The following is a 72,089-nucleotide window of genomic DNA, read 5'->3' as shown; positions in this document are numbered from 1 at the left end:
TACCGCCCAAAATGTAAAAAAGACCCCCAAGAAGCCGTCGCAAATATTTAAGCGGATGTAGCAGCGGTAGTACATAGCAAAAGTACCGCCCAAGCGGAACTACCGCGGTACCAAGTGGTACTACCACCTGTTTAGAAAAAAATAGATGTTGTAGTCAAACTCCCATAACTTTCGCATACGAGCTCTAAATCAGGCAAACTCAAGCTTGCTGGATTCAGGACGACAAGAGATATCCAAACAGCGTTTTGAAATCTTAAGAACATGAAGTTATGAAAATGCCAATGATACAGAGATGTGAAACCTCTATGAATGATGAACCGGCAAAAACTTCCAACAACGAAAACATCATAGAAGATGCATATGGACTCAGTTTTCGATGAACTCGAGCTTGTCATGAAGATGACCATACGCTTTACAACTCACAAAGAGAATCACCAAACAAGAACCAAGAAATATGACGCAAGGATGAAAATGTTTTGAGCTCTCAACGAACGATACGATCAAGCTACTCACTTGAGAGCCCCCTTGACAGTACGACAATCTATCCTAAAATAGAAAAACCTATCAAGGGCCTACCTATACCTTGCACATAGTCCACTTGAGCTAGCATATGACGATCTTGACTTCCTCAAGATGGACCACCTTTCTTGATCGTGTTGGCTTGATGAAGACTAGTTGATTGATCCCCCATACTCATTATGGGTGAGCCACTCTTCGACACATCTTTACAACTCCATTGCCACCACAATGGATGGCAAGCTTCAAGCATGATATCTTCGTGATGCTCCACTTGAACTTGCACACCGCAATATTGATGACGATCACCACTTGATGTCATCCTTCATGGGTTGAATGAGATCTTCCTCTTGACGCAAACCCAGGGAAACACACCTAACCCTGCATAGAACTCTCACAAAGTCCATGAGTTAGTACACAAAAGTGTCATGGACAATTCTTGCCATACCATGGGATTACAGGATCCCTCTCGGTACATCTTGTATGCTTTGAGTGTTGATCATATTGATTTACTCTTTGTCTCACGATTTTGAACAACCTTGTGTCTTTATGACCATTCTTTGGATAATACCTTGAATACCACCTTGTTCATCATATAAACTCCTTGAAACCAACAGATAGACTTCAAGAAGTGCCTATGGACAAATCCTTCGAATATAACTTAAGGCAACCATTGGTCCATAGGGATTGTCATCAATTACTAAAACCACATACGGAGAAGTATGCTCTAACAATCTCCCCCATTTTGGTAATTGATGACAATCACTACAAGAGAGTTTATATAAGGAAATAAGCATAAACAAACGCACACATACAAAGCAATAATGCATGCGTACAAGATGTAAATGCCTAAGCAATAAAATCAAAACCCTCTAAACATCACCAAACTAAACTCTCTAAACTTTTGCCCCATTGGCATCGATTGCCAGAATGGACAAAAAGTTTAGAAACCCAATATAATATGTGGTCTTCCAAAAAGTGTGTACTTCTCAACAAGTGAGTGTGCAGAAATACACATATACAATGATAAGTAGTTGGTGGACAACGAACTATATCGAGGACCCAAAGATTGCAAAAAAGGGATCATATGGCACAAAGACAGACAAAAGAGAGAAGCAAGCAATCAAAAGATACCAATTAGGAACAAACAATCACATGGTCCTTCGAACCACATGAGTAAAAGATATTATGATATGGGAAAAGGAGTGTTTTATCAAAACTAGAGAAGCTCCCCATGATTTGTGCACTAAGAAGAATTTTTGGAATTTGATACAAGTGCACAAAATAGGATCGTTGCTCCCCCAAAATGAATAAAACACACAATTAGTGCAAGCAAGTAGATAAGACAATAAGAATATCACTTGCACAAAACAAATGGTTGAGCAATCATTAAAAAAGAGGCAAATTGAGAATAGGCTCAACCAAAATGATGTGTGAGACATGGCAAAGCACTTGAGAAGACTAAGATAAGGATGAGCGTTACTCATCAACATAGTCTTGATGAAATGAGAAACAAAATGCAAGATATATCCTTTCCACACACACACACACTAGAAAATGGGTTCAGAAGCTTGCTAATAAACAAATTAAGAACCAACACTTGTGACAACCCATGGTGAAGATAGGAAATAATAACCTTGTCAAGAGGAGGGATACCAATTGAAATGGCAAAACCCTCGTCAAGGCAAGCTTGAGGAAAAATAATCATACATAATAGAATTCACATAAGACTCAAATACTTTCAATGAATAATATGATCATAAACCCATAATTCTTTGGATCCCAACAAACACAATGCTAAAGAGGATTACATCTAATAGATCATTGGGAGAATCGCCACAACTATTGTATTGAAGATCATAGAGAGAGAAGAAGCCCTCTAGGTACTAGTTATGGACTAGTCGCACATCATCATGGAGGCACCAAAGTTGATGTAGACAGCCTCCGTGATCGTTTCCTCTTCCAGCAGGGCACCATAAAAGGTCTCCACATGGGATCATGATGGAACGGAGACTTGCGGTGGCAAAAAAGTGTTTCGAGTGGCTCTCTTATGTTTTTGAAATATTTTATAATTTATAGAAGTGGGTTAGGAGGACCAACGAGGGGCTCACAAGCGTGTAGGGTGTGCCCTACCCCCATGTGGCCACGTCATGCAGCGTCTCGCCTCCTCCCAAAGCTTTGTGGTCCAAAATATTCCACAAGAAAACACCAAAAGGTTTCATCATGTTTGGAATGTGTTTGGTATTGATTTTCGGCAAAAGTCAAGAACATGAAAAATAGGAACTGGCACTTGGCACTCGGTTAATAGGTTAGTTCCCAAAAATGATATAAAATAGCAAATTATTGCATATAAAGTATCCAAGATTGATAATAAAATAACATGGAACAATAAAAATTATTGATACGTTGGAGAATTATTAAGTACCATGTCGGTTTGGCAAAGATGGTTGAAATCCATCTAGGCTCTCTACTGAGCAAGGGATAGCGAGATCTTGCTACGGTAACCTATGGTCAACCTGGTTGTTGTGATGTCATCCATTATGGTGCCCCTTGGATACCACTATAGCCAGATGGTCACTGCACATGCGAGCCCATGAAATCGCACTGGCGTGTGCCTTTACAACATGGATCATGATCATAGGCACACCTGCATAAGAATATATTTATTAACCATTATGGCTGGAATAATACATCATGGTCACAAAGATGGGCCTTAGAAAATCACTATCTAATTGAACACGGACTTGGAGTGGATCCAATCCACAAAGCTTTCATTGGGTTGCTCTTCTAGCTCGCGAACGCTCTGACACCTCACTAATGGAGACGAATCCTTAGCTGAACGTGGCCATGTAGAAATTCGTTGAGTACTTTTGAATGTGCTCACAAGCAAACCATATAGCATATACACCAAGCACGACAATCCATGGCATTCAAGCATGATGTTGTTGTTAGTAGAGTAACCCTATTTATCATGGCATAACATAAATATATAGCAATATTAATCATTTTGTTGTAGCGGGATTATCTAACAAGATAGCTACTGAAGTAAATACGGTGTGATGAAGGTAAAGCATACCAAGTAGCGAATCCATACTCCAAATATCCCCACGATCCAATCCAAATCATATTGAAATCCTTCAATCATACGACCATCTATCTCATAGCCATCCCATGGCTAACATCTCATAGCCATTCCATGGCTAACATCTCGTGTTCCTGACATCATCCGATGTACATGCACCTACACTTAAAGTCTGATAAATCTTGCCTTTCTTTCATTCATTATTAGCAATAACATTATCTAATTTATTCCTCCAAACTCGACACAGACCAAATAGTGTGACCTAGTACGAGCTGTCCGTACCAAGGATGTGTCTACTCGAATAGATTTGACACTCTATATAGGTTGCACACTTTTCCCACACTATGGAGCTCATTGTCTCGTACCTCGGTACACATCCCTTCCGGCTGGACCGGAGTTGCTCCATCAAAATCTGTCTATCTTATGACACTCTTACCATATCACTGACATACTCCCGTGTGATGTCTTGTGTGGCCCCTGTGTCACTGCTGACACCTGCCACATCTGTGACATCACCACATCTGTGGCAAACTATCCCAAATGGGCACATGTGCATATATAACTAAGGTGGACTCACAAGGTTATTTACGCCTACCTAATTACTGTAGCACGCTCATATAACCTTCCCTCTCTGGTGATACTACTAAAGGGCACGATGATAGACCAAGCTAGGGCCTTCCCACAAAGGCAAATGTGGCTGCACTAGGAAGTTCGGTTCAGTGGCACTATGACTCGATCCAGCCGATGGAGGAGGTTTTCATTGTTAAGTCACATTCTTTATCATCACAGTAACCATAATAGTGCATGATGAAAACAAAACAACCTATGTCCATAGTATATCAAAGTGAGCAACTAGTGTGATAATGTGATGAACATTAGCAAGTACTGTAAATAATACATCCAACTATCACGAGTTTAATTATTTCTATCACAAGCATATTCATTAATTTAAATACAAAAGAATAACATAGAGCAATTCTTTAGGCATATATCAGGTTGTCGGCTTGCCTAGGGGTGAAGGAATACTCCGTGAATAAATGCGATGAAACTCCAAATATGATTCATCGAAATCGGCACTCTCGAGAGAGGCCTAATAGCGAAAAGGGAAAAGTGGCATTTTTAATGTGTGACAACATTATAAAAATGGCACCATCAGAAGAGGCTCGACGAATAGAGAACGTGGGCTTTGGAATCGAATGAATCAGAGTTATTATTGCAGAGATAGGACCGTTCTTCGTTAAACACAAAAACAAATAGGAAGTGTCCATTTATGTCATTAACGGATGAACGTACGCAATTGAACTGTCTTGCATCATGCTGAAAACAGAAAGCGCATTCCATAGGATACACTTCCATTGCAAGGAAATCGTATTTTGGTCCGAAGCCTCGACTTGTTACACTTTCATAAATAGGAAACATATTTATTCAGAGATCGATAGAACATGTGTCTAGAGGGGGGGTGAATAGACTACTTGTCATGATACAAATTCTAGACTAACCTAATTTCTAGGAGGGTAGAAATCTAGCAGTTGTAACAAGTCTAGGTCACCCTACACATGCAGTTCTAAGATTATAGCAGCGGAAAATAAAACATGCAAGTGCAATGTAGAGGAGTAAGGTAGGGAGATCAAACGCATAAGGTTGACACGACGATTTTTGGCATGATTCTGATAGGTGGCGCTATCGTACGTCCATGTTAGTGGAGATTTCAACCCACGGAGGGTAACAACTGCGAGAGTCCATGGAGGACTCCACCCACGGAGGGTCCACAAAGAAGCGGCCTTGTCTATTCCACCACGGCTTCCGTCCATGGAGGACTGGCCTTACTCATGGTAAATCTTCACGAAGTAGGCGATCTCCTTGCCCTTACAAACATCTTGGTTCAACTCCACAACACAAAGTAGGAGGCTCCCAAGGTACACCTAACCAATCTAGGAGGCACAACCCTCCAAAAGGTAATATATATGGTAGATCAATGAACTCCTTGCTCTTGTGCTTCTAAAGATAGTATCCTCAACACAAATCACTCTCTCACAGAATATGCATGGGTAGGAGAGGTTGATTTGGTGGAAATAAGTTTGGGGAGGCTAGAGATCAAGTTTCAAATGATTGGATTGGAATATCTTGGTCTCAACACATGAGTAGGTGGTTCTCTCTCAGAAAATGGATCTGGAAATGAAGCGTGTGTTCAAAGTACTTCTCCCACCAATGAGAGGTGGGTGAAGGAGTATATATAGGCAGCAGCCAAAATCCAACCATTCCACACAAAAGAGCAAACTTGGTGACACCGAAGTTGAAAACTCGGTGATACCGACTAGCACCAAAGGTGTGAACTTTTGAATCTCGGTGAGACCGATATACACAACTCGGTGGCACCGAAAAGGTGACTAATGGTCAGATGGCCAAACTCGGTGGCACCGATACTCAAACTCAGAAATTCAGATTTTGTGTATCTTGGCAACAGAATGTTGATCACACTGAACTCGATAGCACCGATGCAGTTTCGGTTACACCGATTTGGTGGGAACGGCTAGGGTTCTGTCTGAGGTTCCAACTCGGTGGGTCCAATATGGAAATGTTTGTGACACCGAATTTGTGAATGGGGAACTTGACAGGGTGGATATGTGGGGGGAAATGACTGAGTGTTTTGGTGGCTAACTTTGAGCATTCGAGCAATCAGTTCATTTTACTACCTCACCCCCTTTTAATAGTATTGGCTTTCCTATTGACTCAAAAGTGATTTCTCACAAATATAAAATGAAGAGTATTCTAGCTTGAAGCTTGAGCCAATATTATTCCTTTCTTGCATCAAGGGGTATCTCCACATAAACCTTAAGCCATAGCTCTTCATGGACTAACCCTGAAATATATAGGTAAAAGTGTTAGTCCAAGAGGCAATGTATGTTTTCATGAATTATCAAAATAACCAAGGGAGGATATGTGCTTTCAATCTACCCCTTTTTGGTAATTGATGACAACATACAATCAAAGCTTCAAATAAAGATACTCATAAGGATATGACAACTTTGAAGGAAACATGACTAGTACAAGCTCCCCCTAAATGTGTGCAATCCCTTTAAAGGATAGTTGCTTTGGAATGCATGGGCACACACAAGGTAGAAGGACAAGACAAGTCATAGGAATCTTGGCTATATGCATCAAACATATGTGAATGAAAGACTTCCATGTTTAAAACTCCCTCTTGCAAACAATATGTGCAAGAACCAAGAGGTCATCATGAACAAGGATATGATGCATATACTTACCCTTGGGATCTTGAGCGTCTTGACATAGAGTACACTTGGGAAAACAAATGTTAGATAACACAAGAGTACCCTATTGTAAAGATGCAAAGAAATTCATAAGTACCAAGAAATTGAAGACATAGTTAAGATAGGATTTGATGAAAGAATATGTCCCCAAGGAACAAGAACTTTTTCTCCCCTAAAAATGAGTATGTAATATTTCCTCTCCCCCTGAATCATGGCATGTAGATATTGGGAGTAGGTAGGGAAAATAAGTTCAAACCAATAAAGCCAATTAAACGGTATTTATCTCTCTCCCCCTTAATGTGTAGGGTTTGATACAAGTATCTCCTCTTAGTGTTGTTGCTCCCTCTTTTGTATAAGCTTCTTGATAGTATTTCTCCCCTATAAATAGGTACACTGAATGGAAGCTTTGATGATATTTCTCCCCCTTTGGCACAATTACCAAAAATAAGGGTCACGGGGTAAGGGCTCATTGAGAGAATAAAGAGGATCGTGGATACTTCTCTCTTTTTGTAGGGTTCACTGAATGTTCTCCCCTTAGGTATGGATAAGAGTTACTTGAATGACCCCCCTAAGTTAGGGATCCTAGAGCATTCTCACTCTCATATTTCATGAGATCAGTGAGATTTTTCTCCCCCTAGAGAAGTTGTCTCCCCCTAAGACAATAGTCCGGAAGAAATTATCAGAGCAACAAAGTCAGAAAAATCGGAGTCACCGAGTCATATGATTCGGTAGAACCGAGATTAATATTTAGGCCTCTTGGAGAAATTGGTTGGACCGAGTTTCCCAATTCGGTGAAACCGAGTTGCCATGATAGTCAACTCTTTAACAGAAAATAGGCTGATTGGAAGAATTGCTTCAAAAGGTCAAGATTCCACAAGAATGATAATTCCAACTGAGATAGATAAACAAAAGTAAGAAGAATAAGAGAATTTTTTGATAATACACACATATAGATGAGAGTGGAATGGTTCTAAGAATATGAAAGATCAAATGTGAACCATACGAAATTATCCATCTAGATGTGGGGAGGTGACTAGGTCACCTATATTAGAGTATTTGACTTGAGGAGTCAAGCAAGGATGCTTGATCATAGGTCATACTCATCGTTAAGCATGAAATGGGGTTTTCATTTTTCGATTAAGCGTTTCAATGTCTTCATATTTCTTGAGTTGCTTTACCTCATGACTTGGTGCAAAGGTTTATCAAGGATATGAGTACATACCTTCGAATGATGTTGATGATGTGGCATGTAGGTGAACTTGTTGTGGATGCTCAAAGTTGATGACGACCATTTGAGTTGGGAGCTATCCATGATGTTTTGGTTCACTTTTCACCTATAATAGTTAGTCACGCAAGGAAGAACATAATATATCCAATTGACATGAGTGAAATTCAATATCATAGGATCGTCAAGGATATGATTTTGTTGTCTTCTTCCTTCATCTCCGAAGAAAAGGTTGTTGATACTTGGCCATGTCAAGATTGCTTTTGATGTGAGTTGATTGCAATCTTGTGGAGTTCATTTCTTCCAAGTACCTACAAAAGGTTAGATGCAATACAAGGGAGCATAGTTTCCAAGACATAAGATAGTCATATCAATGTCATCAAGGAATAGTCAGTCAAGCTCATGCCCTTGCATGCATCTGAGTAAGTCTAGCTCAAGTTTGAATCATGAATGATGTTCAACTCACTCCTCAAATGACAGAACACTTTTTCATCAAGTTGTTTGGTGAAAATATCAGCTAGTTGTTTGTTAGTACGAACATGCCTGAGATCGATATCTCCTTTGGCAACATGATCATAGATGAAATGATGCCGCACTTGGATGTGCTTGGTTCTAGAATATTGCACACGATTATATGCAATCTTAATAGCACTTTCATTGTCACACAACAATGGGACTTTTCTAACATGAATGTCATAATCCTTAAGTGTTTGACACATCCATAGTAATTGAGCACAACATGATCCAGCGGCAATGTATTCAGCTTCGACAGTTGATAAAGATGCCGAGTATTGTTTCTTGGATGTCCAAGAGACAAGAGATCTCCCAAGAAATTGACATGTACCCGAGGTGGATTTTCTATCAACCTTGTCTCCACCATAGTCCGAGTCGGAATAGCCAACAAGATCAAAATAAGATCCCTTGGGATACCATATGCCAAAGTTTGGTGTATGTATAAGGTATCTCACTATCCTTTTCACAGCGAATATACGACACTATTTAGGTGCTGCTTGATAGCAGGAATACATGCAAACACTTAGCATGATATCAGGACGAGAGGCGCATATATAACAATGATCCAATCATTGATCGATAAACCTTTTGACCAACGGGTGCATCATCCTTAGTGAGGTCAAGATGTCCACTAGTAGGCATGGGGGTTCTCATACCTTTGCATTCTTGCATGTTGAACTTCTTGATAAAGTCCTTGGTGTACTTAGTTTGGGAGATGGACGCACCTTCTCTCAATTGTTTGATTTGCAATCCAAGGAAGAACTTCAGTTCACTCATCATGGATATCTCGTACTTCTCTGACATCAGCTTTCCAAACGTTTCACTAAAATGTGGGTTAGTAGAGCCAAAGATAATATCATCCACATATATTTGACAAACAAATAGTTTTCCATTTACTCTTTTAGTGAATAAGGTTGCATCAATTTTGCCAATATCAAAACCCTTTTCAATGAGAAACTTCGCTAGGCATTTGTACCAAGCTCTAGGTGCTTGTTTAAGACCATATAAAGCTTTACGAAGTTTGTAAACATGATCAAGTTTCTTAGGGTTCACAGAACTAGGAGGTTGTTTAACATAAACTTCCTCTTCAATTTCTCCATTGAGAAAGGAACTTTTAATATCCATTTGGTAGAGAGTTATATCATGTTGATTGGCATAAGCTAGAAGAATACAAATGGCTTCAAGTCTAGCAACAGGAGCATAAGTCTCACCATAGTCCATACCTTCGACTTGCGTGTATCCTTGGGCTACGAGACGTGCTTTGTTGCGTACAACTTGTCCGTCTTCATCTTGCTTGTTCTGAAACACCCATCTTGTACCAATGATATTCTGCTTGCCTTCTGCTTTTTCAACAAGTGTCCATACTTGGTTCCTCTTGAAGTTGTGTAGCTCTTCATGCATGGCATTCACCCAATCGGGATCTTGGAGAGCTTCTTCTACCTTCAAGGCTTCAATGCTAGATATGAAAGAATAATGCTCACAAAAGTTAGCTAGTCGAGTTTTAGAGCGAGTGATTCTCCCGTTGTTTATATCGTTGTAGATTTGTTTCAGCGGATGATCTCTGTCCACTCTTGCTCTAACTCTTGACAGCTTCTTCTTGTTGGATGGAGGAGCTTCTTCATCATCATCATCATCTTGAGCATAGTCGTTGGCGTCATCATCTCCTTGAGGTGGTGGTGAGGAAGGTTGAGATGGATCATCAAGATGTTTCTCTTCCTCTTCTTCATCATGTCGTGTACCACTTGTGAATGCTTCCATGTCGTTTTGCGGTTCGCCTTGACGCGAAGTGGCAGCTTCCATTGGAGTTGATGAAGTGCCTTCCTTCACCTCCATGGGACGAATCTTGCCAATGGACAAATCTTTGATAGCTTTCGAAGGTTCCTTATCTCCTACATCAATTGGCAATTGTTCGACTTGCGAACCGTTAGTCTCATCAAACTTCACATCCACCGTCTCTTTAACTTTTCGACTGAAGTTGTTGTCGACACGGTAAGCGTGAGAGTTTGATCTATAACCAAGAAGGAAACCTTCATAAGATTTAGGTGCAAATTTAGATCGACGATGCTTATCAAAGATATAGCACTTAGAGCCGAATACTCGAAAGTATCCAACTCGGGGTTTGTTACTGGTGAGTAGCTCGTATGTTGTTTTACCAAGAAGCTTGTGCAGGTAGAGTCGGTTTATGGCATGGCAAGCTGTTTCCACGGCTTCTGCCCAGAAGTGTCTTGGAGTCTTGTATTCGTCATGCATTGTTCTTGCCATCTCTATGAGCGTCCGGTTCTTCCTCTCAACAACTCCATTTTGTAGAGGTGTGTATGTCACCGAGAACTCATGTAAGATACATTCTTCATCAAGAACAGTATCCACATTAGTGTTCTTGAACTTCGTTCCGTTGTCGCTCTGAACCTTTTTGATCTTCACTTCAAACGGGTTTTGAGATTTTCGAGCAAAGTTCTTGAAGATCATTTGTACCTGTGACTTATCATTGAGAAAGAACACCCACGTAAATTTGAAAAAAATATCAGGAATAACTAGACCATAAGAATTTCCACCGAGGCTCTTATAAGCGTTGGGACCAACGAGATCCATGTGAAGCAGCTCGAGGGGTCTTCTTGTGGTCATGATGTTCTTCACGGGATGAATTCCTCCAACTTGTTTTCCTGCTTGAAAAGCACTGCAAAGTCTATCTTTGTCAAAGATAACATCTTTAACACCAAGAATATGATCACCTTTGATGAGTTTGTCAAGATTACGCATACCAACATGTCCAAGCCTTCTATGCCATAACCAACCATTAGAAGATTTTGCAATAAGGCATGTACGGGGTTTGGATATCTTAGAGAAATCAACAATGTATAGATTACCTCTACGAAAACCAATAAAGATGATGTTATGATTGTCTCTGCGAAACACTCGGCATTCAACTTTCATAAATAGCACATCGAAACCAAAATCTTCTAGTCTAGACACGGAAAGTAGATTGTAGCCAAGAGATTCTACTAGCATGATATTCTGAATGGAACTGCCATGAGATACAACCACCTTACCAAGACCAAGTACCTTACCTTTGCAGTTGTCTCCAAAAGTCACATACCTCCGAGGTCCATGATTTGGTGTAATCTCATGGAACATGTCTTTAACTCCGGTCATGTGATTGATGCATCCACTATCGAGAACCCACTCCTTACCACCGGCCATGTAGTCTTTATGGTTAGCCATAAGACTAAGGTTCTTCATGGTCTTCTCATACTCGGTGTCAAATTTCTTATCATCATTGTAGTAGCCACGTTCCGCATAGTCATCACCGGATAAAGTTTCCTCGTAAGAGACAAAAGTTTCATCAGAAATTTGACTATTACAATGTCCAAGTTTATGCATTCGAATGGCTTCAACAATGATGTTGTTGATGGTAATGACATTTCCTTTAGCACATATGAGGTCACGAAGCTCAAATAGGCATTTATCGAAGTTAGGATCGGTTGGCTTCATCTTATGGAAAGCAATGTACTTGTGAACAATGATATCAAGATTTTTCAAGGAATAATTTAGGTATCTTTTCTCTAAGTCTTTCCACAAGGTATGAGCACACTCAAAGTTTTGCAACTGATTAAGCACATTTCTTGGCAAACCTCTAATGATAGGTTGACAGTATTAAGGCTACCAAGCATATTAACTTCATCATCATGAGAAGGATGTATGGGGTCAATGGGAGGTGCATAGGGATATTCAATATACTTGCACAAATGGAACTCATCGAATATATCAAGCATTTCTTCTTTCCATTGTCTAAAATACTCCCCATCAAGAATAGGCACTTTACAACTAAAAATCCGGGAACTAGTCACATTCATCTTCCTCCAATGGCGGTTAAACCAAGGTTTTGGAGACCTTGCTCTGATATCAATTGAGGGATCGATAGAAGATGTGTCTAGAGGGGGGGTTAATAGACTACTTGTCAAGATAAAAATTCTAGCCTGACCTAATTCCTAGGAGGGCAGAAATCTAGCAGTTGTAACAAGTCTAGGTCACCCTAGACATCTAGTTCTAAGAGTATAGCAGCGGCAAATAAAACATGCAAGTGTAATGTAGAGGAGTAAGGTAGGGAGATCAAACGCATGAGGTTGACATGGCGATTTTTGGCATGGTTCCGATAGGTGACGCTATCATACGTCCATGCTAGTGGAGACTTCAACCCATGGAGGGTAACGACTTCGAGAGTCCACGAAGGGTCCACAAAAAAGCGGCCTTGCCTATCCCACCACGACTTCGGTCCACGGAGTACTAGCCTTACTCACGGTAGATCTTCATGAAGTAGGCGATCTCCTTGCCCTTACGAACATCTTGGTTCAACTCCACAACACGAAGTAGGAGGCCCCCAAGAGACACCTAACAAATCTAGGAGGCACCACCCTCCAAAAGGTAATAAATGTGGTAGATCAATGAACTCCTTGCTCTTGTGCTTCTAAAGATAGACTCCTCAACACAAATCACTCTCTCACAGAAATATGCATGGGTAGGAGAGGTTGATTTGGTGGAAAGCAGTTTGGGGAGACTAGAGATCAAGTTTCAAATGATTGGATTGGAATATCTTGGTCTCAACACATGAGTAGGTGGTTCTCTCTCAGAAAATGGATCTAGAAATGAAGTGTGTGTTCTGAGTGCTTCTCCCATGAATGAGAGGTGGGTAAAGGGGTATATATAGGCAGCAGCCAAAAACCAACCATTACAGATAAAAGAGCAAACTTGGTCACACCGAAGTTGAAAACTCGGTGATACCGACTAGCACCAAAGGTGTGAACTTTTGAATCTCGGTGAGAGCGATATACACAACTCGATGGCACCGAAAAGGTGACTAACGGTTAGATGGCCAAACTCCGTGGCACCGATACTCAAACTTGGAAATTCCGATTTTGTGTATCTTGGCAACAAAATGTTGGTCACACTGAACTCGGTAGCACCGATGCAGTTTCGGTTGCACCAATTTGGTGGGAATGGCTAGGGTTGTGTCTGAGGTTCAAACTCTGTGGGTTCGATATGGAAATGTTTGTGACACCGAATTTGTGAATGTGGAACTTGACAGAGTGGATATATGGGAACAATGGCTGAGTGTTTTGGTGGCTAACTTTGAGCATTTGAGCAATTAGTTCATTTTACTACCTCACCCCCTTTTAATAATATTGGCTTTCCTATGGACTAAAAAGTGATTTCTCACAAATATAAAATGAAGAGTCTTCTAGCTTGAAGCTTGAGCCAATATTATTCCTTTCTTGCATCAAGGGGTATCTCCACATAAACCTTAAGCCATAGCTCTTCATGGACTAATCCTGAAATATCTAGGTAAAAGTGTTAGTCCAAGAGACAATGTATATTGTCATGAATTATCAAAATCACCAAGAGAGGATATATGCTTTAATTTATCAAAGTGTGTATTTACTTAAAATGCATGTGCCCACAATGACTTAGAACCGGGCCCTCCTCATCTCTCTCTCTCCCCTCGTCATGGTTGACTCCTTCCTTGCAACATAAGCAAGGGAGCGTCACACATGCCGATGCAACCGATGTTTACCGGCGTAGGAGGGCCGACCGTCAAGCGTAGGAGATCCGCGCGCTCCATACCGCGCCCGATGATGGTCGTAGGTGAAAAGGATCGAGATGGACCTAGAGGGGGGTGAATAGGTACAGTTCCAAATTTTAATAGTTACTTAGCAATTTTAGGCAATGGTGTGGAATATGAGAGTGAGCCTAATAATTGCAAACACAAGAGTAAGCTATTTAGAGTAAAGTAAGGCAACCGGTAAACTATAATCAAATGCAAGTACGTAATAAGGATTAACACAAGTAGAGAGTTAGGGTTAGGGATAACCAAAACTCTAAGAGAGACGAGGATGTATCCCGGTGTTCACTTCCTTGGAGGGAAGCTACGTCACCGTTAGAGGGGCGGATGTTACCACGAAGGCACACCAACGCCACGAAGGCTCACCCTATTCTCCCTTTGAGACAAGACCACAAAGGCGTTTCTCAACCACTAGTGGTAAGCCTTGAGGTGGCTTCCAAACCTTCACAAACTTTTTGGGGGGTAATCACAAAGCTTTGATTCCTCTCCGAAGACTCCTACCGCCTAGGAGTCTCCAACCTCCAAGAGTAACAAGATCACGGGGATTGCTCAAAACTTGCTCAAATCACAAATCGCTTTGGTGGAGAGGAGGAGAAGGAGACGATCTATCTTTCGATTGGAACAACACTCAAAGGGGCTCACAAATGCTCTTGGGATCTAAGTTTGGGTGTAGGCAAGAGTGAGTGAGGAAGAAGGTGTTCTTGTGAGTGTTCTTGCTGTGTTGGACCCCCTCTCACAAAGTGGGAGGGGGTATATATAGTGGGGAGACTAAAATAACCGTTGGGGTCGCTTAAGTCTGACAGTGGTCGGACGTCCGACCGTTTCCGGACGTCCAACAAGCGTCGGATGACCAAAGGAGAGTTCATATCAGTTCGCCACTGTGTAGTCGAACAGGGACCGGACGTCCGAAGAGAAGGTCGGATGTTCGAGAGTTCAGTTCTGTTCAAGGGCACCGGATTTCCGAAAGTGGTCGGACGTCCGGCCCTCGGACGACAGGGGGAGGCCAGAAGTCCGAGTTATTTGTCTCTGGTGCAAGGTTCCAATTTTCCAAAGTGGTCGGGCGTCTGGTCCTCGGACGTCTGGAGGGAGCCAGATGTCCGAGATTTTGGCTCTGGTATAGGGTTCCGGATTTCCGAAGTGGTCGGGCGTCCGGCCCTTGGACGTCCGGAGGAAGCCGGATGTCTGAGGCATTGGTTCTGTTTTCAGATCAAAGCAGAGCAGTGGAGATATGGTATGAGCAGAAAAGCAGAGATGTAGTTTGAGCAAGTTCATCGCAAAACCTGTGATCCCCTCTTAATAGTGCGAGATCCCTATACTCAAGAATAGTAAATTAAAGGATAGGCTACATCATATTTTCTCAATCCCGAGCCTTCTTGACATATAAGTCCCGATCTTCTCAAGCCACATTGGCACATAATTCTCGATCTACTAAGAGTACTTTAAAAGCCATCCTGAGATACACTCAACAAATAAGATTAGTTTCCTATGTATGTGTTGTCATTAACACCAAAACTCGATTAAGGGCATGACTGCACTTTCAATCTCCCCCTTTTTGGTAGTTGATGACAACATATACATAGCTCTCAAAAGATTTAACATACATTTAGCTTTGGAGAGGTTTGGTACGGAGCTCCCCCTTAGTATGTGCACAGTAAAAATAACGGAGCTCCCCCTTAATGTGTGTATCGAAGATATCATGTGACTTAGTAGAGATAATAGATCATCATATGGCAACCGATCATCATATGAAGTAATAGAACAAAACATAATAACATACGATGATATCATAGCAATCAGGACATTCATAGGTAGCCATACATAGTGCATCACAGTCGTTTATCCATTACATTATTCAAACATGCAAATTGAGTTCAAAAGCTAAAACCCCAAAGACTAAAACTAGGATACATTACTCCCCCTTTGGCATCAAGTACCGAAAAGGGAGGCACCAGAAACATCAACCATGCTCAGAGATCATCAGCACCATCATCCTCGTCATCCTCATCCTCAGGCAAGCCACTGCCACCAGCCTCGTCAAGAAAATCAGCCCACTCAGGACCAGATGGGAAGCCAAAATCAGAAGGAGGAATAGCAGGAATAGCCTCATCATCACTGACATCAAGAGTGCCCGAGTCTCTCAGACGAGCCTTGAGGGCATTCTTGGAGGAGATCAAACGCGAAACCACATCGTGGTTCTGAGCGCACTGGAAGGAGAACGCCTTCATCATGGCAGAATGGGCTTTGCCAATGAATTTGGCAAAGCGACTGAGAGGGGCAAAGCTGGATGAAGGAGTGTCTGACCGGGAAGCAGCACGACGAGTGGAGGTGGATGGGGTTTTCCTAGGAGCATAGTCATCCGCCATATGAGTGGGGATGACCCACTTGTGGTGCGTGTGAGTAGGAGCAAGCGGGAAAGCAGCAATAAAGTTGATGAAAGCTTGGATGAAGGGGGCATGAGGGAATGCTCGCTTGTATTGAAGACTAGCGAGCCGAATCTCATGCCACAAAAAATGAGGCACATTTAGCTTGCGCTTGGGAAAATCATGCAAGTGTGACATGATATCGATGCAGTAGCCGCTGCAGGTTCCCCTGTCACCCATCTTGGGGTAGATGGTGCGGATAAGGCATTGAAAAATGATAAAATATGGAGACCGCCAGATAGACACTTGGTTGAGATCTTTCTATTTTTCATCAGCATCAAGTCCATGACGTGGTTTGAGAAGAGAACCACATGTCGCAATGGATTTGGGAGCATGGTTAGGGTCACTTTTGTGAATTTTGAAACCGGTGTCGGGAAAACCCAAAGCGGCAACAAACTCCGCATAAGTGGCCCTAAACTCCGTATCTGGGGTCATCCAGCTAACGGAGTCATCAGAATGAAAGTAACAAGTGGCATAGAATTGGTGGATGGCGCCACTGTTAAAATCGCACTTAAAGGCAAGGGGAGCAGCTAGCCCCGAGGACTCAAGGAGCTCAATGGCACCCAGGTATTTCGCCGGGTGAGTGCGAATGTGATCAGGGTCAATGCAATGATGAACTGGTATACCTTTAGGAACTATGACTGTAGAGAAAATGTCCACTTGGACATTTGTGCGAAACCGTGAATCCAGAGAATCACGTTCAGCATCGAATTGGTTGACATCTCTACAGAAAGTAAAATAGGCGGATTTGGGTTTTTTGGTGAAGTCCGTGACTTCACGACCCAAGGAGGGAGGAGGCTCTAAGGAGATACGTCGAGCATCACCTGTTGTCTGTTCAGGAGGAGGCGGTGGCATATACGAGGGCCTGCGAGTACCCGGCTTCGGCATAGTCTTCCGAATGGCAACGTATTCAGCACGTTCCTCCGCGGCAAGCTCATCCTCAAAGTCAGAGCCATCAGACGAGGAGCTGGGCTGTGGAGGAGGACGCCGGGCGAGCCGTTTGAAGGGACGACATGGTACCACGGTGTCATCCGACCCCATGCCAGGAGCGGCACGAGCGGATGAGCCAGCAGAGTTCTTCCGAGCAGTGTGCTTAATCTTGGGCATAATTGGAAAGCCTACATGATGGGAAACCCAATGGGGAACGTCGGTCAAGAACATATGAACGAACACATGAACTAGTGAGAGGGGAACCAATCACGAGGGAAACCGAGAGGATACCTGCAGATTGAGAGAAGAGAGGGATGGAAGAAGGATCCCGCGGAGGAGGACAACCAGATCACAGGGCAGGGCCCCTGTGGCGGCGAGATCGCAGGGCAGAGCTCCTCAGACGGCTGGCGGCGGCTGTGGAGGGAGAGGGGAAAAGGGGGCGCGTGGGGGCTAGGGCAAGGCCCAGCCCGCGCCCCTCTATTTATAGAGGCTCCCGATGTGTCGGACGTCCGACGGGCGTCGGACGTCCGGAGGACCTCAGCCGTCGGACGACCGACGGGTGCCGAACGTCCGGGGTGTGTCAGCCGTCGGACGTCCGAGACGCGTCGGACGTCCGAGAGGGAAGTAGGCAGAGGCAATTTTCTGGGATCTTGATGATGAGGTGATTTGACATGGTTTATCACAAGGGACACCCAACAGTGTTTCCTATAAGAACTATATATACTACTTGTGGGAGGTAGTTCATTTATGCATATTATAGAGTTAAAACAAAAACTATGACGTGAGTGCTAGTGTCTCCCCCTAAATGCATGCCGACATCAAGACAAGAACATAATGTGAGTGTGTGCATGTGTACAGGATTTCAAGTTATGTTATCAAGCTCCAAGATACCAAGTTCACGCCTAAGTTGACAGAATCTTGCTACGCATAGTGGCTTGGTGAAGATGTCAGCGAGCTGCATGTCGGAACCCACATGAGCAATATCAATGTCACCCTTTTGCACATGGTCTCTCAAGAAATGATACCTAATATCAATGTGTTTTGTGCGAGGGTGATCAATGGGGTTCTCGGAGATCTTGATGGCACTTTCATTATCACAGAGAAGAAGCACGTGTCGATAAGTGATGCCATAATCCTTTAGGGTTTGCCTCATCCATAGCAGTTGGGTTGCACAGCTTGCGGCTGCAATATATTCGGCCTCGGCCGTGGAGAGAGAAACACAATTCTGCTTTATCGAGGACCAATTTACCAAGGAACGTCCAAGAAACTAACATGCACCGGAAGTGGATTTCCGTCCCACTTTGTCACCAGCCCAATCCGCATCGAAGTACCCAATGAGATCGAACTTTGCATCCTTAGGGTACCATAGGCCTAACTTTGGGGTGTGAACAAGGTATCTAAGAATATGCTTAACCGCCGTATGATGGCTTTCCCTAGGGGAAGCTTGAAATGTAGCACATATGCCTACACTTAACATGATGTCCGGTCTAGATGCACAAAGATAAAGCAACGAACCAATCATAGAGCAGTAAGTAGATGGGTCAAAAGGAATACCGTTGGTGTCTTCATTTAGAACAACATTTGTGGCCATGGGTATCTTCATTGGTTTAGCATTTGTCATATCAATTTTTTCTAGAATGTCCTTGAGGTATTTAGTTTGAGACAAGAAAATTCCTTCTTGAAATTGTTGTATTTGAAACCCAAGAAAGAACTTCAAGTCCGTGTTGAGTGACATCTCAAAGGTCTTGGTCATGGAGGTCGCAAACTTCTTGCATAAATGGATGTTAGGAGAACCAAAAATGATGTCATCTACATAGATTTGGCATAAGGTCAAATCATTGTTTTCCCTCTTAGTAAAAAGAGTGGGATCGATCACCCCTCTCACAAAGCCATCATCGAGTAAGAACTTCTTAAGATGATCGTACCAAGCACGGGGTGCTTGCTTGAGGCCATACAGAGCCTTGTGAAGTTTGTACACATGGTCTTTGTGATTGGGGTCAACAAACCCAGGTGGTTGTGATACATATACCTCTTCTTGTAGAGGACCGTTAAAGAAAGCACTTTTCACATCCATTTGATGCAAAGTAAAACCATTGAAAGCAGCATAGGCCAATAGAATGCGAATGGATTCAAGACGAGCAACAGGGGCGAAAGTCTCACCAAAGTCCAAACCTTCAACTTGGGAGTACCCCTGTGCTACTAACCTTGCCTTGTTGCGGAGGACAGTCCCATTCTCATCTTCCTTGTTCTTGAAGATCCATTTAGTTCCAATGACATTGTGTTCCTCAGTTGGTCGTTCTACCAATGACCATACTTCGTTGCGTGTAAAACTGTTTAACTCTTCTTGCATAGAAAGGAGCCAGTCATTGTCACACAATGCATCCTGAACCCTGTGTGGCACAGTACTAGAGACAAACAAAAAGTGAGCACAAAAGTTTGTTAATTGTTTATGAGTCACTCTACCTTCCGACACGCCGGTGAGGATTTGATCAACATCAACACGACCGGCCAACGTGGCATGATGGAGGTCAGGGTTTCACGAGGTTCGACTTTGTTTCCATCATCAACGTCCTCAACATATGGATCATTAACGTGCGGTGGAAGATATTATTCTTCACGTTGCACCTGTTGAGGTTCATCATCAACAATATCCATACTTTGGTCTTGCTCTTGAAGGTCAACTTGTTCTTGAGTGTGATCAGGGTGAGAGACATGTTCTCCCACTTGATCATGAACAACTGACATGATATGTGTGCTAGTATCTTGTGGAGGTACGCGCAGTGAACTGTCTTGAGGATGAGAAATACTCTCATCATCTTCATCATCATCATGGGGTTCTTGTTCCATGGGAAGAAGTGCACCTACACCCATGTTCAAGATATCTTGCGAGGAATCTTCTTCACCTGCATCACTTAGATCAACTTGCTCCGAATGGGAGCGGTTAAATTCATCAAACGTCACGTCACAGGTTTCTATAACACATCCATTGGATTTGTTGTAGACTCTGTAGGCCTAAGAGTTTGATCCATAGCCAACAAAAATCCCTTCAGTTGTTTTGGATTGAAATTTTCCTAACCGATCCCGTTTGTTGAGGATGAAACACTTGCATCCAAATACACGAAAGTACTTGACATTGGGCTTCTTCCCGGTTAGGAGCTCATATGGAGTCTTTTCCATATTGGTCGAAGGAAAAGCCGGTTTGATGCATGACATGCTGTGTTGACAGCCTCAGCCCAAAAACTATGTGGTGACTTGTATTCATCTAACATGGACCTTGCCATTTCCACAAGTGTCCGGTTCTTCCTCTCTGCTACACCATTTTGCTGAGGGGTGTAAGGTGCGGAGTACTGATGTTCAATTCCCTCATCACTAAGAAATTCTTCTAGGGTGTAATTCTTGAACTCGGAGCCATTATCACTTCTTATTGCCTTGATGGCCTTGTCAAACTTGCGTTGGACTTGTTTGGCAAAATCAATGAAGGTGATATTCGTCTCGTCCTTGGACTTGAGAAAGAATACCCATGTGTATCTTGAGTAATCATCAACAATGACTAGTCCATACTTTTTCCCACCAAGACTAGCCCATGAAGGAGGCCCAAATAGATCCACATGAAGGAGCTCTAAAGGCCTTGAGGTGGATACAATATTCTTGGGTGGGTGTTTTGATTGATGTTGCTTCCCAGCTATGCATGCACTGCACACACGATCTTTCTTAAAAGATACATTAGTTAGTCCAAGGATGTGATTGCCTTTTAAGAGATTTTGAAGATTTCTCATGCTGACATGGGCGAGCCGGTGATGCCACAGCCATCCCATGTCAGCCTTGGCCATCAGACAAGTTGTATGGAAAGTGCTCTCTTTTGAGAAATCAACCGTGTAAAGGTTGCCATCCAACTCTCCAACAAAGGCCACTTCGAGAGTGTCTCTCTTAAGGACTTTCACATTCGTTAGTCCAAATAGTGTGTCATAACCAACGGAAGCCAATTGGCAAACTGAAAGCAAATGATATTGAAGAGATTGGACAAGCATGACATTTGCAAGAGACATGTCATTAGTGATTGCCACCTTGCCCAACCCAATTACCTGCCCTTTCAACCCTCCTCCGAATACAATGCTCATGTATGGTCGAATGGCTTGCATGAAGTCATAGAGCAAGTTACTATCTCCGGTCATATGATTGGTGCATCCACTATCGATCACCCATTTGACTCCTCCAAAGAAAACAGCATGTACACGAATTAAGACTTGGTTTGAGGTGCCCATTTCATCATGAGGCCTCTCACATTAGTTATAAGAGTCTTAGGGACCCAAATAGCATAAAACCGGAATGCATTACGGGGACCAACGAATTTAGCATAAACGTCTTCTTCATTTGATTTGCGAAGTACATAGGATGGAGGCATGAACTCTGTTGTGTTGTTGAAAGTGGGCAAACCCCTAGTGGCCGACCCACTCACAACCTTACCTTTCTCCTTGTGTCCCTCTCGTACAAATGTTTCTTTAAGCAAGGGGGTGCACTTGAGAGGAGATACACTTTTCTTGGCGGTGCTTGGATTAAACCCAAGCCCTTCCCTGGCAAAGACCTCATTGTGTTGACTTAAGATCTCATTGAGAGTCTTTTGTCCTTGTGCGCATGTCATGAGACCTCTATCTAGCTGTGCCTTTAGCAAACAGTTTTCCTCAAGAATAGATGCCAGTTCACTACTAGAGTTAGCAGTGCAGGTATCAACATTAATAATAGGTGAGGAGTAAGCCTTAGCTAGAGTGTCAATGTAAGTAACCTTGCGTGCCTCAAAGCTCTTTGTAAGAACAGTGAGTTTCTCTTCCTTGTCCTTGAGAGACAAGGATAGGCGCTCACATTCCTTAGAAAGAGAAGCATGAGAATTCACAAGTCTGTTTTTATCATTTAATAACTCTTTGCACACAGATTCAGCCTTTTTCAAGGAGGCAAGATCGTTAGCATGTTTATCAAGGTTTTCACCAACTTTTGAGCACAATGCATCATTTTGTGCTTCCTCATACAGGACTTTCTGCTCAAGGATTTCATTCCTTTCCTTCTCCTTAATGACGAGAGTTTTGAGTTCCTTGATGGTATTGGTGTGCTTACTCACCATTTCCATAAGTATGCGAAACATAGTGAGCTTCTTTCCTTTGAGAGAGCACATAAATTTGTTTATTTTGGCAAACATAGGATGATCTAAGTCATTGTCCTCATAGTGATCCTCCGCATCAAGGTACTCATTAGATGAGGTAGAAACTAGACTGAAAGAGTTTAACCATGGAGTTACCTTGACCTTATCATGGGAGCTTTGGTCTTCCTCATCTTCTATGGCAGTCTTTGCCATCAAACACTTGTGGGCGTTGCCCTTGTAGTCTTTCATATAGTTGTAGTGAACAACATCGCCACTTTTGTTGACGAGCCTCAAGGTGTTTTGTGTATCCTGAGCTACTCTGGTAACCCCACCAACGTCTTCCGGATCTGATTCTTCTTGTGCAACCATTGCTCTTCCATCTCTCCTCTTGAGCTTGGAGTTCATAGGGTTTGGCAATTTCTTCTTTACAAAGGTCTTCAGAAACCTTGGTTTATCTTCTCTATTCTCATAAGGGAAGTCATTTGAGAAGTGGTTGGTTTCCTCACAGTTATAGCATTTTCTTACTTTCTTCTTTGGGAATCTTCCCTTGAATTTTCCTGCACTGAACTTCTTTACAAAGAGAGCAATGTCCTCATAAGATGGGCTTTCATCAGAGTCAGCATCATCACCATCTTCGCAGTCTGCATCACCCTCTTCTTCTTCGTCACATTCATGCTTGGCTTTCAAAGCAAGATTGATCTTTGATGTTGAAGTACCATGCATGACAAGGTGCTTTGTTGTATTTGCCTTTGACTCTTCAAATAATTGGAAAGTGGATATGATGTCATCTGGGGTCATTTCTTTGAACCCATGGTGCTGCCTTATGTCCCATACCATTTGATGGTGGTAGGGAGCAAGGGCATGAAGTAACTTGTCCACGAGAAATCTCTTGGTCAGGTTGAAACCATCTTGCGTCTTGTCACAGTCACATGACTCAATGTCTGCGGCGAGAGTCATGAGCCGTTCTAGCAGTTGCTTGGGAGATTCACCCTTTTCCATACAGAAGTTCTGCAATTGCCCCTTGGCAATTTCATATTGAGCAAGCCGAAGAGTGGAGGTATTGGTCTTGGTCCTTATAATGCTATCTCACAGTTCCTTGGCGCTTGTGATGTGTATGTAAGGTCTCCGTTGCTTGTCATTCATCCCTTTTCTTATGCACATGATCGCAGTGTCATTGAGATGCTTGTCATAAGTTTCTCTGGGAGTGAGGCACCTTGGATCTACAGGGTGGTAGCCATGCTCGAGGATGTCCAACATCTCATCATTGGCGTACCTAAGATGATCCTGCATACCAACTCTCCATAAAGCAAAATCGGAATTGTCATCAAGCAAAGGAGGTTTTCCTCCAGGATTGTACTTAGGTTTCTCAACTTGAGATCTAGCATAAAGCCATGGAACACTGGTTTGGTTATTGCCTGGAGGTTGTTGGCCAAATGAAGAACCGGACACATTTTGCCCTGAGGCCCTCGGAGACGTGGTTGTCCCCGTGGTTAATGAGGCCAGTCTCATTTGGACCAAGGCCTCAAGAGAAGCATCGTGCTCCTCTTTTTGCTTGGCAAGGGCCCGTTCCAGGTCCTCAGAGGTGAAGGACCTGACTTCTGTGGAAGTCCCGTCCTTCTCCACTGGAGCTACAGTAATGGGAGTCCCGTCCATCTCGCTCTAGGGCGGTTAAGCCACAAGAATAGAGCATGAGGCTCTTATACCAAGTGAAAAGGATCAAGATGGACCTAGAGGGGGGGTGAATAGGTACAGCTCCAAATTTTAATAGTTACTTAGCAATTTTAGGCAATGGTGCGGAATATAAGAGTGAGCCTAATAATTGCAAAGACAAGAGTAAGCTATTTAGAGTAAAGTAAGGCAACCGGTAAACTATAATCAAATGCAAGTACGTAATAAGGATTAACACAAGTAGAGAGTTAGGCTTAGGGATAACCAAAACTCCAAGAGAGACGAGGATGTATCCCGGTGTTCACTTCCTTGGAGGGAAGCTACGTCACCGTTAGAGGGGCGGATGTTACCACGAAGGCACACCAACGCCACGAAGGCTCACCCTGTTCTCCCTTTGAGACAACACCATGAAGGCGTTTCTCAACCACTAGTGGTAAGCCTTGAGGTGGCTTCCAAACCTTCACAAAGTTTTCGGGGGGTAATCACAAAGGTTTGATTCCTCTCCGAAGACTCCTACCGCCTAGGAGTCTCCAACCTCCAAGAGTAACAAGATCACGGGGATTGCTCAAAACTTGCTCAAATTACAATTCGCTTTGGTGGAGAGGAGGAGAAGGAGACGATCTATCTTTTGATTGGAACAACACTCAAAGGGGCTCACAAATGCTCTTGGGATCTAAGTTTGGGTGTAGGCAAGAGTGAGTGAGGAAGAAGGTGTTCTTGTGAGTGTTCTTGCTGTGTTGGACCCCCTCTCACGAAGTGGGAGGGGGGGTATATATAGTGGGGAGACTAAAATAACCGTTGGGGTCACTTAAGTCTGATAGTGGTCGAACGTCTGACGGTTTTCGGACGTCCGACAGGCGTCGGACGACCGAAGGAGTGTTCATATCAGTTTGTCACTGTGTAGTCGAACAGGGACCGGACGTCCGAAGAGAAGGTCGAATGTCCGAGAGTTCAGTTCTGTTCAAGGGCACCGGATTTTCGAAAGTGGTCGGACGTCCGGCCCTCGGACGACAGGGGGAGGCCGGAAGTTCGAGTTATTTAACTCTGGTGCAAGGTTCCGGTTTTTCGAAGTGGTCGGGCGTCCGGTCCTCGGACGTCTGGAGGGAGCCGGATGTCCGAGACTTTGGCTCTGGTATACGGTTCCGGATTTTCGAAGTGGTCGGGCGTCCGGCCCTCGGACGTCCGGAGGAAGCCGGATGTCCGAGGCATTGGTTTTGTTTTCAGATCAAAGCAGAGCAGTGGAGATATGGTATGAGCAGAAAAGCAGAGATGTAGTTTGAGCAAGTTCATCGCAAAACCTGTGATCCCCTCTTAATAGTGCGGGATCCCTATACTCAAGAATAGTAAATTAAATGATAGGCTACATCATCTTTTCTCAATCCCGAGCCTTCTTTACATATAAGTCCCGATCTTCTCAAGCCACCTTGGCACATAATTCTCGATCTACTAAGAGTACTTTAAAAGCCATCCTGAGATACACTCAACAAATAAGTCTAGTTTCCTATGTATGTGTTGTCATTAACACCAAAACTCGATTAAGGGCATGACTGCACTTTCAGTAGGGTTTCTCGAGGTGGCCTACGTCGTTTTTGTCGCTGGCAAGGGCACGACGGACGAAGAGCATCTGCGGGGCTACGCCGACGAGGCTTCCATGAAGGAATTGGGACGGGTCGCGGCTACGATGGCTCTTGGGGTGCTATGGGTGTGGTAGTGAGGGAAGGGGCGGCTCGGTAGCTCAAATTTAAGCAGAGGGCAGCGATGGCTATGGCGGCTAGAGGGCAACAATCCAGGCATGGGAGCTCGAGTGGTTCGGCTGAACGTTTTCTAGGAGGGAAAGAGTAGGCTACGATGCCAGGATGATCGGGAGGCTCGGGAGAGGGCTATTTATAGCAATGACGCCGGAGGTGATAAGCTCGAACGCTGAGCTGGCCGGGACAATGTGAACCCGTACGGAGGTGACAACTCGACCAGTCTTTGCATCGTAGAGCTTCACGAGGGAGCAAGAGGGTTGCGCTGGCGCGCTCGAGAAGCCTCGGCTCACGCGGACACGGTGGTGACTGTACGACAATGTGGCGATACGATGATTCTCGTCATGGCGCGGCGAGGAAGAAGGCAAAGGGGGAAAGGACGGGAGAGTGGTACATGGACGGTGGGGAGGGTCGTTGGCACTAGAGGACAAGCTGTGGCTGGTTGGAGTTGTCGGCAGAAGTGACACGTGGCGTAGAGCGTCATTATTGCACGTCACCACGGGCTCCGCGTGTCCACGACACCAAAACATTGCCGAGTCTTGTCAACACGGTGCTTTAATGGTGACGGGGTCCATTTGTGAGGTTGTGCCTTGTAGAGGAAGCATGAAATTGACTGATTTGAGTTGACCAATGTTTCTGGTAGGAAGTGTTTGTAGCGGGGTTGGGAAGATTGGCCTGGTGAAAGATAGGGATCTTGTGGTGAGGATTATCAGTCACTGAGATGACTAGCTTGGAAAAAAATTCAGCATAAATGGGTGGGTCCTTCACAATGCACAATTTTGGTCCAGAAGCTAGAGTTTCATGGTGTGCTTAATAGGATGAATGGATTTGGCTAGAATTTGATTTAGGGAGGTTATTTAGGAGTATGGAGGCACTCGTAAATTTTATAGCATTTGGATATACCAAAGTGGTACTTCCTTCACAATGCTTCTATGTGAACAAAACTTGGAAACATTGTTGGGAGAGATTTGATAGGTGGATTGAGATGGTTTTTGGTTTACTTGAGTGATTTATCAATGTAATCACCCTGCACAAGGGTTGAGGCACTTTGCTTTGCAAAAGTCCAAATCGGACAAAATTTCCAAATATATATTGTGCTCAAAATTTTAATTGAGGAACTTGAAGTTTTTATGGAAATGGTGAATATTGGGATAGGAGGAGCTCCACAAATTATTCGGGATTTTTATTGGCTACGAATATGATAGTTTCTTTGGAAAGGGCACAAAATGCAATATTGACTTTAATAAGGAAAATGCAATTTACCTTATTTACTTTTAGCCAATATTTATGTGAGAGCTCAATATGATTACAAAGAGGATCTTCACAAGTTTTCATGAACTTTAGAGATGGATAGATATTTATCCGAATTTAATTCTTTAATTGGCAAAAAATGAATTAATTTAAAATAAAAATTATTGTAAATTAATTGGCAATATTTTGCATATTCAGCGTTTATAGATGTAGGAGTATAGCTGGGTAAAGATTGGGATTTAATAGGTCGAAGGAAATTGTGCTTTTTATAACTACAAAAACAGGGGTTTTCTTTTGATACTTTAGAAAGTAGAAATGGGTAGCACCGATGGATTGAGAAAAATTCATGGTTTGATAAAAAAGGCAATGCTATATAACCGCCTTCATATATCTAAGATAAGAATTTCTAACATAGAAAAAAAAGACAGGAGTTAAATTTCGCAAAGGAAAAAAATCGGGAAACGAAAATCGGGGTGTTACAAGTTACAACATGAACTATGGCTCACTGTTGAACAGATTACATATCGACCACATGGTTTTGGTTAAGGGAATCGTTTCTACGCGGCGCGCCGGTCGAACCGACGCGCCGGTCGTCCCTCGCGCACGCAGACCCATGCAACATTTTTTCCACCCGCCCGCCCCGCACGCAGATGCTTGCCGCATTTTTTCGTCACATTTGCTGCAGCCGTGTATTTTTTTGATACAAACGTTTTCCATGCAATATTTTTTTCTCGTGTAAATTTGTTACATTTGTCCAGTAAAAAGCCGCATATACGTTTGGTTGCAACTCCAGTTCGTCGGATTTTTCGTTACCATCGATGTTTTTTTACTTTTGCTACAACCGTGTTAATTTTTGCTACAACCGGCATCATGTTTTGTTGCAACCGTTCACTAAAAAAGTTGCATACACGTCACGTAAATATTTGCTACAACCGGCGTTTGACTTTTGCTATCACGCACCCTCAGCTTCGTTTTTTTGCTACGATCATCTAGATATTTTTTTGCTACAATTTTTGTTTTTGTTGCAACCGTTGAAAAAGTTGTTGCATCGCATCGAAAATTTGCTGCATAGGGAAAAAAATGTTGCATGCGGATCCAACGGTGCGGACGACGCGGGGTTGGTGGATCCTGCGGCTCACGCGCGGTCGGCTGAAAGTTTGGACCGGCATGCCGGCGCAGATCACTCTCCCCTTTGGTTAATGATGTGATCAGATGACCACCACTTGAGAAATGACGTGGAAGCATGTGAGAGCACAGAAATAGCTAATTAACGAATTGTAGTGGGGTTTGTGTATATAAGCAACGAGATGCAAGAAAAATTAGAAAAAAACAATTCTCACGGTGTCAAGAAAAAGAATAATAAAGGAACCTCATCCAAAAGGCCAAAAGGAGAGACGGAGGAAAAACAATCGTTTAAAGCGTGCACATTAAAATCGGGTGGGTCCCAACCTACCCGTTCGCGGTCTATAAAGGTCATCTCTGCCCTTCCAATTACGCTACCCCCACCCGCACCTCAAACCAAACGGCACGGAACGTTGCAGTTTTCCCAATCAACCCCTGACCAACCACATATTTAGAAAAGCTTTCCCTCTTGTGCTATCCCGGCATCTCGCGTCTGACTTTCGCCGGAGCTACCATATGAATGGTCAAACCACGATGGGGCTCGCCGCAGCCGTGAGGCCATGCCGCCAGCGCCTCCTCACCTCCGCCTCAGCCGCGGCCGCTAAGGCCTCTGTGATCCGGCTCTTTCCAAGATGCTCCCACCCGCCACACCACCACCACGGCCGACGCTTCCCTTTTCTCGTGTCGGCGGCCTCGCATACCTCGCAGTCCGACCCGAGCACAACCCCCACCCCCACCCCCGTAGCCTCCGATCCCCATTCCGCCGTCGCTGGTAACCTCCCCTTCTTCGACCGTGTGCTCTTCCCGGCCTCCTTCCCTCTGGAGACCCCGCCTGTGGAGGAACCGGCGCCGCCAGCTGATGAAGGGCAGGCGTCTACCTCGCCGGTCAGAGAGGAGACGGAGACGGAGACGGAGGCATGGAGGCTACTGAGGAGGGCTGTGGTGAGCTACTGCGGCGAGCCGGTCGGCACGGTGGCCGCGGAGGACCCCGAGTGTACGGAGATGCTTAACTACGACCAGGTCTTCATCAGGGACTTTGTGCCCTCCGCCCTTGCCTTCCTCATGCGCGGGGAGACCGAGATCGTCCGCAATTTCCTCCTCCACACCCTGCAGCTGCAGGTGAGCGCATTTGCATATTGGGATCCGGATCATTTGGTTGAGCTATTTTTTTATTCGAAATAATTAGAGCGCTGTGACTAGTATTATTTGCGTGCACGGTGTGTTCTAGTTGGAAGAAGAGATCAGCGAATCCTTATGCAGCGTTAGATACTCTATATGAGAATTGTGCGGGCTTTAAAGATCGTAACTACCCTTTGTAATGAGTTTGCTTGCAGCATGTGGTTTGGTAGCTTTGTGATGAATTCTTGTATTCTGTGGAGGAGACAGAGATAAGATCTCCCTTTTCACTGCTAACATGTTTCTTCCGAACATATATTGTGTGATAAAAGTAGACAAGGTTCTTCAAACAAGTAAGCAGTAGCTGTTTGGTCATCCACATAGTAGCGACTGTACTGCCCAGTCAATCTGATAACATGGCTTAACCAAGAATTTTTGTGGTGATAGGCTGGAGCCGCCGTTGGCCTAGTGGAATAGACATGACATATACTGGATCTTATTCCATCAACATGCAGTGTTAGAATAGGCTACACCCCATGTCTATGCCTATGCCTCCTAGTCAGCCGCATAACCCTAGTTAGGCACCACCCTCTTTCCGGCTTAGTGCCTTTTATAACACTTCCAAGCAGGCCCGGTCCTGAGATTTTTGGGGCCTGGGGCGAAACCAGAACACAGACCCTTTAATATGAACATAAAAATGATCAATATATGTCTATGTAAAATGTTATCAAAACATTTTTAATGCAGAAAAAACAATATCGCTGTCAAGTAATTTATAAATATTACTTAAAGATGCAAAGTCACTATGATATTTTTATCACGAAAGAGAGAATAATAGACATACTTTATCTAAATCTTTTAGTTACGGTGACCAGTAAGCGCGGTGTAGTCTCCTCTCAAGGACTCGGCCTCTTGACGTGACCGTGTGGTGAGGACGATTGGTCCTCTTTAGAAAGAGGCAATGTAGATCAAGCGTTGGTCGCCAGAGTCGCACATGAGATCAAGCCAAATTGCGTAAACAACTTATTATGAGCCAAATTATGCTTGCGATGGCGCACGATGAACACATTTTCTGGTACGGTGACCGATAGTGATGAACATCCAGTGATTTAAAATGTGTAATCAGCCAGAAAAAACTACAATGTGCCTATACTAACATATTAAACTCGAAGTTGGATATAGAAGACGTACATGACTAAATAAGGATAACACAACACCAGCCATCGGTTAATAGTATGAAATCAGCTTTAAAAAATATTTGAACTAGCACTAATACAAAGTAGGGGGTCTCTTTTTTTTTTTTGAGCTGGGGGGGGGGGGGGGTCTTTTTTTTAGTACAATTGATACTAACTCCCACGCAAAATAAAATAAATTGATCCTGATTCATCTTTCAGATAATGGGCTCGCTAACTCTAATTATGCAGTGCGGCCTTTGCCCCCAGCCAACCAGCCTGTTGTGTGACCCACCACAATTTCTTTTTAGCGAATTAGCCAGCCAATGCCCAAACTGCTAAATAAAGAAGGCCAAGGTCCAGCCTGCTAAAGAAAGATAACCCTTCAGTCTTCTTTTTCCAGACAGAGAACAAGTTCCAGAGTTTTTAATTGCGACTCGAGCTACGTGCTCACACATACCTGCACGCCCCCTGCTCTCGGGGACCCGGGGTGGCCGCCCCTCCCCCCTCAGGGCCGGCCCTGCTTCCAAGTAGCTGGATTACTCATGCGCCCAGGCCTAACTGCGCCGCCTAAAGAAAAGACCAGCTATGATCTGTTAGAGTTATATTAGTGATGTCTTTTGGCCTTTTGTGTTCTAGTCTCTTGGCATCCTCGTGTAGCCTTTTGGCATCCTCATGTATGTGTATATATGTTGGCTTTGGCTTCCTAATAATACAAGTTGCTTTCATAACATGGTATTAAAGCTCTAGGTATTTTTTTCCGCACGCGCAACTCGTGCTCCTTCCGATCCAAACTCTCGCACGACCGCCGCGTGCCGTCTCTTCTCTTTGCCTGTGTCCTCTCCCCACTGCCCGCGTATCTCCAGCCGCAGGGTTCAAAGTTGAGAGGCGTCCAGCTCCTGATCGAAGCGGTGCTCCTAGTTACGGTTGTCGAGACACCCCGTCGCTGTCGTTGCTCCAAGTCCGGTGCAGGCCACCCCGTCGCTGCAGCCTGCTCCTCTGCCGCGGGACAATTCATCCACCTCAGATCGAGCCGCCCGTCGGTCCAGCTCTCTAGATCAAGCAGAGGCAGCAGCTATCGAAGGTCAGCTGCTCCGTTCTAGCCGATCGCCCAAGTCTCCACCGCAGGACCATTCCTAGCCGCCGGTTCCCGCTGCCGTCTGCGTCCGTCGGCCACTGGTCTCCGTCCAAGCCGTCATCCGCGTCCGCCCGAGATCGGCCGCTGCTCGCCGGTTCCCGTGCTAGATCGGCCGCCGCCCGCCGGTTCCCGTGCTAGATCGGCCGCAGCCACTTCTCAAGAATCTCACTGCGTGGACGTGGATCTATCCATCCACCCGCGTGTGTGTGCTTTTTCTTATGCGTGCTCCCTGCACGACCCATCGCTTTGCTTTGGGCTCCTCGTAGATCGACGGGCTACTCTGCCGTTGGTCTGGTTCAAGCCTTTACTCCTGTGGCTCTGCAAAAAGAAAAGAAAAAAAAGAGAAAATATAAGTGCAGAAAAAAGTACAATGGTTTTGTCGGGTATGCCTCTCCCTCGCTGCCTGGTGTTTTCCGACAGTATTTTGTATATTGATCCTGAAAGGACGTGGATGTCGCCTTGGGGGGGGGGGGGTTGAATAGGCGTTTTAAAATGATTACAGTTTAGGCTTGAACAAATGCGGAATAAAACTAACGTTTAATTTGTCAAGCACAAAACCTAAAACAACTAGGTTCACCTATGTGCACCAATAACTTATGCTAAGCAAGATAAACAACTAAGTGATAGCAAGATATATAACAAGAAACAATATGGCTATCACAAAGTAAAGTGCATAAGTAAAGGGCTCGGGTAAGAGATACCGAGGCACGTGGAGACGACTATGTATCCCGAAGTTCACACCCTTGCGGATGCTAATCTCCGTTTGGAGCGGTGTGGAGGCACAATGCTCCCCAAGATGCCACTAAGGCCACTGTAATCTCCTCACGTCCTCGCACAATGCAAGATGTCGTAATTCGACTAAGACACCTTTGAGGACGGTCACCGAACTCATACAAACAAGGTTGGGGCAATCTCCACAACTTAATTGGAGGCTCCCAACGACACCACGAAGCTTCACCACAATGGCATATGGCTTCGAGGTGACCTCAAATGCTCGGGGCAATCTCCACAACTTAATTGGAGACCCCGACGCTTGCCCGGAGCTTTACACTCTATGATTGAGCTCCAAGGCACCACCAAACTTTTAGGACGCCAAAGCATCCACGAAGAACAATCTCTAGGGGTACCAAGCACCCAAGGGTAATACGCTTCTCAACTTTTCACTAACACGTATCACCGTGGAGAACTCAAACCGATGCAACTAATGCAATGGCAAGAACACACGAAATGGTCAAGTCCCTCACACTCAAATCCCTCCGCAATAACAAAAGTTATGGAGGAATATGAGAGGAAGAACAAGGAGCTCACAAAGAACTTCACGATCAAGATCCAAAGGGTTCCCCTCACATAGAGGAGAAAGTGATTGGTGGAAATGTGGATCTAGATCTCCTCTCTCTTTTCCCTTAAGAACTAGCAAAAATCATTGGAGGGTTTGAGAGTTAGCAAGCTCGAAGAAGGTCAACAATGGGGGAAGAACAGGAGCTCAACGGATAGAAAACCATTGGGGAGGAAGACCCCCTTTTATAGGCCTCCCCAAATCGAACCGTTATGCACTCAGTCAGTGCACAAGCGGTAGTACCGCTCAGGCGAGCGGTACTTACGCTGGAACGGAAGTTTCAAGGAAAAACGTGCAAACCGCGGGCCCCAACGGTACTACCGCCGGAGCGGTACTACCGTTCCCCCCGAGCGGTACTACTGCCCAAAATGTAAAAAGACCCCGAAGAAGCCAGAGAAAATATTTAAGCGGAAGTAGCAACAATAGTACACATCGGAAGTACCGCCTGTTTAGAGAAAAACAGCTCTGGTACTGAAACTGCCATAACTTTCGCATACGAGCTCCGAATAGAGCAAAGTCAAGCTTGTTGGATCCAGGAAGACAAGAGCTATCCAAACATCGTTTTGAAATCTTAAGAACATGCAGTTATGAAAATGCCAATGGTATAGAGATGTGAAACCTCTATGAATGACGAACTGGCAAAAACTTCCAACATATAAAACATCATAGAAGATGCATATGGACTCCGTTTTCGATGAACTCGAGCTTGTCATGAAGATGACCATAAGCTCTACAACTCACAAAGAGAATCACCAAACAAGAACCAAGAAAGATGATGCATGGATGCAAATGGTTTGAGCTCTCAATGAACGATACGATCAAGTTACTCACTTGAGAGCCCCCCTTGACAGTACGACAATCTATCCTAAAATAAAAAAAACCTATCAAGGGCAAACCTATACCTTGCAGATAGTCCACTTGAGCTAGCATATGCCGATCTTGACTTCCTCAAGATGGACCACCTTTCTTGATTGCGTTGGCTTGATGAAGACTAGTTGATTGCTCCCCCATACTCATTATGGGTGAGCTACTCTTCAACACATCTTCACAAGTCCATTGCCACCACAATGGACTGCAAGCTTCAAGCATGATATCTTCGTGATGCTCCACTTGAACTTGCACACCGCAATCTTGATGACGATCACCACTTGATGTCATCCTTCATGGGTTGAATGAGATCTTTCTTCTGACGCAAACCCATGGAAACACACCTAACCCCACATAGAACTCTCGCGAAGACCATGAGTTAGTACACAAAAGCGTTATGGACAATGCTTACCATACCATGGAATCACATGATCCCTCTCGGTACATCTTATACGCTTTGTGTATTGATCATCTTGATTTACTCTTTGTCTGACGATCTTGATCAACCTTGTGTCTTTATGACCATTCTATGGATAATACCTTGAATACCACCTTGGTCATCATATAAACTCCTTGAAACCAACAGATGGACTTCAAGAAGTGCCCATGGACAAATCCTTCGAATATAACTTAAGGCAACCATTAGTCCATAGGGATTGCCATCAATTACCAAAACCACATACGGAGAAATATGCTCTAACAGATCCGTCTCACACATGCGCCTTCCCTCGGTGCTTGGTGCTCACCCGCTTGGAGGTGGTGGTTGTCGCTCTACTTCGACACCTTTTGCTACTTCTGCTGGTGCTGCTGACCACTCTACGTCGACTCCTTTGACAGCCGCACCGCCTCTACTGGCTCGTGTTGGTCGTTCTTCAGCGACTCTTCCCACGACTTCTACACCTGGTGATTGTCGCCTTACGTCGACTCCTCTCGCGGCTTCTGCACGTGACGGAGACCGCTCTACGTCGACTCCTCAGTGGCTTCCACATGCGGTTCTACGCCGACTCGCTACTCTCGGTTGACTCTACACGCTGCTTTCATGAGTGGTTGCGTCTGCTCATCGTCAGTAGATGTTTCTACCTTGACCTCTTCGGTCGTGTCCCTGTCTACGCGTGAGATTGCGCAGCTGCGATGCTTGCTTGATGCTTGGGATTCTTCATCGATAGGTTCTGCAGTTTCCATGGCTGACTCTTCTGGCATTGAGAAACCACCATCTACTCATTTAGATACATCCCCATGGATTCTTGATACTGGAGTGTCTTTTCATATGACTTATAATTCGTCCAGTTCGACCTCTGTTCGACTCGTCGAGTCTCCAGTTTGTGTTCTTACGACTGATGGCACTCCCCTACCTGTAGCTAGTCGAGGCACTCTTAGCACTTCTTCATTTCATGTGCCCTCTGTCGCTCATGTTCCTCGACTTACCATGCAACTCATATCTGGTGGTCAGATTGTTGACTCTAGTTGTAGGGTCATTCTCGACTTTGATTTGTGTTTTGTTTAGGATCGTCACATGGGTGCTCTGCTTGGTGCTGGCCCTCGACGCTCTGATGGTCTCTGGGAGCTTGACTGGCTTCGTCTTTCCTCTGTTGCCACCGCTGCCAGTCTCGCAGCCCCTGTAGCTGCATCTACCAACTCTTTTCAGCAGTGGCATCATCGTCTTGGCCAGTTATGTGGTTCTCGTCTCTTGTCTTTGGTTCATCGCGGTGTTCTGGGGTCTGTCTCCTGGAACGCTTTGTTGGATTGTCTGGGTTGTAGACTTTGTAAGCAGATTCAGCTACCCTACCCTCATAGTGAGTCAGTATCCGAGCGTCCTTATGATCTCGTTCACTCTGATGTTTGGGGCCCGGCTCCCTTCGCTTCAAAAGGGGGTCATCGCTACTATATTATCTTTATAGGCGATTTTTCTCGGTACACTTGGATCTATTTCATGTCTTCTCGTAGTGAGGTCTTATCTATATACAAAAAATTTGCTGCCATGGTTCATACCCAGTTTTCCACTCCTATTCGTGTTTTTCGCGCAAATTCAGCTGGTGAGTATATCTGTCATGCGCTAAGAGGATTTCTTGCTGAGCAGGGTACTCTTACTCAGTTCTCCTGCTCTGGTGCTCATGCTCAGAATGGTGTGGCTTGTTAGGAAATATACAACTTGTATTCCCATGAGGCCATAGGCCGATATATATACATGTACAGGTGTGGAATATATGCAGGAAACCCCTTATACAATGGGATAAGTACAAAAGGGTACATGGCTATATTATATATATTCTAACACCCCCCTCAAATTCATGGTGGATGAACAACACTGAGTTTGGAGAGATAGAAGCTATGTTGCGCTCGTCTGGGCCTTCGTCAGGAAATCCGCCAACTATAAGTCGGAAGGCACATACTGAAGAGCAATAACCTGATCCTGCACACCAGCGTGCACATAGAAAGCATCAACACCAATATGCTTGGTGAGCTAATGCTTCACAGGATCGCGCGCAATGCTGATAGCACCTGTACTGTCAGATAAGAGCAGAGCAGGTGTAGTGACAGAAACACCAAAATCTTGAAGTAACTACCGTAACCAAGTCACCTCTGCCGTCAAAAGAGCCATAGCTCGCAACTCAGCCTCTGCACTCGAACGGGAAACCGCGGTCTGTTTCTTTGTCTTCCAGGCAATGAGAGAACCACCAAGAAAAACATAGTAAGCAGAAAGTGAACGGCGATCTGAAGGATCACTAGCCCATGTAGCATCCGAATAGGCCTGAAGCTGTAAAGAACTGGAGCAAGGAAAGAATAGACAGTGAGAGATCGTGCCTGAAGATATCGGAGAACATGAAGGAGGTGACTATAGTGAACCGAGGTGGGAGCGGAGACAAACTGACTCAGAATATGAACCTGATAAGAGATATCCGGACGAGTGACAGCTAGATAGACAAGACTGCCAACAAGATGACGATAACGCGTCGGGTCAGGCAGGGGGTCACCATCAGTATCACGGAGGTGAACATTCAGCTCCATGGGAGTCTCAACAATGCGCTCGTCAGTAAGAGCAGCATGAGCAAGAAGATTCTGGATATACTTTTCCTGGGATATAAAAAAGCCATCAGAGGTAGAAGAGACTTCAATCCCAAGAAAGTAGCGAAGTGGTCCAAGATCAGACATAAGAAACTGCTCACTAAGATGGGCTTTTACAAAGGCAATATACTCGGGGTCATCACCAGTGATGATCATGTCATCAACATAGAGAAGAAGAAGAGTCCGACCACGAGGATAAAGGTGGACAAACAATGCTGGATCATGAGCACTTGCTGAAAAACCAGCGGCAGTCACCACAGAGGCAAAACGCTCAAACCAGGCGCAGGGGACTTGCTTAAGGCCATAGAGAGAGCGACGAAGACGACATACCATGCCATCAGGAACAGAATACCCAGGTGGTGGCTGCATGTACACCTCCGCACGCAGCTCACCTTTAAGAAAGGTATCCTTAACATCAAGCCGAGATACAGACCAGTGGCGTGCAGAGGCCACGGTAAGAAGTGTACGAATAGTGGTCATATGGGCCATAGGAGCAAAAGTCTCGTTGTAATCACGACCATGCTCCCGCTGAAAGCCACGAGCCATAAGACGAGCTTTGTAATGCTCAAGAGAACCATCAGAGCGAGTCTTAACCTTGTAGACCCACTTACAAGTGATGGGACGGACACCGGGAGGAAGAGAAATAAGATCCCATGTACCAGTGCGTTCAAGCAGCAATCTCCTCTGCCATCGCAAACTGCCATTCGGGATGAACAACATCCTGACGATAAGAAGTCGGCTCAAGAACAGCAGCACCAGCGGTGGGAAATCCAAGGCGATCAACAGGCGGACGAGGACGAGGGCGCAAATCATAGGTAGTCTGAGACAAGGAGGACGACACATCCGCAGAGGCAACCACATTTCGTGAACGACGAGTGAAATACTGAGGAACAGAAGAATACAAGGAGGAATCGCTGAGGTAGAATCAGGGGGTGGAGACGAAGAAGTCATCGGAGATGAAGGTGCATAATCTGGCGAAATGCTAGGTGAGGAAACCGTGGGAGATGGTGGCGGCAAATCGGTAAGAGGTGGAGAAGTAAAGGTAGCAGAACGAATAGACAAAGGCTCGATGGGGGTGATAGGTGTGTCAGGAAAAGTGAGGAAAGAGATATCCTCCACTGAAAAGGTTGAGGAAGATGGGCGCGGGTAGAAGGGACGAGACTCATCAAAAGTCACATCCCGAGAAATACACATCCGACGACCGATAGGATCCCAACAACGATAGCCCTTATGCTCATCACTATAGCCTAAGAAGACACACTCAACGGACTGAGCGGTCAGTTTGGTGCGTTCGCGAGGGGCAAGAAGAACATAACAAACACAACCAAACAAACGAAGCGCCGAGTAATCGGAAGAACGATCAAAGGGACGCTCGAAAGGAACGCCACCCTACAAGGCAACGTATGGCTGAAGGTTGATGAGATAGGTGGAAGTGGAGACAACCTCAGCCCAAAAGTGAGGCGGAAGAGAGGCAACGATCATCATCGCATGAGCCGTCTTAAGAAGGTGACGATGCTTGCGCTCAGCCACACCATTCTGTGCATGAGCACCAGGACAAGAGAACTGAACAAGTGTACCCTGCTCAGCGAGAAATCCACGCAACATCTTGGAGATATACTCTCTAGCAGAGTCAGCACGGAACACACGAATAGGCGTAGAGAACTGAGTGTGAACCATGGCAGCAAAACACTTATAGATAGATAAGACCTCACTACGAGAAGACATGAAATAGATCCACGTGTGTCGAGAGAAATCATCTATGAAGATAATATAGTAGCGATGGCCTCCCTTCGAGGCAAAGGGAGCTAGACCCCAAACATTAGAGTGAACAAGGTCAAAAGGACATTGAGACACAGTCTCTTTATGAGTATAAGGTAACTGAACCTGTTTACCAAGCCGGCAACCCTGACAGTCTAAAGACACACCACCGGAGACGGATCCAAGAAGACCACGTCGAACTAAGGATGAGAGACGAGAGCCACATAAATGATCCAGACGATGATGCCACTGCTGAAAAGAGCTGGTAGACAAGGCAACAGAGGTGGAGAGACTGGCTGCGGTGGCAGCGGATGGAAGGTGAAGCCAGTCAAGCTCCTAGAGACCCTGAGAGTCACGGCGCCGGGGGCCAGCACCAAGAAGAGCACCAGCGTGACGGTCCAGAACTGAACATGAGTCAAAGTCAAGAATGACCCGACAACCAGAGTCAACAATATTACCACCAGAAATGAGCTGCATGGTAAGCCGAGGAACACGAGCAACATCGAGAACATGAAAAGATGAAGTGCTAAGAGTGCCTCGGCCAGTAAACGGGAGAGAAGTACCATCAACAGTAAGAACATGAACATGAGAACCAAGAGGTCGAGTAGATGACAGAGTTGATGAATCATGAGTCATATGAAAAGATGCTCCAGTATCAAGAATCCACGGAGATGTACCTGCTTGTGTAGAAGGTGGTCTCACAATGCCAGAAGAGTCCGCAGCAGAACCAACAGAACCTGTCGATGAAGAACCAGAAGGTGGAGCGAGCAGACATCGAAATCGCCCAATCTCCTGCTCAGTCAGGGGCGCAACTGAAGATGTCGATATAGACGCACCCGACAATAGAGAGCCGGAGGCAATCAGCAGGGCGCGAACTCGCGTAATCTTGTCCTCGGTGAAGTACACAGCTGAAGTAGGTGGCGTAGTAGCATAGGGAGAGGAGCAACCACCACCGCCTGTGGAAGCCGCTAGATGTCGCCGTGTAGCATAACCAGTAGCACCCACAAGAGTTGATGAAGGAGACGAGGGCGCACACAGACGAGTCCCAAGCGCCAAGGGAAGGCGTGTGTCGATGAAGTCATATGCACCAATACAGTCGATGAGAGGAGTCGGTGTAGAGTGACAATCACCAATAGAAGTCACGGAAAGAGTCGATGTAGAGTGACAATCACCGATAGGAGTCACAGGAAGAGTCGATGTAGATCGATAATCACCAGGCGTGGAGGTCGCAGGAGTCGTAGAAGAGTGACCTACACAGTTGGCGGAGTGACAATCACCGGTAGAAGTCACGGAAGGAATCAATGTAGATTGACAATCACCATGTGTGGAGGTCACAAGAGTCATAGAAGAGCGACCCACACAGTTGGCGGAAGACCGCAGACAGAAGGACGTCACAGACGAACGAGCACCATGCTGAACCGAGAAACGACGCATGGGCGAGACGAAAGCAGGGTAGGAAACACCCTCAAACGCCACGGATGGACAAGCGGAAGGCATAATTTTTTTTAGCTAGCAATCACTAGGCAAACAGAAGAGGCGCCTGATGCTAACCGCAGTTAGCACTCGCAACAGGCGGATCGGGCGAGAGCTAGCAACAGCAGCAGAACTGCAACGAGGCGGCCCGATCTTGTGGCTGGGGACGATTGAACCTGGCAACTGACGGCGAGGAGCACAGGATCCGGCGGCCGGTGGCGAGGAGCGCGGGATCCGGCGGCCGGCGGCGAGGAGCGAGGGATCTGGCGGCCGGCGGTGAGGAGCGCGGGATCCGGCGGTCGGCGGCAAAGTCCGACAAGGGGCTGCACAGGGCGGAGACCGGCAGCAACAACGACGATCCTCGGTAGGCTCGATGGAGTCAAACCGGAGGAGACGGGTGGCTTCCTTTGATTCCTGATGGATTCGATCCAGAGGGATTCCAATAGCTTCGATCCAGAAGGAGCGGGGAGGACGTGGAGAAGCAGCGGCTACGAGAGAGAGAAGCAGTGGCGGCGGCCACAGAGGATCAATCGCACAAGTTGCAACGTGGAAAAAATTGACCTAACTCTAATACCATGTTGAAATTCATGTGTCCATACCTAGCGTGCCAACGGCACGCCTCGTCTGTGCTGGTGTCCACGGCCAGGAACACCGGCTGGGCCAGCTGCATGTCGTAGGGGTAGAGGCAGTTGCGTGCTCGCGAGGTGCGCGCGGACACCTTTCCGCGTCGATCATTGAGAGTGAACGCGCCGCTCACGATCACGGACTTGCAGGCACTCTCGTCGAGCTGCCCGACGCTGACGATGCTGCTCCGCAGGCGAGGGATGAAGTAGACGCCGGTGATCACGCCGGGCCCTCCGTTGCAGTCGGTGAAGAGCACGGACCCGCGTCCGCAGATTGCCACGATCGAGCCGTCCCCAAACTTCAAGGTGCCGGCGAGGCGTCGATCGAGCTCGTTGAAGCAGGCCGCGCTGCCCGACATGTGGTTGGAGGCGCCCATGTCAAGATGCCACTTGGAGTCGGACTCCTCCGTGCGTCTGAAGTGGACCTCGGCGTGTTCCTAGATGAGGTCGACGTAGTCGTCGGTGATGTCGCCTCGTCGTGATCGTGCACACCTGTGCCATAAGGAAGGTTGGGTCCTCGTCATCGGCCGCCTTTTCCTGTGCGAGGTTCGCCTGGTTTACCTCCTTCTTGCGGCAGTCCCAAGTCCAATGGCCGGCGATGCCGCAGTATCTGCACTTGTCATCGTCGGTGGTAGGCTGCTTGTTCTTGCGCCGCGCCGCGCCCACCACCGCGACCACGTCCATGGCCACGGCTGCGTCCTCCTCGCGGCGCGTCACTGCTGGAGCCGCCGCGGTTCATGAGCAGGGCCTGCCATTCCTCCTCCGTGAGAAGGAGGCGCCCGGCACCAACCTCGGGCTGTTCGAGCTCGTACCTCTCCTCGACGGCTTTGAGCCGCCCAGTGAGTTCCTCCACCGAGAGCGTGTCCAAATCAACCAAAGTTTCAATGGACAAGGCGATCTGGGAGTACCTCTTAGGAACGACGGAGAGGAATTTGCGGACGATTTGCTTCTCAGGCACGGTCTCGTCGAGCTGCGCCTTCGGGGCCACCATGTTGGTGATCCTCATGGTGAGATCATCGACGGTCCCGCTGTCGGCGAAGCGGATGTCGTTGTACTGCCTGGAGAGGGTCGCGAGTTTTGCCTCGCGGATGCTCGCCACTCCGAGTTGCATCGTCTTGACGGTGTCCCACGCTTCCTTCGCCGTGGCCTTGCCGGCGAGGGTGGGTGCCATCTCCGGCGGCACCCCGCGCAAGATCGCTTCGAGCACGAGCCGACCGTCGGTGCGCTCCGCCGTGCCCGTCTGCACGGCGTCCCACAGGTGCCGCCCTTCCATCATGACCTGCATGAGGACGGCCCAGTCGGTGTAGTTGGCCCTCGTCAGCTGCGACACGCCGCGCTGCCGGTGTCGCGAGCCATCCGCGCCATGGACCTCTCAGCCACGGCAAGCTCGTTGCCGTCGGAGACCCGTGCCCGCGGAGTTTGCGGCGACTTGGTACCACCGGAATCGTCTGGACTCGCCATTCCCAAGGTCAGAACAGGGCTCCGATGCCAATTGTCGGAGTTAGAGACGACGAGCTAGCAATGAACCGAGGTGGATGACGAGGTTTTGCCTGAGCAAACTTGCCGCAGTTTTCTGATTTCTTTCACTCTCTATTTATTGAGTTACAACAAAAGAAATGGGGCTCGAGGCCTCCTGACTATGCGCCACTGCGATCCACAATGTTCGTGCCATCCCACGAACGAATCAGTAGGGCACAGGGCTCGGACTAAGCTGTTGAAACAACTCGAGCTAATCTCGCTGCTGACAAAACTGAAGAAAAGTGCAACTATCGCTAACTGAACTTGCAAGGTTTATTCTAACACAGCCACCACCCGAGTATTCTGTCCTGATGGCATGGTATGCCGTCTTCGTCGCTCTCTTTATGGCCTTAAGCAAACCCCTCGTGCCTGGTTTGAGGGTTTTGCCTTTGTGGTGACCGCAGCTGGTTTTTCAGAGTGCTCATGATCTGGCGCTGTTTGTCCATCTTTCAGCTCGTGGGCGACCCTGAGTACATTCCTTTGTCAAGGGCCGTCTCAGTGAGCAGTTTCTTATGTCCGGTCCTGGTCCTCTTGGCTACTTTCTTGGGATTGAGGTTTCCTCACCTCTATTGACTTTTTTATTTCCCAAGAAAAGTATATCCAGGATCTTCTTACTCGTGCAGGCTCTTAGTGATGAGCGCACTGTTGAGACTCCTATGGAGCTTAATGTTCACCTTCACGCTTCTGATGGTGAGCCCTTGTTTGATCCAACACGTTATCGTCATCTTGTTGGGAGTCTTGTCTATCTCGCTGTCACTCGTCCTGATATCTCCTATCCGATCCATATCTCGAGTCAGTTTGTTTCTTCTCCCACCTCGGTACACTATAGTCACCTTCTTCGTGTTCTACGATATCTTTATGGCACGATCTCTCACCGTCTCTTCTTTCCCCGCTCCAGCTCATTACAGCTCCAGGCCTATTCGTATGCTATGTGGGCTAGTGATCCTACGGATCGCCGTTCACTTTCTGCTTACTGTGTTTTTCTTGGTGGTTTTCTCATTGTCTGGAAGACGAAGAAATGGACTGTAGTTTTCCGTTCGAGTGCAGAGGCTGAGTTGTGAGCTATGTCTCTTCTGACGACGGAGGTGACTTGGTTACGATGGTTACTGGAGGATTTTGGTGTTTCTGTTACTACACCTACCACCCTCTTGTCAGACAGTACATGTGCTATCAGTATTGCGCGGGATCCCGTGAAGCATGAGCTTACCAAGCATATTGGTGTTGATGCTTTATATGTGCGCGCTGCTGTGCAGGATCATATTGTTGCTTTTCAGTATGTGCCTTCTGAGTTACAGCTAGCAGACTTCTTCACGAAGGCCCAGACTAGAGCGCAACATGGATTTCACCTTCTCAAACTCAGTGTTGTGGATCCACCATGAGTTTGAGAGGGGGGGGGGTTAGAGTTATATTAGTGATGTCTTTTGGCCTTTTGCATTCTAGTCTCTTGGCATCCTCGTGATCCTCGTGTAGCCTCTTGACATCCTCATGTATGTGTATATATGTTGGCTTTGGCCTCCTAATAATACAAGTTGTTTTCATAACATGATCAATCCATCTGCTGCTATATATGCAGTATATGCTGGAAGTAGATATATCAATTGAGAAAATGTTCTTGCCGGTTTTTGACTGTAGAAGTCTGAGATGAGGAGATTTTCCGACTGTAGAAGTCTGAGATGAGGAGATTTTCCTTCATCAGTGTTTTGAGAAATAAACAGGATACTTTTTGTCAGCAGTTATTAAGGATGCAACTTTGGAACCTTGAGGCTACCCTTCGACCCTCCTTAGTTCAACTAAATGAACTAATGTTTCAGAATTCACACTATTTTTGAAATTTTAGTTCATTTGGTTGAAACCGGGCTGCCCTTTTAGTTCATTTGGTTGAACTAAGTATGGTCGGAGGGTGACCTAAAGGTTCCAAATTTGCATGCCTAGCAGTTATCAAGATGAATTCGGTAGCAGGCGTCTTTGTAAGCTATGATATTGAGAATTGGATCCAAATTTGCATGCCTAGCAGTTATCAAGATGAACCATATGAAGTATCCTGTTTATGGTTGGATGACTTATCAGATGGATTATGCTTTGGAAATCCTTTCCAAATCTCAATATCATAGCTTACAAAGACGCCTGCTACCGAATTCAACTTTTTATAGGTATCTGGAAGCAATACCATGAGTGATGTAACCAAATATGCTTGTAGAAGATTCTGAAAGCTAGATCAGATCAGACGGCAAAGACCATGCAATTAGAACTTTTGTCACAATTTCCTTGAAAACTTAATAAAATAGCTTACTAGTTAATGTCTGTAAACAGAAGCTTCTTATCTAGCATGAATCAGTTTGAATCTTTATTCAGTGATGTCCCTCATTTATCTGATGGTCAGAGCTGGGAGAAAACTGTTGACTGTTACAGCCCTGGGCAAGGCTTGATGCCAGCTAGTTTTAAGATTAGGACCGTTCCACTTGATGAAAACAATGAAGCATTTGAGGAGATTCTGGATCCAGACTTTGGTGAATCAGCTATTGGCCGTGTAGCTCCAGTTGATTCTGGTACATCGACTCCCCTCTCTTTCATGCAGCCATACTGGTACTAATCTGTAACAACTGTGAAATGTCTGTCCTGCAGCTTTAACCTAATCTAGCCTAACCACTTGCAGGACTTTGGTGGATTATCTTACTGAGAGCATACTGCAAGATTACAGGAGATTATTCGTTGCAAGAAAGAGTGGATGTGCAAACCGGGATTAAACTGATCTTGAGTTTGTGTTTGTCTGATGGGTTTGACATGTTCCCCACTTTACTGGTCACAGACGGATCATGCATGATAGACAGGAGGATGGGGATACATGGGCATCCTCTTGAGATTCAAGTAAGCTGAAGTTTAGACTCCATTCTGCACAGTGCAGTCTTTCCTGAACAAATGTATTATCTCAATAGTTTTAAGTCTTCATGTAGGTACTGATGCTATTTCATTCTTAAATGGTAGAATGGCTTATGACTTTTAGCCTGTTGCAATGAAGCAACCAATGTTTTACTGAATGCAATACTATTTTGAAACAACATGATGCTGCTACTTTAAACCCGTATTATCCAACATGCCATCAGTGAGAGAGGATCCCTTTACTTACGAGGCTTTGCCTGTTTTCAGGCTTTATTCTATTCTGCTCTGAGATGTTCAAGGGAAATGATTGTTATGAACGATGGCTCAAAACACCTCCTCCGAGCAATCAACAACAGGCTCAGTGCATTGTCTTTTCATATTAGGGAGTACTACTGGGTCGATATGAATAAGATAAACGAGATCTACAGATACAAGACAGAAGAATACTCACATGATGCAACTAACAAATTTAACATTTATCCCGAGCAAATCCCTTCCTGGCTTGTTGATTGGATTCCTGAGAAAGGGGGTTATCTTATTGGAAATCTGCAGCCAGCTCACATGGATTTTAGGTTCTTCTCACTTGGCAACCTTTGGGCCATATCTTCATCTCTAACTACTCCAACACAAGCCGAGGGAATACTTAGCCTTATTGAAGAGAAATGGGATGATCTTATAGCATATATGCCCCTCAAGATCTGTTACCCTGCAATGGAATATGATGAATGGCGCATTATTACAGGCAGTGACCCTAAGAACACGTGAGTCATCACACTGATAAAACTGATCTTGTATTTTGTCTCTTTCTTTTGGCGGCAGCATATCTTTTTTTTACGCGTCAACGGCAGGCTTACACCGGCCTGAACATATATTGCAAAATCCAAAATTGTTACAGAGAGGGGGTTACATGGGTTGAGGTGGGGAAGAAAAGGAGAAAGGAAAAAGAGCAAGAAAAAGAAGATTACACAGGGCTAAATTCTCGCAGCCAGATGAGACAACATAGTTCCCTAGTCCCGGAGTAGCGACCGACGTTGCGGATTGCTGCATCGATGAGACCAAAGGGCTGTTGAAGTGTATATGTGGAGTGTCTAGCCCTTTTCATTAGTTCGGACTTTTGGTTGCGTTGACTAGTGCATGAAGCTCAACATGGTATCGGAGTCTAAGGTCTTGAGTTCAAGTCCTGGCTTTCATAGTTTATCTAAAAAACTATTGCTGCCCCCCTTTGTCCATGTATAGGCCTCTTGAGCCATACCGTCTATCCACATGTTGACTTCCCGCGTCACACGTGAGAGGGAGGGTTGAGGCGTATATGTGGATTGCCTAGCCCTTTCCATCAGTTCGGACTTTTGGTAACGTTGGCTAGTGCATGAAGCTTAACAAGGGCAAGGTCGTCCGCCGCGCCCAAGGCAATGCCGTGGATTCCCAGAGTTTCATTGCGAAAAACTTTTGTATTGCGACGTTTCGAGGTTGTTCCAATGAATAGCAATTATCACCGAGGAGCGCACCTTATCGCTCAGAGCACCTCTCCAAACCCTTTGAATGTTGTCCGGAGGCCCGTCATATAAGCTAAGCAGCTCGTCCCAGAGAGGACGTAGAAGGGGGCAGCGAAGGAGGTGAGTGATGCTCTCACAAACCCCGCAAAATGGGCAGGCATCCGAGGTGGCGATTGAGTGGCGAAGCCGTCTTTCGTTGGTGTAGATGCGGTCCTTATGGGCTAGCCATAAAAATATTCTGCATTTATTTGGTGCGTAGTTTTTCCATATTGCTGATGCCATCGTGTCTGCTAGAGTGTTCTGCCAAATTGCCGAATAGGCCAGTTTGGTGGATAGGCTTTTGCCTGCACCCCTTCAAATTCTTCTGTCCGTGACCTGCGTATTCAGGTTAACTGTAGCCAAAAGAACACGGAAAGAAGCCAGTTCAAGTTCCGCAGCATGGGACAATCTAGGAGTTAGGTCAAGGTTCAGATCCACAGAAGCAAGCGCCCGAGCGGTGGAGGCAGATGGTTTGTTTGAGTGAGAGAATAGAGCAGGGAAAAGGTTAGCAAGAGTAGTTTGAGTGTTTGGGACCCAAAGGTCCAGCCAAAAGTAGGTGGTGACGTTGTTGCCCACGGTAACGGAGGTGATATACCTAAAGAACTCCAAGCCTTTTAGAATATCGCGCCAAACCAGGGAGGCCATGGAGTCGGAAGCTGTCAAGTCATGGTTGTCATGTTTGGGGGACCAACCATATTGGTTAACCATATAGCTAGGGGCGTTTGCAAGGCCAGAAACATGGAGAGCGGAGAGGTGTTTGAGCAGCAAGCACAAGTTCATGTGTTTGAGTGAAGAGAACCTGAGCCCCCCCCCCCCCCCATCGAGAATGGGGCACATACAAGGTCCCACGCTACTTTGCATTGCCCCCCAGTTGTAGTGTCCTGCCTAGACCAGAAAAAGGCCGACACCGTTTGTCTATCTCCTGTAGGGTCCCTGCAGGTAGGAGAAGCGTGCTCATGGCGTAGATCGGGAGAGCACGAAGAGCTGCACACACAAGGATAGCCCTACCGGCCAATGATAGAAGAAGGCCACCCCAACCAGCGAGACGACGATTTATCTTATCGATAGTGAAGAAAAAGGCCCATATGTTCAGCTTGGAGGTAGAGAAGGGAAGGCCTAGATAGGACTGAGGGAAGCAAGCTATGGAACACCCTAAGTTTGCCGCTAGGGTGGAAGATTGGTGTTGGTCAATGTGGATAGGGGCGAAGGTGCTTTTATGGAAATTGATGTGTAGGCCGGTCGACCGGCATAGAATTGGAGCAAGATATGTTTGAGGTGGATCAATTGCTCCTCGACGGCCGGAAGAACAATTAGAGGGGGTGGGTGATTAAACCCAACTCGGATGCCTTAACGATCGTACGTTTTAAGACATCAACAACAATGATGAAGAGGTATGGGGACAGAGAGTCCCCCTGACTTAACCCTTGCTTGCAGTTGAACCACGGGCCTGGTTTACCATTCAGCAATATCGTGGATGAGCTTGACATGTTAAGGCAAGTGATCCAACTATCCCAAAGCGACGGGAAGCCCTTGTGCATAAGATAGCTGACAAAGCGTCCCAAGAGACCGAGTCGAACGCCTTACGGAAGTCCAATTTTGACACGATGGAGGGAACTTTCCGTTTGTGGCAGGTTTGAACAATGTCGGCTGCGAAAAGAAAATTCTCAGCGATACCTCTACCTTTGATAAAACCCATTTGCCCCTCGTGAACAAGGTCCAACATGTGATTCCGAGCTCTGTTGGCTAGGCACTTAGAGGCAATTTTAATAGGACAATTCTGAAGGGAGACCGGCCTGAAGTTTTTCGGCTGGTTAGCGCCCACAATTCTTGGGAGAAGGACAATAGAAGCTTCGCTGATACGACGCGGATCAGCCGAGCAGTTGTGGAAGCCCGAGAGAAGGCAGAGCAAGTCATCCTTGACGAGGCTCTAATTTGATTTGAAAAAGGACGGCTCAAAACCGTCAGAACCAGGGTTGGCATTATCATCCATACCCCAAAGAGAAGTCTTAGGGCCAGTTCTTTTGCAGCTTATTTGAGCTTATTGTCAAAATAAGCTAGACGTGCAAAAGAACTCGTTTTTGAGAAGCCACTTGAGCTTATTTTCACCTTTCTCTCCTTCACAATGAGAAAAAGCTGGGGTGGAATGGCTTCCCGCAGCTTATTCACTTACAGCGAAAGGGTATAGCATACTGCCCCTGTTGTTTGATGTTATTACGTCGAAAATGCCACCGCACTCGACCCGACCAGTCTCCTCCCGAGCCCGCACACTCGACCCCTCCTCCTCCCGCACTCGACCCCTCTTCCCTCTCCTCTAGGGTTCGTCCGCCGTCGCCGCCGCCGTCGCCAGATCCCGCGGCCTCGAAACCTCCCTCGGCCCGAGCCCCACGCCCCACTCCCTTCCTCATCTTGAGCCCGACGTCCCCTTCCTCCCAGCGAGCTCCTGGCCCGGTCCGGCCCCTTCGGCGACCCACTCCGGTCCGGCCCCTCCAACCACCGTCGCTGCTCCTCCAGCCGGCACTGCTCCTCCGACTCTGGCGCAACCGCTGCTCCTTCAGCCCTCGGCACTGCTCCTCCAGCCGACGCTGCTCCTCCGACTCGGGTGCGGCCCCAGCTCCACGCGCCGCCGCCGCTGAGGTATTATAGACTTTTCACCGTAGATCTGGGAACATAAGCTAGACAAAAGAACTGGATGGCTTTTTTTCATTGACTTATTTCCACGGCAGCTTTTGTGAAGCTTATTCCCATCGCAGCTTATGCATAAGCTGGACCTCAAAAGAACTGGCCCTTAATCTCTTCAGCAGAGAACAATCTCACAATGTCCCGGGCTTGGGAAGGTGAGAGGGAGGACTGGAGCAACAAGTTGTCTAGATCGAAAGAGAAGGATGTGGGCGTTGAGGATCCCACTAGGTTTTTGAAGAACCCAAGAAGGATTTGCTGTTTGTCGGAATGAAAGGAGGATCCAGACACCATAGAGTTTTGATCTGTTTTTTTCGGTGGCGAACAGACGCACAAACATGTAGGTAGGAGGAATTTTCGTCACCCAACACGCAATCCCTAGTTTTAGCTCGTTGCCTCCAGTAGATAGCTAATTCCACATTAAACCTATGAAGTGCTAGTTTGACAGCCGTCCTAAGACGGAGTTCGAGGGCCGAGAGAGTGCGGAACTATTCCAGCTTGTTAAGGAGATTAATAGTGGCGTGACAATTTTTTGCCCAGATAGAGGGGAGACGTGAGTTGACGGACCATTTCTTAGCCATGTTCCTTGTACGTTTCACGCGTAGGGCAAGCATACCAATAGAACCTTTGCGACGATGCTGAGAGTTGACACTGCGCCAATTCACAGCTACCTGCTCGTTGAAAGAGGGCTTAGATAAGAGGGTGTTGTTAAGACGAAAAATCAAGGATTTTGAAACTTGTGTAGCGATAGAGAGAATGATGGGAACATGGTCGGAGGTAGACCTAGTGGCCGAAGAAAGAGAGCTGTCCGGGAAAGTTTGGGCCCAAGGCACATAAATGAACGCATGATCTAGCCTAACCAAGATTGGGATTTCTTGCTGGTTAGACCACCTAAAGAGCTGGTCTAGGAGAGGGAGGTCTTGAAGCTGTAAAGTTGGATAGAAGAGGAGAACATGAGAGATTCGTTGGCGTTGAAATTTGAGGACGATTTGTCGGAGGGGCGCAAGGTGATGTTGAAATCGTCAATGACTGACCATGGCCCCGAGACAGCCAAGGAAAGATCGAAAAGGGGGTCCAAGAAACCCCGTTTGTTAGCTGAGTTGCACGTGCCGTCCACGTTAGTAACAGTGAACGAGAGATCGTCAGTTTTGGACTGAAAGAGCATGTGAGGTGAAACTGGTCCCTGGTCACCTTAGTACAATCCCAAAGATTGCAAACCCAGGCTGTTAGGATCCCTCCAGAGGCGCCGTTGGAGGGGATAAAGTAGGAATCTCGCAGGTTAGTGGGAAGAAAGACATGGCCTTAAACCGATCGATATCCGGGAGCTTGGTTTCGTGGCAACAAATGATGGAGCAGGATGTTGCCGCGATGTCGGCTTTAACGTCAGTGCACTTCTTGTGTCTACCTAGGCCTCTAACATTCCAAGACGAGAGGATAAGGTTTCTAATCATTGGACGGGATCAAGTCAACATAGGAGGTAGTAGGAAGAAAAAACAACATGATTGCACCGTCGAGAACATAAAAGGTGAACGAGAAAAGAGAAGAAGAATAAGAAAAAGAGAAGACATAGAGGGGTACAATTGCTACCATGACATAGCCTAGATAGAGAAAGCATGAAGAAACTAGATGATGCGAGGGATAGAGTCCAGCGGGTTAGCTGCATGTAGAAAGCGTGCCCTGCAAAAGAAACCGCTCCTAAATCTGAGAGGGGGGGGGGGGAACGGGTGCAAGGAATAGTTGGCAGTGAATGGTGTGGCAGGCAGAGGGGGCCCGTAAGGCGTTTACACATCAGCAGGCCAGGTTGAGGTCGAATTCCGGCCACCCCACACGCCCGACAAAGCCGCAAAGCGTCCTTGAGAGGGAGAGGAGGGGCTCCCTTCTTGGCCAACTCCAGCAGCTCCACGTCTGTGAGGAGAGCCGACTCCTTTAGGGCCTTCTTGCCTTCGAGCTTCATTTTCTTGCGCAGTTTGGCCTTCTCCAGAATGGTGAGACGGGTTGGCTCCTCAGAGTCAGGCGAGTGTACACGATAGTTAGGGGCAGCGCCCGAGGAGGCATGTCGATGGCGATCGCAGGAAGATGGACGAGGGGCAGGTCGGCGATGCCATCCACCTCTGTTGGCTGGGCCTGAGCAGCGGGGATGAGTGGCATGCCCTTCTAAAACCTGGCTATTGTCTCCATGACGTGCTCGTCACCCTCGATGGAGGGGGCGAAGGCGCGACCGTGAAAATCAGAGCAGAACACTTCCGCCTCGGTCATCGGCATGTGGGATGGCCCGACCGTGGCAACCCTATCCAGGTACCCGATCGAACAGGTGGCGAGGTTGGTGACGAGCAGCTTGAGGGAGCCAGCATGACACATCGGAATGTGGTAGAAACCCCGCTCGCCGCTGGCTCCGAGGACCCTCACATCACAAAAATCGTGGAAGAGCTTCACCTCCATAGATCTGGGGCGAGCGGTGAGCGGGATGGCGAGGACCAACGGCTTGTGGATGGCCATCATGGTTAGGCCGCCGGGAAGCCGCACCACCTTGTCGTCGTGGCCCTCGTTGGCAGGAGGTGGCGGGGGTGGAGCCAGCCCCGGGTCCATGCCTGCAGGGAAGTCGCCACCGCTCCCTCCATGGCCACCTCCGCCCCCGTTGTTGTCGTCGTCGGAGTCTGGCACCGAGAAAGCCGGGTCCGGGGGAAGATCTTGGGATTGCACGACCACCATGGAGGTGATCACACCAAGGCCCGAGAAGTCGTGGACGGGGATGGTGTGGGGTGAGGCTACGGCTCTTCACCGACACGAGCACCGCCGAGTAGTCGACACGGTGAGACACACCAAGATCGATACAGATGGGGCTAGCGAATGGCACAATGGAGATAATGATGGTGGGAGTAGACCAATATTCGAGGGGAAAATCTTCAATATTTAGGGCTGCCACTGTGCCAAGGCGAAAAAAAAACCTATTCTTAGAGTCTTCATGCCTAACCAGATCAACGGTGTTAACGGGACTGGTAAAAGGGGTAGAGAGGATTGAGATCTCATGCTCGTACGTGGACCCGAAAACGACCAGGCCAGCCCCGTAAGAAGAGGCCCTGATGGAGATTTGAGGGTTGTTTTCTACCCCTGGATCGCACGTCGGATGCAAGAGTGGGTGGAGGGATGCAGCGGGTTGACCACAACGTAAGCTAGGTTTTTGAAATCTTCTAGCGGGGTGTAAGGCATGAAAACGTTCGAGAACTCAAGTCGGTGGCGAGGGGTGGATTGGGGGAACTCAGTTGGGGTCTCATTCGACTCGGTGGGTTCCTCCCCCGATTCAAACTCGACCTCTTCCGGGTCCTCCTCCACCACTTCCGCGTCGGCCGTTTGCTCCGGGAAAGGAAACACACGGTGGTTGGGGGAAGGAACAGGGGGAGGTGGGGCTCTTCATCGAGTCAGAGAGAGCAATGGGAATGAAGTCGGCCATGGCTGAAGCTTGAGGTGGTGGGAGACGGGAGGAAGAGGGAGAGTTAGTGGCTACCGAGAAACAATGGCTAATGGAGGAAGGGATGCTGGGTGAGGGTGGACTAGGGGGAGGTCATATAGCATGGCAATCCCTACTTGAGTGACCCAAGCCCCAGCAGCGACGACAACACAAGGGATCCCTGCAGTCCCGCACTTGGTGGTCAAGAGCAAGGCAACGGTAGCACCGGCGGCCATGTGATTGATTTGGGAGGAGCGGAGGCGCTGCGACATGAGCTGCATGGTGGCTGCATGCTATAAGGAGAAACGAGGGCGCCCGCATAAGAATCCAACGGGCCGGAGCATCTAGTGCGCGCATGTGTGTGGGGTGGGGGCAGTTGGAAAGTAATTTTCTTGATAGATCTCAACTGATTTGTGGAGTACAAATATATGATCGCTAACATATCCGCCACTAAATTAAATAGTATGGAGGATATAGAGTCCCCTTGTCTTAATCCCTTTTTTTTCGAAGTAACGTCCTATGTCGTCATTGACTTTCACTGCGACGCTACCTCCAGAAACAAAGCTATGGATCAAGGCACACCACTCCTTTGAGAACCCTTTCATTCTTAGAGTCTGTTGTAGGAACGACCAATTAACTTTATCATAGGCTTTTTCGAAGTCTATCTTGAAAATTACACCATTAAGTTTTTTAGCATGCATCTCATGTACGGTTTTGTGTAAAACAACGACCCCGTCCAGGATATTCCTACCTTGCATAAAAGCAGTTTGTGTAGGTTTAACCACATGATTAGCCACCGAATTTAACCTAATAGTTGCCACTTACGTAAATATTTTGAAACTAACATTAAGAAGGCATATAGGTCTATATTGTTGTATCCTTTCTGCCTCCAAAATTTTAGGTAACAGAATGATCTCCCCAAAGTTTAGGCGAAACAATTCTAGTTGTCCAGCATGCAAGCATCCGAATAAATCTAGAAGATCTAGCTTAATGACTTTCCAGAAATGCTGGTAAAACTCAGAATAAATCTAGAAGATCTGGCTTAATGACTTTCCAGAAATGCTGGTAAAACTCAGCAGGGCAGCCATCTGGACCTGGTGCCTTGTTATATTCCATTTGGAAGACCGCCTTTCTAATCTTCTCTTCAGTGAAGGGAGCATTTAGAAAGGAGTTCTTCTCAACGGATACTTGAGGGATATCATCTGTTCGTGACTCATCCATGGAGATATTTCCTTTCTCCGGAGCTCCGAATATACCATTATAATAATTTGTAATATATGCCTTGAGTTGCTCTTGTTCTTCGATCCGACCTTCCTCCTGATTGAGGGAATGAATACGTTTTTTCCTATATCTGTCATTGGCAACATTATAGAAATATCTCGTATCCGAGTCCCCTTTCAGCAAGGTTAGTGCCTTAGATCTCTGGTATCATTTGAGTTATTCCTCACGCAGCATACATGCTACTTGCGCATTAGATTGGCTTTTAAGCACGATCTCCTGCGGTGATATAACTGCCCGACGGTCAAGCTCGTCAATGATAGAACAAAGTCATTCTTTTTCTTTTTTAAGAATACCAGCTGCGTGTCTTGCCCAACCTCGAAGATATTTGCGGAGATTACACATTTTATTATTTCATCTTCGAATAGGCGAATCACCACTCAGTGGCTTTGACCACACCTTTTTAACTAACTCATCAAACCCATCACGTTCCAATCACCCCAACTCGAATTTGAAGGGGTGTTGTGTAGTTGGTTTCAATGTGCCAGTAGATAAAAGGATGGGTGCATGGTCAGATAATGCCTCAATACGTTCGAAAGCGCGTACCGTTACCAACGGGAATTTATCTTCCCAATCGGTGCTCATTAGTACATGATCCAACTTTCCGTATGTTGGTTCGGGAAGGCTATTCACCCAAGTGAATTGCCTTCCCGTCATGTGAACCTCTCTTAAGTCCAAGCTATCAATGGCAACATTGAATACAAAAGGCCAATGGTTATCAAACCTTCCCTTACTTTTCTCATGTGGGAACCTTAGCATATTAAAATCCCCACCTATTAGAATAGAATGTGGATTATTATTAGCCAAGTTAATCAATTCACGGAGGAAAGCAGCCTTATGAGCTTCTTGAGCAGTAACATACACAACAACCGAACTCCAAACGAAGTTATCAACTCTATTATGGATGTTGAATTTAATATGAAAGTCACCATACGAAAAAGTTAATACCTCCATCGAATCCGATTTAACGCGAAGTAAGATGCCACCCGACCTACCATGCGGGGGAATAGAATGCCAAGTAAAGTCCATACCGTCAGACAGGCGGTCGAGGACACTCACTGGGAAATCACGTCTCCCCGTGCAACGAGTACTGACGAGGAGAAGTAGCTCAACGAGTACTGCAACAAGGCATCTCTTGGAGACGTGAGCACCGGGTCCTCCCCTACCGGGGAAGTGCGGCGAAGCATGCCCTGGGTGGAGGTGCCGAGGAAGCCCTTGTGGAAAGGCTGCCCCTGCTGCAGCTCGCCGGAGGTTGCGACGGTGATGTCCAGATGCCCCGAGGAGTCGGGGTCCCTTTGGAGAGCCATCCCAGCACCTCTGTTCGGCGGAGGGGCCGCTGCGACCGTGGTGGGCGCTAGAGCGGTGGCGAGAGCAATCTGGCTCGGAGCGGCGGCTGTCATGGTGGCCACCGCGGCCGGAGTGGCTGGCGGCGGTGGTGGTGCGCCGCGGTCGTCTATTCTATCCTATCGCCCTCTACCTACCTTCGCTCGTTACAAATCATATATCATCCTTCTGATAACCGCATCATATCTTTATGGTGTGTCCTATTCTATGTTCGAAGACTTAACATCTCCTCTCTAAACATCACACCAGAATTATTTGACATCTAACTATGTTGTGCACGTGCAGCCCATGGTCATATCATAATGGTGGATCTTGGCCAACCCTACTATGGCAGGTATGTATATATCAATGCACTTCTCCAAAATTCTTGTACCCTTATATGCTTATAAATCAACACTGACCAAGCATTGTTGCTGCTTATAGTTTACACTGGCCTGCATCAAAATGGGAAGACCAGAGCTGGCCCGTAGGGCCATTGCAGTGGCCGAGGAGAAGCTCTCAGCTGACAAGTGGCCAGAATACTATGACACCCGGTCTGGAAGATTCATTGGGAAGCAGTCACGGTCATATCAGACATGGACTATTGCTGGTTTTCTGACCTCCAAGATGTTGCTGGAAAACCCGGAGCTGGCTTCTATCCTGACCTGTGATGAGGACCTTGAGCTCCTTGAAGGCTGTGCTTGCTGCCTCTCAAAGAGGACTAGATGCTCACGACGTGCGGCCAAATCAGATATCATTGGGTAAAACAACAGAAACCCTTATTCTTGCAAATCCACACACAAGTATACGATCGACTGAGAATTAACTGAAGTGGATACACTCTAGCTATGTACATTATAGGTTTACGTTAGATATCCATCCATTCATTCATTTCCTCAATGTGCGCTCATTCTTTTTTGCTGAGCCGCCATTGATGGGAACTGCTCTGGGCGATACCGGTGGTCAAGAAGAGCATTACCATTTTATGTTGGAGCTCTCATGTACACACAAAAGAGTAATTTATTCTTGTATCGGTCACGAGTGATGTCAAGTCCTGATGATTATATCTCTTATCAGCATTTGAGCTGTATGCTGTATTATTTGCAAAACTGAGACTATGTACTATGTTCTTTTCATGAATAATGATACTTTTGCCATTTGATTCTGCTGGATGTTTGGGATGCTCAGAATTGGTTTCAATATTGCCCAGTTAGGGCAACTCCAACGCGCCGACCCAAACGAACGGCGATTTTGTCCGTTTGGGTCAGCCTAGCGGACACGAATGTCCGCTTCGGCGTTTGGGTTTGTGCCCAACGCTGGATCTCGTGCCCAACGCTGGCCCGATCCATTTTTGACGGCGTGCGAAAAAAATATATAAAGTATTTATGAGAATACTAAACATGCATAATTAAACATTAAAAGCCGGCCACGAAGGCCGGCGAGACTCCATGCGTCCGCATTATATTAATTAAACATAAAAAACCTAAAACTACGAGGCATCCCTAAGCGGCCTCGTCGTCCTCGTCGGGGCCGGTGAGGTCGACCAGCGTAGGCACAGGCCGGCCCAGAGGAACGTCGTGTTTCGAAGCGCAGCTGCCTGCGCCTACGTCGTCTTTCCCGTCGGCGTGGGTTGTGTTGGTGGCGGTGGCAACGCAGCAGCACGGGCGCGCTCCTCCTACTCATCTCCCGTTGTTCCTCCTTCTCTAGCTCCATCAGCCGAAGGCCTTCGGCGCGCTTCGTCCGCAAGTGCTTCGTCCTCCAATGCTCGAGGTAGGCTTGCTCCTGTTGTGGTGTAGCGCCCAGCCAGATGGGCGGCGCATTGACAACCTCGCCGACGATGTCGGTCCACTAGTAGACCTGCGACTGTTGGCTCGGGCTTCGGCGGAGTTGGCACGACGCACTCGTCGGCGGCCGATAGCGCGATGGCCTCTGCGAGCTGCTGCTGGTACGGTGCCTCCTTGTCGGCCCTGCGCCGCTCTTCCTCCTCGCTGTCATCGAGAACAGCTGCCAGTGCCGTCTGGTAGGCGGCCTCAGCCTCCTGGTCCTCGTCGCTGACGACAGACGGGGGCGGCGGAGGGCCTCCTGGCTGCACGTCGCGCACGCCACGACGACGCTGCTCCTCGTGCTCCACCGTGAACCGGAGCTCCCAGTTGGGGGAGTCGGTCGCGTATGCAGGGTTTTGCCGCTGCTCCGGCGTCAGCAGACGCCGACGGCGGCTCACCTCCTCCGCGTGCACCCACGCCGACCGCGACACGGTCGGCACCGGGATCCTCTTTGGATCCAGATGCCAGTGGTGCGGCATGGTGACGTCGGGGTAAGGCAGCGGCACACAGTGCTCCCAGTGCCACCGCGCTTGGTGCACCGGGAAGCTCACACGCTGGCGAGGCCGGAGGGAAGACGCCGGCGGGGAGATGGCGCGGGGGTAGAGCGGGGCCTTGCCCTTGTTTGGGAAGGAGCCAACCATGGTGGTAGGGTTTGGTCGCCGAGGAGGTGGCGAGATGGGGACGGGTGGGTTCTGGATGCAGATGAGGAAGAACCCATCACACGCTCTTAATTAAAAAAGGCCAACCGCGGTCGCTGACGCGTGGGCCCGAGGAGGGCGGCCGTCATAATTAATGTTGACCGCGGTGGTTGGGGGCGGACACCGAGAGGGCGCGCGCGTCCGCTTCGCGTTCACGCCGATGCATTTCAGTCTCAAATTTAGGCCGAAAATGGATCGACGCGGACGCGAAGCATACGTGTTTTGAAAACGAGTCGACGCGTTGGGCCATCCTTTTGTCTGCGTCGACCCAAACGGACGGCGACGGACGAACTGGTCGCCCCATTGGAATTGCTCTTATTAGTTCTAGCCTGAACTTCTGGACCAGGAAAGCTCATGTTACTATCTCTTATCAGCATTTCAGCTGTATGTTGCATTATTTGAAAAACTGAGACTATATACCAATGTTCTTGTCATGAATAATGATACTTTTGCCATTTGATTCTACTCGTACATGGATGTTCGAGATGCTCAGAATTGGTTCCGATATTGCTCCATTAGTGGTCCTAGCCTGAACTACTGGACCAGGAAAGCTCATGTTACTCTTGTCGGAATTGATCTTGGCTTATAACAACTACTCCCTCCATACCTAAATATAAGTCTTTTGAGACATTTCATTAGATGTCTACATACAGAACAAAATGAATGAATCTATACTCTAAAATATGTCTATATACATTCGTATGTAGTCCATTAATTGAACCTCTAGAAAGACTTATATTTAAGAATGAAGGGAGTAAAAGAGAAAAACAAGGGGATGTGATCCACACACCGCATGTATGAACGCACCATGATCGGAGATCGGAGGTGCCAAAACAACATTTGGTTACTGTCCCGACGTCCCGCCATAGTTCTATGGTAAATTTTCATTAATAGTCAAAAGTGAAAAAAATACAAAAGGGGAAAACAACAACTACAAGGAATCACAATAGCCCCTGTCGCCGGTCCAACAGTAATTAGGGATTTAGTCCAGTTATCATAGCTAAGAGCTTAGCCAGTTATCGTATTTTTATCTAGCTATAAGATTATATATACTCATGTAAAAACCTATTTTAAAATTAAGAAAAAACAAACTTATTTGTTCGGCTTCTGTCGGGAAACCCTAAACCCTAGCCACCGGCGGCGGCCCTCCCTATCTTGCGATCACGGCGGCGCAGCGCCGTCGCCCGCGCCTACAACCTCGCCAACCCACGAGCCACCCATATAACCTACGTCTACGCCCTCGTAGGAGGCCAGCTCCTATCAATCTGGTATCAGCTGTGTCAGGCCCGATCATGTCTGCCCCTCTGCCCATCGCCTCCCAGCCGCCACCCGTCACCACCACGTCGCCGGCCCTCTCGGGGCCGATCACCGTCGTGCCACCACCCGCCGCTGCAACCGTCGTATTCACGCTGGAAGAGATGACGGCGGTACTTCAGGAGCTCGTGCAGGCGGTCGCGGGCATCCGCACCTTCCTCTCGGGTCCTTATGCCCCGTCGTTGCCCGACACTTTCGTCGCCACCGCGGCGTTTCAGCAGCCGTAGTGGCCGCCACCAACCGTTTCGGCCGCCCCTCCCTCTCAGGGAGTCGCGACTGCCGGCTTGGGGGCGCTATCGAGATCTGGGATCCCCATCCACGAAGTCCGATTCCCCCCGTCGCCATCGCCATTGCCGTCTTGGCTAGCTAGCTCCATCGAACCGGTCTACACGACGACCCCGATTTAGCCGCACCTCCCGCCGGCCGCATTGCCGCACTAGGCCACACCGTATGACGGATCCTTAGGCGCCCCATGCCCTACGACGGCGTCGACGACTCCCTCTTCCAGGGCGGCCCCCTGCTGCCAGTCTTCTTGGCCACGACCCCCTCACCAGCCGGCGCTGAGGGCGCGCTCCCGTACGCTTGTCACGCCATGCAGCCGCCATGCTTCTCCAAGCTCGAGTTTGTGACCTACGACGGTACCGTCGACCCTCTGAACTGGCTCAACCAATGCGAGCAGTTTTTTCGGGGGCAGCGCACCCTCGCGTCTGAACGCACCTGGATCGCCTCCTACCACCTGCGGGGTGCGGCTCAGATATGGTACTACGCCCTTGAACAGGACGAAGGCGGCATTCCACCGTGGGAGCGATTCCGTGAGCTCTCCCTGTTGCGTTTCGGGCCTCCGGTCCGCGGCAGCCGCTTGGCCGAGTTGGGACGCCTGCCATTCCTCTCAACGGTGCAGGACTTTGCCAACCGCTTCCAAGCCTTGGCCTGCCATGCCCCGGGCATCTCGAGTCGCCAGTGAGCTGAGCTGTTCGTGGGTGGTTTGCTTGACCACATCCGCGTCGATGTGGAGATGTGTGGGCCCTAAGACCTCCAGACGGCCATGTACTATGCCCATGCTTTCGAGCATCGCGCGACGGCTATGCAGTAGGGCATCAACATCGCAGGCCCCTCGCCAGGCGCCTCGACCGCCACCTCCTCCGCCACACCAGGCCCCGGCTGCAGCAGCACCCGTTCCGTCGGCTCACGCTGGCCGAACAACTCGAGCGCTGTCACCAAGGCCTCTGCTATAATTGTGATGAGCCCTACATCCCCGGATACGTGTTCCCACGACTCTTCTACCTCGAGGCATCCGACTACATCGAGGTCGACGCCGTTGTCGCCGCTCCCGGTGCCGTGGCTGCCTTGCCAAGCGGGGAGGCCGCCGCCGAGGCCGCTCCGGCAAACGCCTTCGTGGTCTCGCTGCACGCGCTCGCGGGTATCTAGGCAGATAAGACCATGCTGCTGCCGGTCACCATCAAGGTTGAGCAACTCCTGACGCTACTCGATACCGACTCCACCCATAATTTTCTATCCGGGGCCACCATGCGCCATCTCGCGCTTCATCCGATGGGAGGGGAGCACCTCCCAGTCACGGTGGCCAAAGGTAACCGTCTTCCCTACCAGGGCATTGCTCGCGATGTTCCTCTCGCCATTGGTGAAGAGCAGTTCTCCATCACGTGCGCTGCTTTGATGTCATCCTTGGCGTCGACTTCCCGCGCACGCTGGGTCCCGTGCTGTGGGATTTCGACATGATGACCATGGTCTTTGTTGGAAATATGCCCTAGAGGCAATAATAAAATAGTTATTATTATATTTCCTGTTTTAAGATAATCACTTATTATCCATGCTATAATTGTATTGAATGGAAACATAAATACATGTGTGGATACATAGACAAAATATTGTCCCTAGTAAGCTTCTATTTGACTGGCTCGTTGATCAAAGATGGTTAAGATTTCCTAGCCATAGACAAGTGTTGTCACTTGATAACGGGATCACATCATTAGGAGAATGATGTGATGGACAGGACCCAACTATAAACGTAGCATGTGATCGTGTTATTTTGTTGTTATTGTTTTCTGCATGTCAAGTATACATTCCTATGACCATGAGATCATGTAACTCACTGACAGCGGAGGAATGGCTTGTGTGTATCAGACATCGCAATGATACTGGGTGACTATAAAGGTGCTCTACAGGTATCTCCGAAGGTGTTTGTTGAGTTGGCATGGATCAAGACTGGGATTTTTCACTCCGTGTGACGGAGAGGTATCTCAGGGCCCACTCGGTAATACAACATCACGAACAAGCCTTGCAAGCAATGTGACTAAAGAGTTAGCCACGGGATCTTGTATTATGAAATGAGTAAAGATACTTGCCGGTAACGAGATTTAAATAGGTATGGTGATACCGACGATCGAATCTCGGGCAAGTAACATACCGAAGGACAAAGGGAATGATATACGGGATTGTGTGAATCCTTGACATAGAGGTTCAACCGATAAGATCTTCGTAGAATATGTAGGATCCAATATGGACATCCAGGTCCCACTGTTGGATGTTGACTGGAGAGTGTCTCGGTCATGTCTACATAGTGCTCGAACCTGCAGGGTCAACACACTTAAGGTTCAATGACGTTTTCGATATAATTGAATTATTGATGTTGGTAACCGAAGGTTGTTCTGAGTCCCGGATGAGGCCCCAGACGTCACGAGGGTTTCCGGAATGGTCAGAAGACGAATATGATTGATATATAGGAAGTATCCATTTGGCTTCCGGAAAGTTTTCGGGCATTACCAGTAAAGTACCGGGAGTAACGAATGGGTTCCGGAGTTCTACCGGGAGGGGCCACTCGCCCGTGAGAACATCAAAAGGGGCCCAAGGGTTGCAAACCTACCCCTAGTGGGCTGGTGGCCAGCTCAAGAAGGCCTAGGTCAGTCGAAGTGGAGAAAAAGGCAGGGAGAGGAGGCCAATCCGATTTGAGGAAGGAGGACTCCTCCTTCCAAGTGGAATTGGAGGACTCCTCCCTCCTCCCTCTTGCGTTGGCCAAAACCCTAGGGTTTCCCTTGGGCGTCGCCCCTCCCTTCCTCCTATATATAGTGGAGGGGAGAGAGGCTTTTGGCACTCAAGCCAAAGTGCAGCCGTCCTCCCCGCCCTAACTTCGACACCCCATAGCTAGATACGTCCGACACGGCGAAGCCTTGCCGGAGTAAATTCCACCACCATCACCGTCACGCCGTTGTGCTGCCAAAGAATTAAGCTACCTCTTCGTCTCTCTTATTGGATCAAGAGGGCGGAGATCGTCATTGAGTTGTACGTGTGCTGAACGCGGAGGTGCCATCCGTTCGGTACTAGATAGGGACGAAGTTCGTGGGACGGATCATGATCGGATCGCGAAGACGTTCGACTACATCAACTGCGTTTCTTAACGTTTCCCGCTTAGCGATCTACAAGGGTATGTGGATCTGATCTCCCCTCTCGTAGATGATCATCACCATGATAGGTCTTGTGTGCGTAGGATTTTTTTGTTCCCATGCGTCATTCCCAATAGCGGTATCAGAGCGAGGTTCATGCGTAAATGATATCTCGAGTAGAACACAAAAGAGTTTGTGGGCGTTGATGTTCAATTTGCTGTCGTACTTAGTCTTTTCTTGATTCAGCGGTATTGTTGGATTGAAGCGGCCGGGACCAACATTACTCGTAAACTTACGAGAGACCGGTTTCATCGACTAACATGCAACTTGTTGCATAAAGATGACTGGCGGGTGTCTGTTTCTTCAACTTTAGTTCAATCAGATTTGACCGAGGCGGTCCTTCGAGAAGGTTAAATAGCAATTTTCATATCACCGTCGTGGCTTTGCGTAAGTAAGATGCGATCATACTAGATACCCATAGCAGCCACGTAAAATATGCAACAACAATTTAAAGGACGTCTAACTTGTTTTTACAGGGTATGCTTGTGATGTGATATGGCCAAATACATGATATGATATATTGGATGTATGAGATGATCATGTTGTAATAGTTAAATATCGACTTGCACGTCGATGCTACGGCAACCGGCAGGAGCCATAGGGTTGTCTTTAATTTTTGCGCTTGGTGATGCTTTACTTTATCGCTAGTCGTAGCTTTAGTAGTAATAGTATAGTTGGCGCGACAACCTCGATGGCAGCACAATGATGGAGATCATGGTGTGGTGCCGATTGATGGGGATATGTACATAGGGTAGGGTCACATGCCTGACCTAGATGTCCTACCCAAGGGTACCTCATTATTAGTTTGGCGGTCACGAAGATGATTCCGACTGGATAGCCGTGGTCACTCGGTAAGCAGTCACTCGGAAGATGTTCCCCTTCACTGAGAAGGAACTTCCACCCAGAAGACACTAGTCGACGCAGAAGATTAGAAGCCACTCCAGGGAGGCCAACAGGCGAGCGTCCGGCTGATGATCATGAATAGCATTAATTACATACGTACGTTATCAGTAACGTACACCTTTGAACTCTATTGATCGAATGCTTAGATGCTGGGGCCTTGATGAGGGGTAACACACTCTATATAAGCCACCCCTCCCCTCTCGCACAAGGGTTCGCACCCCCTGTAACACACATTCCACACCGCAAGAGCTCCCGAGCACTGAGACGTAGGGTTGTTACCTTCATGAGAGGGGCCTGAACTCATACATATTGCGTAGAAGCTTGTCATAGCTAGGACTCTGCCCTCTCCATTCGTAACCTACACCTCTACTGTCAGGTTCATTCCCACGACAATTGGCGCCCATCGTGGGGCAGGCGTCTAAGCGACTTCCGGCAAGTTTGCAATCTTCACTCCGCATCATGTCTTCCGGCTGCGATTCGTTCTTGGGCGGCGAGATCCGTTTTGGCGCGCTCATCTTCGTTGCCGATGACTCGGCATGGCTTCAGGAGGCGCCTCTCGACATTGAGGCGCTCCCGATCCGTGGGGCAACGCACTTCCGTGCAAGCTCCTTGGCGTACTCCTTCGGCAGCCGTCGACTCCGTTATCGACCGTTCGCCCCACTGTTCCTCGTCACAAGCGATTCGGTCGCTCACAACTTCAGCGATGGGTGAAGCACGTAGTGGATCGCCAGGAGTCTTCTCCGTCGTCTCTGCAGGTTGCTGCCATCGAGCCTGCTGAACCTCTCCGGAGCCCGATCTACTCGGTGTCAGATCAGTCTGATGTTCCTTCTGAGTGTGAGAGCTGCAATCCAGCAGCGAAGGTCTTCATGGCAGGTTCTGTGGAGAGCCCACCAGGGTTCGGTCACGGCGAACACGAGGTCGGCGAACCGTCGACTGGACACAGCCATCGTCGTCCTCCAACTTCCAGTCGGCGTAAGCGACAACTCTTCTCGAGTGGACGACAAGACAACATTGAGGTATATCGTACTCTGGTACAAAATGTTGTAGCTGCCGCTAAGATAGCAGATTCTATCCAGCCATCAGACTCAGAGGCTGGTAGAGGCTTAGAGCAGATCCGCACTTTTCTTCAAGCAGCGCAACAACAAAACTTAGTTATATCATAGTCGCTCAATAGGTTGCACAGTAATTCACCCAGAGCTGATATAGTTCATTCAATTTTCAGTCTAGGGTCACCTCAGCGTCGCAGAGACGGGGGTTACTGAGAGAATCAGCACAGAGACGAGGGGCGGAATCAGTTCACTCCCCGTTATCACCGTGATGATCGTCGTCGGGTGCATTCTCCTTCGAGGAGTGCTTCGTATGTGTTCCTACACTACGAGGACATGCGCCCGTCCGGTGATGTGTGGAATCATGGATTTGATGTGAGAAATGTACTCGCCCAGAGGAGGATTGACAGAGGCAGAGCTCACAGAGATGGTTTTGATAGTGATCGTCCGAGTGGAAGTGGTACTGTAGTCTCTGGTCCCGAGTGTTTCAGTAGAGCAATCCGTTCTGCTGATATTCCCACCAACTTTAGGTTGGCGGCTGGAATTAGTAAGTTCACACGAGAATCCAAGCCTGAAACATGGCTTGATGACTACCGAGTGGCTCTGCAGATTGGCGGAGGCAATGATAGCGTCGCCATGAAGCATTTGCCTCTGATGCTGGATGGTTCTGTTGGAAATATGCCCTAGATACATGTGATGATAAATAGTTATTATTATATTTCCTGTTTATAGATAATCGTTTATTATCCATGCTATAATTGTATTGAATGAAAAAATAGATACATGTGTGGATACATAGACAAAACAATGTCCCTAGCAAGGCTCTAGTTGGCTAGCCAGTTGATCAATGATAGTCAAGGTTTTCTGACTATATGCAAGTTTTGTCACTTGATAACTGGATCACATCATTAGGAGAATCATGTGATGGACTAGACCCAAACTATGAACGTAGCATATTGATCGTGTCGTTTTATTGCTATTGTTTTCTGCGTGTCAAGTATTTGTTCCTATGACCATGAGATCATATAACTCACTGGCACCGGAGGAATACCTTGTGTGCATCAAACGTCGCAACATAACTGGGTGACTATAAAGGTGCTCTACAGGTATCTCCGAAGGTGTCCGTTGAGTTAGTATGGATCAAGACTGGGATTTGTCACTCCGTGTGACGGAGAGGTATCTCGGGGCCCACTAGGTAATACAACATCACACACAAGCCTTGCAAGCAATGTGACTAAGTGTAAGTCACGAGATCTTGTATTACGAAATGAGTAAATAGACTTACCGATAACGACATTGAAATAGGTATGCGGATACCGACAATCGAATCTCGGGCAAGTAACATACTGAAGGACAAAGGGAATGACATACGAGATTATATGAATCCTTGACACCGAGGTTCAACCGATAAGATCTTCGGAGAATATGTAGGATCCAATACTGGCATCCAGGTCCCGCTATTGGATTTTGATCGAGGAGTGCCTCGGGTCATGTCTGCATAGTTCTCGAACCCGCATGGTTTGCATATTTAAGGTTCGATGATGTTTTAGTATAGTTGAGTTATATGTGTGGTTACCGAATGTTGTTCGGAGCCCCGGATGAGATCACAGACATAACGAGGGTTTCCGTAATGGTCCGGAAACGAAGATTGATATTTAGGATGGTTTCATTTGGTTACCGGAAAGTTTTGGGCAATTCCGGTAGTGTACCGGGAGTGACGAATGGTTTTCGGGTGTTCACCGGGAGGGGCCACCCACACGGGAGTGAGCCCAAGGTCATAGGGTGGCGTCACAAGTCCTTAGTGGACCGGTGGAGTCAGACCAAGAGGGCCATGGCGCCACATAAATAAAATACCAAAAGAAAAGAAAAAGAAAAAGGAAAGAGGGAGGTGGGAAGGAAGAGGAGGACTCCTCCTTCCCAAACCGATTTGGAGGAGGAGTCCTCCTCCTCCTTGCGGCTGGCGCACCTTGAGGTACTTGTCCCTCAAGGCTAGCCCCTCCCCCTCCCTCCTATATATAGTGGTTGTTTAGGGCTTTTTTTGAGACACAACTTTGCCACGTGCAACTCCAGCCTATACCACACGGTTTCACCTCTAGATCGGATTTCTGCGGAGCTCGGGCGGAGCCCTGCAAGAGTAGGTCATCACCACCACCGGAGCACCATCATGCTGCCGGAGAACTCATCTACTTCTCCGTCTTGCTTGCTGGATCAAGAAGGCCGAGATCATCATCGAGCTGTACGTGTGCTGAACGCGGAGGTGCCGTCCGTTCGGTGCTAGATCGGGACGGTTCGTGGGACGATTCGAGGGACGTGAAGACGTCCCACTACATCAACCGCGTTTCTTAACGCTTCCTGCTGTGTGATCTACAAGGGTACATAGATCCAATCTCCACTTGTAGATGGACATCACCATGATAGGTCTTCGTGTGCGTAGGAAATTTTTTGTTTCCCATGCAACGTTCCCCAACAAGTTCTGCCAGGGTATGGCTGAATCAATTGGCTCCTTCTAGCATCTACTGCTGAGAGGACCTCTCCCGAGTGTTCATCAAAACATTCAAAGGCACGTGCAAGTTGTCAGAATCGTGACTCAAGTCTTAGAATCTTACGATCCAAAATAGCCCCTCCGATTCTACGATTTTGCTCATAGAATCTAAGTTTCTACGATCCTGCTGGTTAAGATTCTACGATTCACGATCCTAGCAAGGGAGCTCCAATTCGATTCAGAATCGCGATTCTCACAACTTTGCGTGCAAGCATCCAACCGGTTTGTCCGAGCTGCAGCTTTGCGTGCAGAAGTCAAACGAATCTTTGAGAGATTACATTCAGCGGTGGGCCACCCTTCATCACACGGGGGAGAATGTTTTTGAGCACCAGACAGTCCGTGCCTTCAAAGATGGCATCAGATATAGAGAGATGTACTTGAAGTTCGGTCGTACAGGCGACATGTCCATGAGGAAGATGATGGAGATTGCTGCCCGATACGCCAACGACGAAGAGGAAGACCGCATCCACAACGGTAAAGGGAAAGCAGTCGGCAACGATGCTGGCGACAATTCCAATTGGAAGCAGAAGCGCAAGGCTGATGGTTCCACTCTAGCAGAAGTAGCCGCCCTGGCGGCACAAGGAAAATTCAAGGGAAAGTCCAAAGGACAGTTTCCCCCAAGAAGACCAAGGGTCAGATGGATGTTCTGGATTAGCCGTGTGTACTCCACATGAAGAAAGATGAAGATGGCAATCTGATATTGCCTAAATACACCAATCTTCAGTGCAGGCTGTTGATCCAACAGTTTAAAGAGGACCAGTTGAGTAGAAAGGATCCTGAAAAGGAGAACGATGAAGAAAAAGATGATTTCCTAGAAGTTGAAGCAACTCTGATGATTTTTGCTGACGTAGAGAGCAGGAGTCGAGTGAAGGTCATCTAAAGAGAAGTCAACACGGAAGTTCCCTCCACCACCACATATCTCAAGTGGTCACAGACACCCATAACGTTTGATCAGTCGGATCACCCAGCCCATGTCCCTACTCTTGGTTGACATGCCCTCGTGGTTGATCGAGTTGTGGAAGGTGTTCGGCTTCGCAAGGTCCTGATGGATGGAGGAAGCGGGCTGAATATATTGTATGCAGAAACTCTCAAGGGGATGGGCATTCCGATGTCCCAACTCAACGAGAGCAACATGCAGTTTCATGGAGCCATTCCTGGAAAGAAGGCCAAGTCACTTGGTCAGATTGCATTTGATGTTGTTTTTGGCTCTCATAAAAACTTCCGCAAGGAGAAATTGACATTCGAGGTGGTGGATCTCCAGAGTGCATATCATGCCATCCTGGGTCGTCTAGCCTATGCTCGGTTCATAGCCCGACCATGTTACGTGTATCTAAAGATGAAGATGGAAGGTCCCAGGGGAGTCATCACAGTCACAGACAATCAACACAGAGCCGAAGAGTGCTTGCAACAAGGCTCTAAAATTGCTGATCAACAGATGGCTGTGGTCGAACGGGAGGAATATCGGAAGAACGCCGACCTTGTCGACCTGATGCGCTCCAAAGTGCCCGCTTTTGAGTCCACTTTTCAGTCGGCGGGCAAGGTCAAACCAGTGAACATCCACCTGACGGATCCCAATGCTGCTCCGATCAACATGTCCACAACAGTCGACCAAAAATAGGAAGCCGAGCTCATCCAGTTCCTCTGTGAGAACTAGGACATATTTGCATGGAAGCCTGCTGACATGCCGGGTGTACCGAGGGAACTGACTGAGCATCGACTGATAGTGGATCCGAAGGCAAAGCCTGTCAGAGAGCATTTTCGTCGGTCCACGGCAGAAAAGCGAAAATCAATCGGTCAGGAGGTGGCGCGACTCTTGGAGGCGAAGTTCATACGCGTGGTTTACCACTCCGAGAGGCTCGCGAATGTCGTTATGGTCCCAAAGATGGACAAGTTCCTTTGCATGTGTATCGATTTCAAGAAGATCAATAAAGTCCGCCCAAAAGATCACTCCCCCCCGCATTGATCAAATTATCGATTCGACTGCGAGGTGTGAGCGTTTATCTTTTCTTGATGCTTATTCTGGTTACCATCAGATCCGTCTGTTTGGCCCAGATGAAATAAAAACGGCCTTCATCACCCCTTTCGGGTGTTTCTGTCATATCACCATGCCTTTTGGTCTCAAGAATGTCGACGCCACTTTCATGCGTATGATCCGAAAGTGCGTGCTTGATCAGATCAGTCGGAACATCGAAGCATACATGGATGATACTGTGGTCAAGTCACGTAAAGATTCCGACCTATTGACTGACCTAGCAGAGACATTCGCCAACCTGAGGAAGTATGACATCAAGATGAACCCAGCTAAGTGCACTTTCGGAGTCCCTGGAGGCAAGTTACTCGGTTTCCTTGTTTCCGAACGTGCGATCATGTCAACCCCGAGAAGATCGGCGCCATCATCCGGATGCAAAGCCCTATGTGGGTGCACGATGTCCATAAACTCACACGCTGTCTGGCAGCATTGAGTCGGTTCATCTCTCGCCTCGGTGAGAAGGCATTGCCTTTATTCCGACTGATGTAAAAATCCGATGTGTTCGAGTGGAATGACGAGGCAGAAGCAGCGTTTGTTGAGCTCAAATCCCTGCTTCCACCCAGCTGGTGCTTGCTGCTCCGCACAACAAAGAACCCCTGCTCTTATACATCGCAGCTACCAATCAGGTTGTCAGCATAGTTCTGACCGTCGAGCGAGAAGAAGAAGGCAAAGCCATAAGGTCCAGTGCCCAGTCTATTACATTTCTGAAGTATTGACCCCTTCGAAGCAAAGTTATCAGCATTACCAGAAGCTCCTTTATGGAATATACTTGTCGGCGAAGAAGGTGGCGCATTGCTTCCAAGATCATTCTATATCAGTCGTCAGCGATGCTCCACTGTCAGAGATTCTTCGCAATCATGACGCATCGGGTCGTTTGGCTAAGATGTTTTATTTTGACATCAAATTCAAGGCAAAGAAAGATATCAAGTCTCCGGCCCTTGCTGATTTCAAGGCCGAGTGGGTGGAACAACAGTAGCCAGCTCAAATTCACTCGACACACTCGACTATGTTCTTCGATGGCTCCAAAATTTTGAATGGGCCCGGTGCCGGTGTGGTGTTGGTGTCCCCAAAAGGCGACAAGCTCAACTATGTTCTCCAGATTCATTTTGATTCCTCCAACAATGTGGCTGAATATGAAGCCCTCCTCTACAGGTTGCGTACGACCATCTCACTCGGCGTTCGACACGTGATGGTATACGTCGACTCTGATTTGGTCGTCAATCAAGTGATGAAGGAATGGGATGTCAGGAACCTCGCCATGACTGGATACTGCAATGCAGTAAGGAAACTTGAGAAGAAGTTTGAAGATTTGGAGTTCTATCATGTTCCCCGATGGAAAAACCAAGCAGTTGATGAACTGGCCAAGATTGGATCCACTCGAAAACCTGTCCCCAGCAATGTGTTCCTGGAGCATTTGCATACTCCTTTGGTGCAAGAGGATCCTTTCACTGAAGAGCCCCTACAACCGACGAGCACCTCCAATTCGACTGAGATTGACGTCCTAGCCGTGGTTGATTTAGTTATGGAAATCCTGGTGATCACACCCGAGTGGACAATACCGTACATTGCATACATCCTGAGAAGAGAACTCCCTGAAGACGAAGCTGAAGCTAAGCAGATTATCCGTAGATCGAAAGCTTTTACCGTGATGGGCGATCAGCTGTACAGAGAAAGTGTTACCGTCGTAGCTCAACGATGCATCTCCCTTGAGGAGGGCCGACTGATCCTGGAAGAAATCCACTCGGGGACCTGTGGCCATCACGCGTCCTCTCGGACCATTGTTGCCAAAGCATACCAAGATGGGTTGTTCTGGCTGCATGCTAATGAGATGGCCAAAGATATCGTTCATCACTGTGAAGGTTTCCAATTCTATTCTGACTTGGTTCACAAGCCTGCGTCTGCCTTGAAGACCATCGTGCCCGTCTGGCCATTTGCTGTTTGGGGTTTGGGATATGGTCGACCCCTTTCGAACAGGTCAGAGTGGATTTACACACTTGCTTGTTGCAGTCGACAAGTTTACTAAATGGATTGAAGCCAAACCAATAAAGAAGTTGGACTCGTGCACAACCATCAAGTTCATGAGAGATATAACATTTTGGTACGGAGTTCCTCACAACATCATAATAGACAATGGCTCTAACTACGATTCAGAAGAGTTCAAGCGCTTTTGCTCTGCTCAAGGAACTCGGGTGGATTATGCATCCGTCGCACACCCCCAAACCAATGGACAAGCTGAGCGGGCAAACAACCTTATCCTTGAAGGGTTGAAACCGCGACTCATGCGGGACTTGGAACATGCACCTGGAGCCTGGGTAACTGAACTGGCATCTGTCTTTTGGGGCTTGAGAACAACCCCTAACCGGTCAACTGGACGCACACCCTTCTTCTTGGCATATGGAGCTGAAGCTGTCTTGCCGAGTGATATCCTTCATAATTCTCCCCGTGTGGATTTGTACTCGAAGGCTGGAGCTGAACATGCGCGTCAAGACGGAGTGGATCTCTTGGAAGAAGACTGCAAGATGGCCTTAATTAGGTCGAATGCGTATCAACAAGATCTTCGTTGCTTCCATGCAAGACATGTCAGGAATC

General features: G+C 47.3%; 1 protein-coding gene across 1 annotated transcript; it reads left to right on the top strand.

Annotated features, from left to right (window-relative positions):
- Nucleotides 1-28,871: 28,871 nt before the first annotated feature.
- On the top strand, nt 28,872-56,849 carry LOC123443557 (neutral/alkaline invertase 1, mitochondrial-like). The gene is made up of 6 exons (XM_045119975.1): nt 28,872-29,611; nt 44,937-45,102; nt 45,210-45,421; nt 45,701-46,194; nt 55,994-56,042; nt 56,132-56,849. Exons 1-6 carry the CDS (start codon nt 29,009-29,011, stop codon nt 56,450-56,452), a joined length of 1,845 nt encoding a protein of 614 aa, XP_044975910.1. The 5' UTR covers nt 28,872-29,008; the 3' UTR covers nt 56,453-56,849.
- Nucleotides 56,850-72,089: the final 15,240 nt, after the last annotated feature.

The sequence above is a fragment of the Hordeum vulgare genome, chromosome 3H (assembly GCF_904849725.1).
Source record: "Hordeum vulgare subsp. vulgare chromosome 3H, MorexV3_pseudomolecules_assembly, whole genome shotgun sequence".
Taxonomy (NCBI): Eukaryota; Viridiplantae; Streptophyta; class Magnoliopsida; order Poales; family Poaceae; genus Hordeum; species Hordeum vulgare.
Note: the sequence above shows the minus strand (reverse complement) of the source record. Positions and strands in the feature narration are given on the sequence as shown.

Excerpts from the sequence above, each read along its gene's own strand:
- LOC123443557 (XM_045119975.1), top strand. The coding sequence starts at position 29,009 with ATGAATGGTCAAACCACGATGGGGCTCGCCGCAGCCGTGAGGCCATGC. Across the intron at positions 45,103-45,209 it reads TGTAGCTCCAGTTGATTCTG|GACTTTGGTGGATTATCTTA; the intron begins GTACATCGACTC and ends AACCACTTGCAG. Across the intron at positions 46,195-55,993 it reads GGCAGTGACCCTAAGAACAC|CCCATGGTCATATCATAATG; the intron begins GTGAGTCATCAC and ends GTGCACGTGCAG.